Source organism: Sparus aurata, chromosome 1, assembly GCF_900880675.1.
Source record: "Sparus aurata chromosome 1, fSpaAur1.1, whole genome shotgun sequence".
Lineage (NCBI taxonomy): Eukaryota > Metazoa > Chordata > Actinopteri > Spariformes > Sparidae > Sparus > Sparus aurata.
Window position 1 is genome coordinate 25,471,335 of NC_044187.1, and position 71,739 is coordinate 25,543,073.

Sequence of the window (71,739 nt, forward strand, 5' to 3'; positions counted from 1 at the left end):
CCGTGACTCCACTGTTGTCAACTGACGAAAAGACCACAGGGACTGTGAGGATTATTAAACTCTGATTTCATTCCTCTTCACCAGACAGTTGTTGAGATCTTTCTTTGTTTCTCAGGCACTTGTTATTTCCTGGTGCGGCACCTATCGACCTGTTCCTTGACAAGACTATTCAAGTTCTCCTGCTGCTGTGTTTCTTGGCTGCTAGTGATTGCCATGTCGACTGTTGGACTGGCTTTTCATTCACATTAAGGGGTTTAGTAACAGGTTTAGTCCCACCTATCCTGTATCTCTATAGGGTGGGGAAACTGTCTAGTAAATGCAATTGTCTATAAGCAGTATTTTGTGTATTTGTAAAATGTCTACGAGATGTTTTTTAAAGTATTTATTATAGAGGCTATAACCAGAAACTAAAACAGTTATCAGTGAGTCAACAGTCAACACAGCTCGATTCTGTTAAAATAACAGTAACTGAAATGATCATACCTGATTCATTGGTTGAGAACATTTGTCTGAATATGAATCAATGTCTTCAAATATTCTATTCATATCTATATCTTATTATGTGTTGTCAAACTAATGTAAGCGTTCCATATCATTACTGCACACCTTGATTGTGAAGGTGCTGCTGTTAGACGATAAAAGCATGAAATGTTTAAAGCAGCATGTAGATTGTTTTTGTACTGTACATCACAAATATAAACACATACAGTGGGTCTTGTTTTACCATCTATCTTCCTTTCAGCAACCACATGTTAGTGCTCATGAAAACATTACAGCAGTATTTAATTGTTATTTTAAGTTTTAAGCGATTGAGACAATATATATTTCTCTTGCAATGAAATCAATATTTACATATTTGTCAGAAATTCTGTTCAGCAAGCCAGTATCATCATATATTCCAGGAGCGTGCATATATTTACATAGCTGCAGAATCAATATTGAACACTTGCACAACACAGCAACTATGTGTACCTTACCCGTCAAGATAAACTTCACACAGCTTCCCTGTTTTTAAAATCTTAGTAAGGAGTGGGATTCTGCTTCAGCTGGCATAGGGTAACAGAGGAGCCCACACCAAAACCAGCATACAAAGGTTCACTGAACTGAGCCTTGAACCTGTGGATAAGCTCCATCGTCTCTGATATCGAGTAAAAGGCCACGGTGTTGCCTGCATAATCCAGGTACACACCAATTCGTGTGGCCCTGGGCGCGTCAGGAAGGTCTCGGTCGACTTTGTTGTGCCAGGCAGAGTAGCCTGAGTCTGAGCAGAGGAGACTCCAAGACTTGTCGTTGTAGCCCAGCAGGCTGTGCGAATTCTTCCCCTTGCGACTGATGCTCTTGTAGGCCACCCCGATGGAAAACTCCCCGCCCCACTCGGCTTCCCAGTAAAATCTGAAACCAGTCAGAGGCTCCCTGCACAACACCTGGGAGAAGCCGTCAAAGCGTTCTGGATGGTCTGGGTAAAACTGGACTGATTTCTTCCGCGTGACCCTCTGGTTCCCGTCCGACAGGACCAACTCTTTATAGACTGTGTTTGGATCGAAGGACATCTTGCAGGAGTCTGAGCAGAGACAGCCATACATGAGACACAATTCACAATTATTTATCTTAAGATTCATTTATCCTTGCACTTTCTCACTCTGTCCGTTTTTAACCCAGAACAACATATTGATACATTTCATGCATATTGCTAACAGCTAGGTTAAAGTAGTCACTTTGTTTCTGGTGATAGTGACAGGCATCGAATGGACTGAACCACGTACACTTTACTCACATCTTAAGAAGTCTGTCCTGGTTTTTGGCTCCTGAAAATCAACTCTGGAAGGAACTGTTTGGATAACAAAACATGGACATATATCATTTTGTGATAAGTCTTTTGTTATTGCTACATATATTGTTTTTTTTTAAATAAATCTGTAGTGAATTACATAGCTACTTAAATTAAAAGAGATAACTTTGATTCTCTCTATATCTTTCCTGTTCTCCTCTTAAAGATGAAGTCTATATTCTCTATTATTCATACACATGTGTGCTAATGGTAAAGTTGAACACAGAAAAGCTGACAGACACTTACCTTTGAGTCGTTTGTCTCCATTTCTTGGCAAAAGTATGTACACAGGAGTTTCACTGACTGTGAAGATGACACAGCATTAGATTGGCCCACTTTAAACACAACATAAAGTTTTCACAACATAAAGATATTTCATCAGTATTATCTAATCGACACAAACCTGTCTTGGAGATTTTGCTCAGTTCCTTCTTACAGATGTCATCCAGATGTTCCTTCATCTCTGTGGCTGTCTTGCTCATCTCCCCAAAGGAGAACTGAGGGTTGATGAGTACTTTGGGCACCATGGCCTCAGGAGGAACACACAGGCTGGGAAAATTCTGCTCAACAAGTAAGAGAGGAGCTCCGTGATCCAGTCGACAAGGCAGAAACCCAAACAGAAAAGTGGCACGTCTAAACAATATTTTTACAGATGGTACGGCCTTTATCTACCCAACTGTTACTAAGTATTGACACTTAAAAAGTCTCTCCATTCCACTAATGTTACAACACATTACCTGACATATATTATGACTTAAATGCTTATATTTCTTTAAGTTCTGTCTGATCTTTCCTCACCTGCAGAAAGTGAATGTTGTCCTCCGTTTCGAGGATCTGCCGCAGCTCTGCGTCTCGGCGCTGCAGCTCCAGTATCTCCTGCTCCAAGCGGTCCACGTAGCCCTCAGCCTGCGACATCGCTGACTGCATGTTGGCCATTATCATCTGATTGATTTCGGCCTTCCAGCGCTCCACCGCCTGCAGCATTTCGTGGAATGTCTTATCGCTTTCTGCCTGTGCTCGCTGTGCAGCACTCTGAAAGGTAAAACCAGTTTGCCGAGAAGCCTTGCTATGGGACATTCGATACCACCAACAGACGAAGCCCGTTTCTCGGGTTGCATTATATTTCCTCCCAAATACACAATATTCCATTGCATTTTAAAATGTACTGTTATATGCTAAATGTACCGTTTGATCACGTTATTAAGTCTCAGCTTACTTTTAGTGCATCCACATTATGTTTGAGCTCCTGCAGCTCCTTCATCCTCTCCTGAATGATGTACTGGACTTCAGACTGGGTGACTACCAAGACTTTCTGTTGGAAGAACATGACAATAAGAACTTAAAAACTACAACAACTACAACAATAATGATAATAATTATCTTACTAATAATTATGATTATAATAATGACACTTGGTCGCACTTCAGAGAGAGACACTTCTTGTCCCCCCTGGTGGACTCATAACATTAACATAACATAACATTTGCCCAGGAAGTGCCCTCTTTGGTAGATACAACATGATAAACTGCCCTCTAAGATGCCTTTCCATTGGATAAATGTTGATAAATGATAAGTGTTGAAGTGACCTCTCTTCATGGTCTGTGAAGAGAGGCACTGGTGCCCAACTACATACATCTGTTGCCATTTTTATTTTTTTCACCCCTGCCCCTCAAACATCCTGAGACTGCCACTGCTTCTCTCCTCCAAAATCCAATTCATGAGATAGACAGGAAGGAAAATAGAATTTTTGGGGGATTATAAATTGATTTCATTCAGCTTCTTCAGTGCAAAACAAGCCTATGTCACACACATTTACCCACAAACTATTCAAACTTACTTGCTTTTCAATGCGCTCTTCCTCTGCTGAGGTAATGTTGTGGCTGCGGTGCTCTCTGACAGTACACAGCACACAGATACACATCTGGTCAGAGCGACAGAACAGCTCCAGGCCCTTCTCATGCTGGGGGCAGATCTTCCTGTCCAGGTGGCCCGTCTCGTCCACCAGTTTGTGCCTCTTGAAGGTAGATGACTCGTAATGCGGCTTGACGTGGGTTTCGCAGTAGTAGGCCAGGCACATGAGGCATGACTTCACTGCCTTGTTGCGACGGCCGACGCAGAAGTCGCAGAAGGATTCCCGGTGCATGTAGGGAAAAGGAGTGAGCTCTGGAAGCTGGCGCCGGGGCTCATGGTTCACGTCGGGCAGGTTGCGTCTCAGCACGGGCCGCGGTGTGAATGTCGAGCGGCACTGTGGGCAGTTGTACACCCCCATGTGGTCAAACTGGTCCCAGTAGACCTTGATGCACTCCAGGCAGAAGGTGTCACCACAAGGGATGGTGACCGGGTCTCTTAGGTCGTCCACACACAGGGGACAGTAGGCCTCTGGTGGTAAAGGGAAATTAGACTCAGCCATGATGGCGTTGGATGAGATTTATAGAGATTCAGTCAGTTTGTGTCCGCAATCTGTTAATATGAGTAAGTCTGCCAGTCAGTACAAGGTCCAGACAGATTCCAACCACAGGCTCCCGTGATCCTACAACTTCTTTGCAAACAAGAGACAAAGCAGTTCTCCGGCGATATTTAAAGGGAAGCGTTTGTTTCTACTGTAAGCAAACAGCATCTGAGAGAAAGTACCGAGGTCTGCAACCATGACAGAATTTGCTTCACAAGCGGGAATCTCAGGCGAAGTCACACAGTAAGGTCAAGTTGTCAGCAAAATAAAACCTAATGAGGGCAACACAGGATATTTATGATTGCATCTCACTTAATTAAAGAAGTGTCAACACACCCCACCATCTTACTGATGACTTGATACTTCTGTAGTGTTACTGTAGTGTTAACAGTTTGTATGTTTGCAATACAAATACATTAATAACACAACATGTCAGCACAGAATGTTCACCATAACACACGCAGAAGCCTCAGAAACCGATGGAGTTCAGCGAGAGGCTCCACTTTCTACTGATGTTTACATCGATATTCCCCTAAACCAACATTTTCGTATGGGGGAGGAAATGACCGTACTGGTTGATATTTCCAAATGGGAACCTTAGTCCTTCAGACACCCTTCAGCTTTCCATTTGAACTGAACGGTGAGTTTCATGATGGTGCGTGATGTCAAAACAACTTATGTTGATCCTGTGAACAAAACACAGAGCAGTAGTGTCAGTATGCAGGTACCCACAGGAGCAGATTGAAAATGTGAAAAACAAGGCAAGGTGAAACCACTGTGATGCCAGAGGACACTGCTGAAACAAAAATATATAAATCTTTAATTTTAGCTTAATTCAAAAGCATAATCTGTTATTTTGAAGAGGTACAAACACATTTGTGTGTTTTATCATGTTAAAATTGATTGATTATTGTGCAGACTCACACTAATTAACTAAATTTGGTACAGTGTCTTGTAATCGGGTGCTATTAAAGGGACAGTGTAATGATTTAAGTCATTTATTAACTCAAATCAACGTCTTCGTTCATAAGTAAGTCCTCATTGGTGTACAATTACCTCTGCCAACAACCTGACTTATCCTCCTGAGCGAAGAATTACCTATCTGAATATACATAGCACGGGCAAGCTCTATGGAGGCCGCCATGTCTTTCCGGTTTTAAAAAAACTATGGACTGCCAAGAGGGACACAAAGCACTACGTGGTACTACGTAGTAAGGCTAAACGCGTTTTCGCTCAGAGCCAGCTTGACTGCGGAACTGAGAGGGAGCTCAGCGAAAGCGCTTGTCACTATAATAACTAACTACATCTTTACCTCATTACTTGAATTAGTAGAAATACTTGACGCTGTTGGGAAAGAGTCCATATTTTGAAAATGAGTTTCTTGTCCGTCAGGGCCACCGTAGCTTCCAGAACATCTCCAACATCTTCAGAATGGGAGGGGTGAGCAAAGGAGTGTTGCAATGTAGAACCTCACAGCTAGATGACGCTAAATGCTTGATATATTACACACTGTCCCTTTAAAGGTGCTATTTGTAAGAAAAGTCGATCTTAGGCTGGGTTGGCCGCCATCCCAAAGCGAGTTGGTGATGAAACACAAAAATCAACTTCTCTCACAAATAGCATCTTAAATTCAGCTAAACTGGTTTCTCGAAAAGTGAAATATGTAACTGTGGGCTTCCTCATGTATAAATTATGATAGCCTTCGTGGATTTGAAGAACATTCATGTTTAAATGTACCATTCGTACTTCTAAAGCCGTTCACATTCATAATAAATGCATGAAGAAACCACGGTTTTAATCACTGATGGTTGAAAGAGCATCATAAAAAATAAATAAAGCTGGCAGACTGACACGAGGACACATTTGCAAAAATACTGAGATGATTTTGTTGTGTAGTGCTATGACTTTATTTATGTACTTATAAAATGCACAACATACTCATTGTGTTTAGAAGCTTGATGAAACTGCATTTCATCAATAAATGTGTGGACGGTTGCATTTTCAGGTGCAGACTCTCAAGTCCCGATGCAAAGCTGACTCCTATTGAACATCTATGAAAACGTGAAAAAAAAAGGCTGGTGGCAAAACGTTTTAATATGCTTTTTTATGTGTGAGAAAAGTATCTAAAAAAAGTTTTTCAGGATAATTTCTCTACATTTCTTTTCATAGATCAGTGAATGGAGAAATTAAACCTTGCCTAGAAGAAAACATGATGGAACTCAGTACAATTAGAACATGGGGAAGTGGCACACTTCAGCCTCATGTAGTGTTACTGTTATGGTAATTATTATTATAGAGTATTGTTTGACCCCTGAGTGCAGTTGCTGAGTGTGAAAAGAGGTGTGCTCTGTGTTACCGGTCTGATATTCAGTTTCATTGATATGAAGCTGTGAGATGGGCTAATCTTTCCTGTGATGTGTCAGCTCTCCCTTGTCAGTGTCCTTTGTCCTCTGAAGGGCCACTCTCATCTTTGTCCAGACAAGAGGGCTCTTGTGACGATGACACTAAGAGAGAAAAAGAGAGGCAAGAGGGTGGGAGGGAAATGGAGAGCGGGAATGACAGGCAACTGTGAGTTGAGTTGAGTATTACGGGGGGGTGAGACAGTAAGAATATTAAGATCTAGGAAGAATGGTAAGAGTATTAATCTTTATCTATGTGCTCCAAAACATGGGTTACAGAACAAATATCAGAAGACATGGATCACAAATGAACAGAATGAGGAATTGAAATCCAATTACATAGACTTAACATGATAAATCTTTCCACAGAAGAAAGTCTGCGCATAGAGGCGAGGAGCTGATGAGACTGAATAGACACAAGAGAGGCTGAGTGCCCATGATGTCATTGACTGTACTGACTGGTACTCTCTCTCTCTCCCTCCCCCCTCCCTCCCTCTCTGCCTCCCTCCCTCCCTCTCTCCTCCAGCCTCTCTGTATCTCTCCATCTCTGTCGTCACTGGAGGAAGCCTGGGAGTGGCAGGAAGGAGGAGAGGCGAGAGGAGAAAGAGGAAGAAAGAGGAGGAGAAGGACGAAGAGGTTGAGCAGCCGTACGCAAATCAGGATTTCCCTGAATATTTACACAGCTTCCTTCTGTTTACGGCAGCAGGTACACGTTACTCTCTCTTTTCCAGCATCGCTGTCCCATGCTCAAGTTTATATATATATAAATGCAACATCAGGGCAATGGAAATATGCTGTCTTCAGGCAGGATATTTCACAGTTGTCACGGCTAGATGATGCCTTATTTCATGCTCAAGTATAGTGAGAGTCATTTCTTATATTTATGTGGACATTTTTTTTATGAACGACACATTTTTTATATGAGATTTTCTTAAATAGATCCTTTATTGTTGCCAATAGTGCATGTAGCTACATTGGATCTACAGTGTTATTTACATTTTGTGTGCTAGTTGATTTTGTGGTTCAATGCCATAATGTCAAGCTGCTACTTTAACCATGCATGAAAACTGCATTTGTGCTTCTTCTGCTAAAAAAACGATTTCTATTATGAAATTATTGTCTTCCTTTAAATAATTTTCTTAAAATTTGAATTCATTAATCATGATTGAATGTACATTTTTACATAAAAGGTGATGGAGAAGTGTATGGTGGTGTGTTTGTGTGTGTGTGTATATGTGTGTGTGGGAGAGATTGTGTGTAGGAAGTGGAGAAGAGAAAGAGCAGGAGCATGTTTGGTCATATGGTTGAGATTGAACAGCAGAGCAGCCATTTGGAAATTGAGCTGATTGAATTAAATTGGCGCGAGAGCAGCTTGAGTAACATTAACATTATGATGGATGTGAAAGTGTGTGTGTGTGTGTGTGTGTGTGCTAGAGAGAAAATGTGCACTTAGACTGACCATGATGGCGGTGTTCCTTGGCAGTGCCGTTTCCCAATCAGCTAATAGAGTCATTATTGATTAATGTGAGCTCTTAACTTTGACACGCGGGTAGAAAGTAAATGAGTGTCCTCCGACTTAAGTGTGCTTTGCCATCGCTGTTTGAAGGACTATTTAAGGCTTTGAACAATGCAGTCATATGCTCCTGATTATTCTGATATGCTGAACATAATCAGTTGTGTGACCATGTGTCAACAGTATCTGAATGTTTGCCTGCACACTGACCAGACATGCATGTGTGTCTGTCTGTCAGTATGGCTGAGGGCTCAGTGTCTGTAGCAGAGGTTGAGGCCTCCTTCCAGAAGTTTGCAGTCCATGGAGACACCAAGGCCACAGGCAAGGAGATGAACGGCAAGAACTTTGCTAAGATCTGCAAGGAATGCCACATCATCGACGGCAAGAACGTCACCACTACGGATGTCGACATAGTTTTCACCAAAGTGAAGTAAGATTTAATTCAGGCAACACTGCCACAGTGGAACAAACAACCAGGAGAGGCTGCAGTGCGCAGAGGGAGATCAGTCTGATAAACCACAGAGAGTCAGAAATACTTTTTTTGTAGTCTGTGTACCAGAATTTTAAACTTACACCACATGTCTAAGAACAAAGACATCCTTTAATACAACCCAACTGCCAGAATAAACCTGTACCAAAACCTGTCATTCCAGGTGTCTTAAAGATAGTCAGTGGTGTGACTCAAACTCCAGTTGTCAGTTTGGCGGCCAAGATTGTTGGCTTGAAACATCACCATCCTCTCCTTTCCTTTTCCTGTGACAGGTGGCTGATAAGCAGTGGCGAGCACAGACTTTTTGAAGGGCAGGGGCAAAAAGAAAAAAAAGGGCACATACAGCGCATTCTCGCCACTAAAGAGGGCACCTAACCGCGCGTTTTGGCTCCCAAGAGGGCACTTTAGCGTGCGTTTTTGCCACCCAAGAGGGCAGTATATCTTGTTTTAACCAGCCAAGGGGGCAGTTTAGTGTGTTTCGCCAACCAAGAGTGCACTTAAGCATTATTGTTTTAGACAATCTGACAACCATTATTTGCACTAAGTGTAGTAAAGTAAAACTTTACTGAGGCTAAGTCTGATGGTTTTAAGTCTTAAGGTTTGCAAGTAATCCAGTGATAAAAGCGAGGACTGAACACTGACCACATGATACTATGTCAAGTCAAGGAATGACCCACGTCAGAGAATATGGTCAAGGCGTTTCACTGAAAATCTGTTAACCTCATGGTGGTGCTTGAGGAAAAATCAAGGACCACCATTAATATGTCAGTCTGGACGCTGTGTGTGTGTTTCCTCAGGGCAAAGTCAGCTCGAGTAATCACATTTGAGCAGTTCACCCAGGCCCTGACGGAGTTGGCTCCCAAACGTTTTAAAGGCAAAAGCAAAGAGGAGGCACTTCAGCAGCTCTATGGTCTCATTGTTGGTAAGGAGCCTGCCAACATCGGAGTCACTGTGAGTATTTCACCAGTTAGCACAATTCACTTACCCTGATGCCCCGACGGATCCTCATACAACTGAGTTATTATGTTTAAAATTGATTAAGCTCAGGTTTAATGTTAAGTATATTTGGTTAAAACCTTGAAAAGATAAAAATCTCTTTTTTGTTTTATCTGCTAAATCTTGTGTATGTTCCGTTGTTCAGCTCCAAATTGAAAATGTGACTGTAAGTGGGCTGCATTACTGTCTGCTACAGTGTTATTCTCTGTCCTAACACTGGATGGTGCCAAAGAAATGTAACCTCTAACACATAGTGGCAAAACAAAATAGATAATGAAGCAATCATCAAATATAGTAGAAGGGATAAAATGAAAAAATGTGTTTGTTCACAGTCAATTTGATTTTCTGTTGTTTTTAGAAAGTGGCAAAGGCAGCAGCGGTGGACAGACTGACCGACACCAGCAAATACACAGGATCACACAAGGAGCGTTTTGACGGGTCAGGCAAAGGAAAAGGAAAGTCGGGGCGCGAGGACATCCCTGACACGAGTGGCTATGTTTCAGCCTACAAGGGCAGTGGCACCTACGACGAAAAAGTGAAAGAAGCATAATAATTCCGCTGACAGGTTATGAAAACTTTGTTTCGCCAGTAATTTGAATCAAGGTCGTTGAGAAAACCAACATAAATTCATTGGCTACTATTTTTGAAGACAAAACAAATATACTGCATCTTTGGTGCGGGCCTAGCATGCACCATACTTTTAATTCCTGGACTCATGAAAAAAAAAAAAACATATTAAATTTGAGTTTCAAAGTTTTCATAAAGTGACAGCTGAAAGTAATCCAACAGATAATGAACATAGCTGAATTTAGCTGCAGTGAGTATAGAAATGGGTCAAATGGGTCGTAGCACGAACTCATACTGCTCTGTATATTTTCTGTGATTTCACAGGGACCAAAAGATAAAAGTGTAGCCAAGCATGTGTTAAAGAAACTAATTCTGCTCTGTACTATAGATTAACACTGTGCCTTACCATTGATGTAGCCGCTAGCGTGAATGTGCTCATATACAGTAATGTGCTGCCTGGATGCTTTAAGAAATGAGTTACCGCTTCACTTGCTAAGCTTATCACTATACATTTCAGTGCCTTTTGCTACATGACCAATCAGTGCCAGCTGTTATTGCTGTCATGGACATTATTCATATCATTATATTAAATATATATTGTATGGCATTAAATGTACAGTGCGCTGGAAAGTGTAATATGCAGTGAAGAACATGAAATAAGTAAATAGATGAAGGCTTGTTCTGCATTTAAACTTCAATTAGGCTCAATACATGTGCGTAAGTAACCAGGTTCCCTCTCTGACTTGTTACTGGGTTTAAAGGGCATAAATAGTCCATGTTATTTTGACCCACTGGTTTACTCTTGTGTAAACTGGGAGTGGTTAGCCATTTTTCAAAGGAGTTTTTTCCTGTGAGTCCTGAGTTCGAGGATGGTGGTGAACAGCATCTCTGTGAAAAGAATGCTGGTTTAGTGAGCGTAAGGACCCTCCTCATGTGACTGCCTGAAGATTAGGGTTGAGTCTCTCTGCGAGGTAAGGCTACATCTAAGGGGACTCTTATGATTGTGTTTAGGCTTCCCTGCACCTTGGTTTACACAGAGTCACATGATACATTTTGGATGTGGGTTGTCAACTTTTGTGTTTGTTCAATTTGAATACCTTAAGTTAATGTTTCGATGATGGTTTCTGTTGTGGATGAGTTTCTTCACTCTCCCTTTGATCACTTCCTTAGTGACGTGGGTGGGATTAGCTGTCTTTTCCGTTTCCAGGTTGCTTGCACCCCGGTTGCTTGGTTGTCTTGCACCTGGGCGTGCTGTGTCTGTGAAATTTAGGCCTTGTCCACACTTAAACAGATCTTTTTCTAAACTGACATTTTTCCCCCGTTTAAAAAAATAAATGAAAATCCTGTCTACTTGACTGTCATTTTACAAAAGATCTCTGTACACATGGGATTGCAAAAACAATTTCAAGCGTTGAAACAGGCATTACGGGCCTGTAGGTAGAGATAAAGTCTCATCGCTGATAGAAGAACATTTTGAGCATGTGCAGGGAACTTTATCTTCTTTGGGGTTAGTGACTTAAAAACAAAGAGTAGGAGCTAATTATTCATTGATTTATAGTTATTTGACACAGATATCCATACCCTAACATCTTTCCACTGAGGTGCTGTGTGATGTCATTGTTTCCTTGAACAATCCATTTGCTTTTAAAATGCCATTTGTGCATAGACGAGGGGCAAAATCGTAGAGGAAAATGTCTGTTTTACAAAATATCAGTATTAGTGTGGACATGGCCTGAGGCTGGTTTCTCATTCTGTATCTCTGTCTTTACTCATTATCATCTAACCTTCCGGTCTTGTTTTCCTCTTTGTTTTGCCTCTGCAAACCACACATCACTGCAAACATTACTGAGTTACAGACTACAGATTCATTTATTAAGTTGCTTTTGGCTCAGTTTCTAATAAAATATTGTTAAAATTACTTCAAATCTTGTGTGGGCTCCTTTTTGTTTGGCTTACTGAGCCCACTACTGATGAAGCAACAGTACAGGATACTTTTACATCTTCTTTATACCTTATTCCTCCCTTGCTGACAACTTTATGCTGTGATTCCAAATCCTCATATAATGTTTCACGTTGCTTTATTTTATTTAAATTAATTATTTTACAAGCTGAATCATTTTTATGTCCTATTAATCTGAAAATGCATTTCAAGAGGAGTGAATGTAAAAACCTTAATAGATGTCTGAAAATGCATCATAATGTTTTTCCATGGATATAAATTATGTTGTACTTTATTTTACATTTCCCTGGCCTGTATGGAATGCCGCAGTGTACCATCCCAGCAAAAGAAAATTAGGAGAGAACATGTTGTAATCCTCTAAGAAACAACTTTTAGCCCCTGATGTTAAGTTTAACAGACAGGAGATGGATTTGCAAAATTAGAAAACAAAAGTTAAGCGTTTCCATCAATATATGTTCTCAATAAATACCTACTGAAACCATGAAGGTTAAAGATAATAACCCTCTTCAAAACCCTGCTGATTACCAAAAATGTTAAGGATACAATTTCCCAACATAAAGACTCTTTGTTGAACAGTAAACACTCAGTATACACTCATCCTCCTCACAGGACCCTCCTTGTAACGTGACACTGGCAGACACTTATGGAACCATTTTAACAATGCTTATCATATAGTGCACATGTTCAAAGATCGCTTTCCTCCTCTGTATCTCGCACTATAGGCCTGAGCTGATAAGCATCACTTGGGTTTTGTGTGGACAATGCCATTGAATTTCATAATGCAGAGCCTGTATACTCCCTGTTTACCATGTATTCTTTACCTTGCTCAACTCATGAATCACTCTACTAAGATCTTAACATATAATTGGGAAATTATTCAATAAAGTCATGCTGTTTAGCAGAACTGTAGCACTTATTGAGTTATTATTTGTGTTTTGTTGTGTGTGTGCTTTTTCTTTATGTATTTACTGCTGGTTATCTGATAAGATTTGTGTCTTTCTGCATTAACTGCTTTTTGGGTCCCTTGAAACAAGCTGCTGTAAACCCAGCATTGACAGTATGTCACTTATTAAAATTGATGAATTGATTAGGTTTGTTGCAAAATCATCATTTGGAGCCCTGTTTATGGCAATTTGATGAAAAATAGGTCCAGTATTTACAAGACACTAAAGTTACTGATGGTAAACCAAAATAGTGATTCAAATGCTCCAAAGGGGAACTGTAGAGTGCAGTGAGATTCCATTTGCAATATGAAAGGTTGGCCATCACAGCTTCAATCAATTATGGGGCCAGAATAAGAATGGAGTTATGATCATAACAATTAGAAGTTGACAACAAATTGTGTTTTTCTAAAATCTGTTTAATCTCAGTTCAAACCCACTAACCTACACATAGTAAAACAGCTAAGATTACAGTGATGTGCAGCTTTAAAGATTTCAGCCTTAATGGTGCCATACTGCTGAAGACTTAATTGTAGGTAATAAGATACACAACAGATCATTCATGAATGATCTGTTGTGTATCAGCTGTATTCAGCTCCTATGACTTACTGAGTGTCTCCGCTGCTCGTAAAGCATAAGACTTAAATATTACTGGTGTAAATACTGAGCTCAACACTTTCCATTTCAAACTGGTTTCTCATGGTCCAGCCACAATTGACAGGATGCATAAACACACCATTGGAAACACTAGCCTAAACTAAACTAGGACCTTCTTTGACCCAGTGTCATCAATAGAGGGACAGGTGCAGAGGGACAATGCAGCAGGCTTATCATAAACCACAAACAGGAGGGTCCTATCAGCCAATCTGACACCTCCGACCTAATAACCAACTCTGTAAGATACAATCTTTAGCAGATTTTGATATACACTGGGGAGCTTATCAGGAAGGTCCCTGCTGAATCCTGCCCTCACAGGTCACACCTTGCCTGAGGAGCACAGGGATGCGAATGTGTATGGGAGGGGAATATAGTGAAGGAAATCGGCTGTTCATAGAGTGTGAGCTGCCAAATATCTCTCCACCCACTTGGAAATAAAAGTGAAGCGAAAACGGACCTATATTTCAAGCCATCATTGTGCATACTACTGCAAGACCCCAAGCTCCTCATTATTAGTGTGTTTTCCTTTTATTTCTTGTCACAATTTGTGCTTGACTACAGATTTTTTACGTGGATACTGACTGAAGAAGATATATTATCTGCTGGACTGCTGTGAGTAATTGTTTTCTTTTCTTTTGCTAAAATGATTTAAATAAATAAAGTGAATTTTCTTACAAGCTATTGTTGTGACAATTAATGCAGGTTATTCTTGTAGTTACAAATCAAACAACAACATTTAGTTTTTTTCTAGCTTGTTTAACATTTAGCCAAGCTGGAAAATTTTGAATGTAAGGTATAATCTTTCCCACAGTAACACAGGCAAAACATATTGTCTGAGAGTGTAACTGAAAGCTAAAAGAACAGAAATATATCTTTTAATTTGAGCATTTTATTTGGCAAAGATGATGGCATTGATGAATGTTCATTATTTTAGTTAAGCAAATTTAAAGAAAACTAATAAGATAAAACAAAATGAAAACAAAAATGAAAACTTAAACTTATAATTTGATAAAAGCAAAGGTTTTTTTTTAGATGAGTCACTGAGTAACTGTATAACTACAACACATGAAATTCCATGTTACTCCTATAAACTTGTCTTTGGTTTTTAAAGATAAAGTTAAGAAATACTTCAAGCAGTATAAATTCAATGAAAATTCTCTGCCACCAGATATTTCCTGGTGTTGTGAGATGAGAGTCATAGCATGCATTCTGTTTATCTTGGGACTGCTGTGGGACGAGGTGACAGCCGAAAACAGTATCAGCAGCCTACGAGAGACAGCAGGTAAACCAAACTGATTATTGTTCTGAGTCCACTTCACATGGTGAAAAATAATTGAGGGTTAACAAGGCATGCTGGTCAGGAGGGGAGATATCAGAGAAAAAAAGATCAAAAGATACGAGAAAAAGATGATGATAATACTACACTAAACTTTAGATTGTAGCTCAAAGTACTGGTAAACAATAAACATGATATATATATGTATATACAGTATATATATATATATATATATATATATATATATATATATATATATATATATATATATATATATAAAAACACATATGATAAAAAAGAACATGAACGCAACAAGCAATGAAATGGGTAAAAAAACAAGCGAGGCAGTAGCAATAACAGGTATCCCAAGAACAATACGATTCAATTTTCACAGAGCTTGAATGTCTTATGGCAAAAATTATGGTGCAAAGTAATTAAAGGCTGAGCCCCTGATATTGTCATTTGTGTGATAGGTTGTATTACAAAATGATTATAAAATGACCAAAATTCTTACATTATATTATACTGTGTTCATCCCTCATCCCTCACAATATACTATATTATATTACACTATATTGTATCTATCATAGTATACTATAATATTCTATACTGGATTTAAATAAAATAGCAGATTCCTCCAGTGAGATCTCATTTATACCTTATTTTGATGCACTTATCATTAATTTCCTGTGATGCCGACTCAAAAGCTCGGTGTATGAAATGTACTGATGTGATGTAAATTGGATTAAGTTTGTTCGAAACCAATCACCAGCGTGTTCTTAAATATCTTAATATTTGGTGTTGGTCTTGAAATGTTATGGAGGGATCTCCTCTTACTTCATACATATACATATACATATTGCCATCTTGTGGGTGTGCCAGTTTTTCTAATGATCTATGATACCGTTCTCCCATCTGTCCTTCCGAATTTGCAGTGGCATGGGAAGGGGAGCTACCGTGCGGACAGTGGGACTGTGTCTGTGCATTCAAGCGCCACAGAGGCTGCTGCTGTGCCGCCACTGAGCTCCAAGAGGTGGAGGATCAAATCTTCACGCGGATGATGGACCTGTTGGCGAGCATGTCCCAGCTAGGGGCCAGTATCGTTGAAGTGATAGGTACTCCTGGGACATGGACACTGGTAGAGATAGTCCACAGAATCAAGAGACTACAATCTGCATACATATATATCGATGTGACTGTATCTTTTGATTGAACTATTTGGTGTTTAGAGGCCGCCACTTACTTAAAGGACGGTCTATGCTGAAGTGCAAACTGGGTGTTTACAAAACAAACTCTCCTCTTGGTATTGGTACACTTTGCCAGTGACACAGGCCCACATTCTAGGCCTGAATATGGCCTGCTATAGTCATGCAGGTGAGTGAGGTTTTGATACGTCATGGGCAACCTGGCTAACAGACCTGAACCACCGTCCTGTTTTGTGGTCCATCACTGGGCCGGACCAATTTTACTATTTGTGTTAGTATTATGCTTGTAACTATCAGGATTCTTGGTTGGGACTTGGGAGAGAGGTTTGTTTGTTTGTTTTTTACTTACCAACCAGAAATAACCAACTTCTCCAAAATACAGCGTTTCCGGTCAATACAGACAGCTGTGGTTGTGGTTGCTAAGGGCAGTTTTTTGTTTGTTTTCTTTGTTCACATTGATGAAAGAAACATTCCGATTTAAGTGTTGTCTCTGTGAGTCAAATGATAAACACAATTTGTACACCTGCATCAATCTCGTCTTTTCAAAGATTAAAAAAATGTTGACATTTTGAACATCTGCAATGCCACAAGTAGCATTTGACAATTATAACACGAGTGAGTGTTTTTCCTCCTGTTCCTCAGGAGGGATGAGGATTGGGTTCACAGCCTCCGTGAGCAGCAGAACAAACTGCATTGGGCCTTTCACCAGGAACAGCCCCATCCCTTATGACGTCATCACCCTCAACCATGGACATGGATACAACCCCGCCCTTGGTAAGTGTTCACAAGTGGTTATTTTAACGCCATATTCAAGTGCTGTCAAACCATCATTCATGTGTTGGTAATTTTTCTCCAATGAAGAGCATCTTTTAACAAACATGTTTCTTCAGTATTTTGTTGGCAGACATTTAACAAGTAGACATGTACAGTACACTACCATCACATGAATGTCTTTTGTGCTGTTCATAGATGTCACCTTACAGATTTAGTAACAACAATATTATTTTTCTTTTTTTTCTCAAAGTGACATTTGGAGCTGTGAAAGTGCAAATACATTTTTACACATATTATCATTTCCAGGTATATTCACAGCTCCTCGTTCTGGAGTGTATTCCTTCTCCTTCTCAATCTACTCCAAGGTGGGAGGGAAAGGAGAAAGGATGTACTACAAAGTGCAACTCATGAGAAACAGGGAGGTGGTGGCATCCATGTGGGAAGACAACAGAGAGGACTCGGAGGACAGCAGCTCCCAGACTGTACTGCTGTCCCTGCAGCAGGGAGACCAGGTCTATGTAGAGCTGCTGAGTGGCAGGCAGCTATGTGGGATAATAGAGGGCCTAAACACATTCTCTGGCTCCTTGATTTACTCCACTCAGGCCGAATATTGATGTATTTCATTGTGGTCTAATGTATGCCTTGTCCAAAGCTGAGGATAATTATAAAGTACATATTTTGAAGCATGCTATTGTCCTCTATGTAACTGCACTGTGTGGGCTTTATTATTATAATTATTATTTTATTAAAACAAACATAACCCAATGTATTTCTAAAATGTAATTCATATATTTAATTTTTAATTTATATAGTGGGGTCTTGAATTGGGAAACAAATGGTACCACAATTAGCCATATCAGTTGGCAACCCAGTCTCTAGGGGTGTAAAAATTTACTCATATGAATTGGAAATCAGGTTGAAAGTTAAAGATATGACTACAACGATACGTGAACCTCTGGATTGATCTGATTTTAAAGTTGTGAATCAGTTGAGCGAAGCTGCTGTGCTGCTTCCTCCTCACAGCGTCTTCAAAATCTCGTAAAAGTTCAATTGTCAGCACAAGACTTGTTGCCTGCTCCCTGCCTGCCAAGTAAAAACAAAATCAACATGTCCGAATATGGCGGTAAGATTTACAGTGCACCATCAAATCTAAAATCAAAGTGATTATTGATAAAAACATTTTTTTTAAAAAATAGATACACATATGTATGTAACTGTTTCACATTTCTCATATTAGTTAAATAAAGTCTAGAAATGTAAATGCACTGAACTTGCCTTGCCCTGAGTTATTTTGGGCCGGGCCTTTTTCTTTTTTTTTTCTTTTTTTTTTCTTTTTACTAAAGGTACTAGTATTAGTAATGGTATTAATTATGAAACCTATTGGTACACAAAACTGGTAGATCGGCCCATTAGTCATGATTGATTCTGGGCCGGACCAATTACAGCCGAGGGCCGATGCCTTCCCTCTTGGCCCTCGGCTGTCAATCAATCAATCATACAGAGAGAGAGGATCACGAAAATGGAGAACAGCACTCAGCGGAAAGGAGGCGCGGAAAAGAATTGAGCTCAAAAGAGACAGGCCCTTCAGGCATTTGCACAAAAGTTTGCTGGTGGCTATGGCAGAGCTTCGTCTTCAGCAGCAGCAACATCCGAAGCGGCCGCAGGTAATGATGGCGGAGGTGGCCGTCAGGTGGATGAGGGGAAGGGGAGGCAGGAAGAAGAGAGACCCACGGCCGCCGGTGCGAGTGGAGGGGAATCTGAACTTCAGGTAAGAAGTGATGAACTGCGGTCTACCTGGGTCAGATATGAATCAAGTTTCGGTTTAGTCTATTTTCGTTTTGCTTGCTAACTGTTAACACAGTCAGTTACAAGTTTAGCTAGCTGTGCATGCTAGCTAGCAGGCTGGAGATGTTTATGCTGATGCCCACTGAAAAGGACATTCTCATGTCGTTGGACTCATTGATAGGGTAGCTGAGAAGAGCGAGCTGTTTTTGTAGCCTGATGAGGTAAAATAAAATTCTCAAAACACTCATAATGTATCAGATAAGATTAGATTAAACTTTGTCATTGCACAAAGTACAGTCCAGCGTAAAAGTTTTGCATCTAACTTGAGTGCAAACAAGTAAAGTGCTCAGAAAATGCTTATATTAGAATTAATTAGAATTAGTGCATCTTAATAGGTCTTAATGCATAGGACTCCGAGTCAGAGCTGCCAAGCATCACGCTTTGAGTGTGACAGTCACGCAATTTGACTCATTCTCACACCACACGCCACACTTGACATTTCTCATGCTTATATTTCCCCATTCAATACTCTACATTTATTTTTTTATGATAATAAAGTTTGGTCCTTGCGGATTGCCGTAGTGCGAGTAACTTATGGAAGTTAAATCAAGTCATTAATCAAGAGCATAGATTTTCAGTTTGAGAGCATGATTTCATTCCTTTTCAGTGACACAGCTCCTTTGCGTGCTCAGATTTTTTCTCCTCATGCTCACATTTTGTGCTTGCATTTAAATTTCTTCTGCTTTCTTTCAAAATGTCTGCTTAAAGTAAAAAATCACATGCCTGTGTTCACATTTCTCCTACTTGCAAACAAAAATGTCGCTCGCATTCAAATGTGCCCTCTGCGCGCTCAGATCTAAGTGCACGCGCTCAGAACACACACCTGCTCACAGGTCAAGTTCTGCTCTCGGATCTCTCCTCTGCTCACGGATTTTTCTTGTGTATCAACACTGTCAACCAATAGAAGGCCGGCTACTGTTGACCAATCAGATTATCCCCGCTTCTTTGTGGATGCGTTCGCTGTACTTCAAGGAGCGTCGCAAACGGACGGGCACTGTTTCTACCAAGTTTATCTACTTCCGTCCTCCAGGCTGTTAAATGTGGTGGTTCCCTTTATTTTATGACGACTTTTGGAATAAAATATCAGTTAATCAATACACGAGCGCCCGTGCTTTTCATTACAATAGCTACATACATCAACATAAAGTAGAACAATAGTGGCTCTACTTTCGCCATATTAGCCAATAGCAAGCTGCCCAGGAAGTGGGATATTGTGATGATAGTACAGCGGTTAAGAACTCCTGTTCATATAACTTTTTGCATCATGGGACGCTGGTTCGCATCCCGGCCCGGCCGGCATCCTCGCTCGTGTAATGAATGAAAAATACTCTATCATCATAGCGTATTTTTCATTACACCTTTTTAATCATGTATGTTTACCCACCATCTCTTGTTAAGCGTTTGTCAGGGGGCCCATGAAGGAAGAAGAAGAAAAAAAGAAGAAAAAAAAACAGCTGTCCAGAATTGCCACAGGCCCTGTTTTTGTGAATGAAATATCACAAAAAGTGAAGGCTGAGTGGCCTTGATGCCTGTCAGTCATGATGAGTCGCGTCTCGTCACCTCTCTGATGTGTCTGCAGCTGAGCACTATGATCCATGTCTCTCTCCCCGGCCGAGCGAGCTATCATACCATAAAATACCAAATAATAGCAGCGGCATTTATTTGTTTCAATCACTTAACAGACCAGGCGTTTATTTGGGACAGGCGCAACTAGCACTCGCTGCAAACTCCTCATCTCTGCTGTCTGTCACTCACGGTTTTCCCGAGTTTTCCTCTGCATATTTTACGACAGAAAGTTTGAATTTCAAGTCATACTTTTTATTTTGTTGCTGCACCGGAGCCATGACGATCATCAGTGTGATACTGACTGACAGAAAAAAAGAAAAAAAAAAAAAGGTTAAATAAGAAAGCAGCACAACGCGTGAAAAAGGCGAAGAAGAAAAACGTGCAGTGTCAGTGGTCACGTCTTCTTCCTTGATTAAAAAAGAATAAATGAATTAGACCCAGCATTTATTTGGAACCAGCGGTTATTTATCAAAATATACACCTGCATCGGCGTTTAAATTGGACCCTGCAGTTAATTGACACGCGGCTATTATTTGGTAATATACGGAACATTTACACCCAACTCTGTACGCCGGGCCGGGATGCGAACCAGCGTCCCATGATGCAAAAAGCATCATAAATTGATGTTCTTAACCGCTGTACTATCGCCTCAAACATATTAACCCTTTAGTATTTATACTATATAACATATCCCGCTGCCTGGGAGCTGGCTATTGGCTAATATGGTGAAAGTAGAGTCGCTATTGTTCTACTTTATGTTGATGTAGCTACTGTAATGAAAAGTACGGGCGCTCGTGTATTGATGAACTGATATTTTATTCCAAAAGTCGTCATAAAATAAAGGAAACCACCACATTTAACAGCCTGGAGGACGGAAGTAGATAAACCCGGTAGAAACAGTGCCCGTCCGTATGCGATGCTCCTTGAAGTACAGCGAACGCATCCGCAAAGAAGCGGGGATAATCTGATTGGTCAACAGTAGCCGGCCTTCTATTGATTGACAGTGTTGATACACAAGAAAAATCCGTGAGCAGAGGAGAGATCCGAGAGCAGAACTTAACCTGTGAGCAGGTGTGTGTTCTGAGCGCGTGCACTTAGACCTGAGCGCGCAGAGGGCACATTTGAATGCGAGCGAAATTTTTGTGTGCAAGAAGGACAAATGTGAGCACAGGCATGTAATTTTTTACTTTAAGCAGACATTTTGAGAGAAAGCAGAAGAAATTTAAATGCAAGCACAAAATGTGAGCATGAGGAGAAAAAATCAGAGCACGCGAAGGAGCTGTGTCACTGAAAAGGAATGAAATCATGCTCTCAAACTGAAAATCTATGCTCTTGATTAATGACTTGATATAACTTCCATAGTAACTCTGATTGACTGACCAATAACCAATCCCAGACCAATCTATCAGTCTTTTGTACCTAAATCTAACTAACCACGGAAGGCACCACGCAATATAAACCAATCAGTAGCAACGTAAGGTGGGTCTTTGCGTCTCTAATTATCTTTCACACGCAACAGCGCCGACATTTAAAACCCACTTGACGTTCTCCAGTGTGTGTGTGAGAGAGAGAGCGCGGGTGAATGTGCGTGTGTGAGAGAGAGAGTGTGAGTGTGTGCTTCTTTTTCTTGCATCTGTTAGTTGCAGTGCGCTTTTTAATTAATATGAAATTAAATATACCCTATTTAAAGGCAAGTTTGTTTTTTGCCTGTTTATGTTACTGAACTTATTGTAATAAAATAATTCTTTCAAAATTTATTTGATTTTAAATTTTTTTGGTAATGCGTCGTGAAGGTCTTAAATTTGATTTTTTATGGTCTTAAAAAGGTCTTAAATTTGACTTACTGAAAACTGCTAGAACCCTGATAAAAGTATTTTGGCAAAATTCTTGTTACAATTTTCATTTCTAATTTCTGGTTAATTAAGACTAGCATTAGGAGGCCACAGTGCAGGGAGAGCAGCTGGCATGGAGGTGAGGACATCAGTCTTAAGGAATAAATCGACAGTAAAACAGGCCAAATCGATGTTAAAACATTTTTTTCGTCGGACACATCGCAAAGTCTCACTCTTGTCATTTTCTGAAACTTGGCAGCCCTGCATAGGTGGAATAAAGATAAGAATGAGGTATTGTATATTATATGGGACAGCTGTTTTCTTCCAGCCTTAAACTCTAACTGTCTCTTATTGGATGCTGTCACTCATTTTTGGAAGCCTGCCATAGTTTTCTCTAAGTAAGTACTGTATAGAATTAGGGCTGACACTACACTGAATATTAGTGTTATTGAATATTTCTCCTAATAGAAATTCCCCAAAATTATGGCAAAGCACATTTTTTCCACAAACAAACAGTTGTATAATAACCAGCAAGAGACCACTGATGTGTGGCGTGACTTTGGTGACACTACTCTCTGAATAATAGTGAATTATTGAATATTTTTTGTCGTATCTCTTTTCGGTGTTGCACTTTGAAGACGGTCCCTGCGCCCTCGTCTCAGAGCCGGCTGACCATAGAGACCAGAGTTAATGTCCAGCCCAGAGGAGCGCTCGTTGTGATGAAAATACGGTTGTAGCTCGTTGTCTAACTTACTACGGTAGGAACGAGTTGTGTTTGTGTTTTAACAATGTTTTGCTTATAAGCTATTGATCCGGGAAGTTCGAATCTGTGAATATAGTTCCAACTTTACTGGACTAAATCCTACCACATAAGTCAGTTTCGTATCATATCAAACCAGCTGAACTCGTTTGCTGTGCTGTAAGTTTCGTTCTTCTGTTTTGAGACGCTGCTGCTGTTTGAGAGGCTTTCACGTGATGATGAGACTCCACCTGCGCGAACCGCGGACTCACTGAAGTTACTGTGAGTGACTAGTGTGCACTCAGGTGGCTGTAATTCAAGGCAAGCCCGCTACGCTGTCTTATTCACGACTTTTTTATGTGCTCACCTGTGTTCCATTTGTTAATTAGCCCCTCTGCATTTAAGCCTGTGTTTTTCCTCACCATTTGTTGTTTCGCCTGTTAACTCTTCCCATTTCTCTATTTCGGCAAGGGCAGGAGTCGAGGAGGAAGCTGAGATATAATAAAATGTCTACTGCGTCTCACGTCTCTTCCTTTACCAGCCTTTTTTGCCTGCTTCTTGTTTTGTGAATGTCAGCAGCACTTCACTAAGAAAAACTAATTGGATGCTTCTTAGCATTACACAAGGGAATGAGACCATACAACCAACATGAGTGCAACACATAGTTTAATGACAAAAAATATGAATTTTTCTCAGAGAAATTCCAACAACAGAAATTGTACACTGTAAGTGAACAAAGCCAAAACATAAAGTCAGCGGCTGCGGAAAGTGTCGTCATATATCAAGCTAATGAATTCAGTTCTCTCGAGACAGTTAACAGGCACAAGGTTGGCAGAATGCTTCTTTCCCCCAGTAGGTGGAGAAGAACCACTGGGCTGTCATTAGAACACAGCTTTGCAGTTCAGAGTGCTCCTACTCCCTAAATTCTTCAAGACAAAGATGACTTTACAATCAGTCAGACCATCAATTTTAACCTGACCACTAATTTTCTCAGTTATATTGAATACTTCATAGGGAGGTATGAGCACTTCTTCCTCATCAGGAAACACTGAATATTTTTTTAAAGGAGCACCCAGACAGGTCTCAATTTTAAAGCAGGTCTCGTGTCCAAAATCTGTCAAGTCTGTTCTGAATGAGCTGGAGGCAAAGGAGCCAAACCGAATTCTGTCACTGACTTCCCCAGTAAACCTGACACGAGTTCGTCTGTAAGTAGTGTGACAGTAGTAATCGGTTTTCAAGATCTGTATTGCAGATGTCAGCAGGAAATGTAAAGAGTGGAATTTAAATGAGGAACCATAGATGCTTCTCCCTGTCCGGACTACATCATTGAACATCGTGTATATGTTGTCATCTGTGTAAGCACAGATTGCTTGCAAGTGATCTATGGTTAGAGCCTTATTCTCCCTGTGTTCTAGTTTCCTTTCAGCACATTCCCCTGCCTCATCCCAGGCTTTTGCAAACGGTTTCTCATACTTTTCTTCCTCAAGGTAGTCTTTCTTGACTCTTTCCATCATTGCATCGTCGCAGCCGAAGTACATATCATCAACTGAATCATCAGCCATGCTCAACGGGATGCTTAGTTCTGGATGTCGTATTTTGAAGTTGAAACGGATCTAAGAGGGGAACAAAGAAAGATGAAGAGAGAGGTCATTAAACAGACACTGTTAAAAATGGAACAACCACTATCACACATCTAATTGAATTGGCCAAAACCCTGAAAAACTCAGTAAATAGTATCTGAGAAGCACAGCAGTTATCGTATTTAATCTAACACTTGCACAATGGCACGATCAAATAATAGTGTTGGTGTACTTTATTATAAAAGTGATATCAAAAAATGAAATGTGGATATTGTGATAATAATCAATTATTTAAGCACATTTTACTTGACTTTTATTCCTCAAAGTTTTGTGTGAGACACTGAAACCAAATACAGTTGTGTAAAGATCCTTCACTGTTAGTTAATCTTACAACATTTTCCACCAACTGTCACATCCTGCACTCACCGTCATGGAGTACACAGGCAGCATCCAGCAAAGGATCAAACACAGCGGAGCAAAGATCATCGTGTTTCCCAACATCACTGCAGTCAGGAAAACTGTTCCTGCATCATAAGAGTCAACAACAATAAACTTTATCACATTGACTACCAGCCACACATATATATTAATTTGACCATTTGTATCATATTTGATACGCAAGTTTCTGAGACCTCTATCTTGTCAACATAATCAATACTTTCCTTAAAAACCAGTTGTAATCTATGTATTCTGCCCACTAGTGGATAATCATTCCACTGCAGGCGGTGGAAGGACTTTTTTTTTGGCTTTTTCAAAATGGCCACTGTCATTAAATCATTCTCACACTTTTGGCAGGAAAATCTTTGCTAATTTTCAAGAAGTTACAGTAGGAATAACATTTATATTGTTACTCATTTTTTCAAGTAAATATGTTCTGTATTGAATCAATGCATAATTACTCAATGATTCATTCTTTATATTACAGTTAAACTGTGTTAAAAATGTGTGTGTCAAATTTGATACTGCAGGTATTTATCCCTGAATGGTCATGTCACATTTTTGTAATGTAATCTACATCAATCCTACCACAATACAACCACACATTATTTTGCAAGCACTGCACCAGCAATCACCCCTCACATGCCTACTGTGAAGGTGTAAGGTGCATATTTGCCTGAACAAGAACCGAAACTGTTCTTGTGCTGACCACAAAGTGAAAAAAAAGGCTGTGAAAAGTTTTATGTATAAAAAAACAATGAGAGAAACTGCCTAAGATGTTCTATATTTTCAAAATGTTATTTGCACAATTTGATTTGTATCTAAAATCAACATTGTTGTGAGCAAAAAGTTGCCAAAAACGCCCAATGTATCAAATGTGATACAAAAAATATCTCATAAACAAAATGATAGAAATTTTTTTTGAACTGATTTCGTTAAAAGGTTTTATAAACATCTCAATTCTAAAAAATTGGAATTTTCTGACAATGTTTTGATGGGTCAGGCTAACATGAATTAGTCAATTAAGTTAATGGCAAATGCTAAAACTATTTTCAGATATTTACACAATGAACAATACAAAAAGTTTATCTTGAAGCTCAACTTACCAGTCTTTAGGATTAGAAGATGTGGCGCTCAAAGTGAACTCGTCAGGCCAAAGGTTTGGTTCAGAATTTCTCAGCATGTGTTCAGGACTCATGTCCAACTTTATATACACCTTGGTTTTGTGGCCAGACATGTTATAAGTCCTCACACACATGCGCAGTGGCCTAAGTGGCCTTGCATGGCCTAAGTATGTAAGTTTGTGGGCGGACTGTGTGAATGTGTTAAACCATGACCGTGCTCCTAAAGTAGTGTGTGTATTTGTGTAACACCCTTATTTGTGTGTAACAATACACACCTATTCACCAGGTTGGAAACACTGACCCTGAATTGTGGTTTATCGGATTAGTCAAGGAACTTTTGAGTCAGAACCAAACAAACAGCAAGAAGACCAACACCAAGTAACAGAATCACAAATCCACTAGTAAGCAAATTTACATGAAGTGTCGGTTATCATGTTTAAAAGGAATCGTAAGTAAGTAACAGTGAGAGGGATGTCATATTCATCTTTCTTTTTTTCTGATATTTTCAAATGATGATTATTAAAATTGTATGTGGGGCACATACCAAAATACATATGCCATCAAATCGTAATGTCAAAGGTCTGAAAACTGCTCTCCATGGTCATATATTGTACTGGAAGTGGCGCTTGAACCAGAGCGCATGTCCAAGTCCATTTTGCTGGTTAAATAGCACAAAGATGGTATGGTGGTATTTAGACTCTGAATTAGTCATCGGTATGTTTTGGTCAGAACATAAATCAAACTAATCCAAGTGTCATCTCCCATTCCCTTTAATAGCCAGGTGGGCCATGACCTGACACATATTTAACAGTAGCACTTGTTTTCGCTGAGAGAAAGGGATTTGATGTGACAACTCTGTTTGACTGCATAAGAAAACTGGTATTTAACTGAGGAGGAGGAGGCACGCTGCTGAGCGTCCCCCTGTGTGCTGGCGATTCTCAGTCCGCGGATCTGGCAGGACAGGAAAAAATCATCCTGATCAATAATGGGTGGGATGAGAGGGTGAAATATGTCCTTAATGAGGAAAATATTAATGACATTACATGCAGCGATCCTGTAACAGGAGAAAGGACATGGCTGTCTATACAGTCAAGATGTTTTAGTTTTGATGATTAATGTGCCATGATATTTGTTGTAGTGCATTACTGCATTTACGGAAAAGTTTAAAACGACTGAAAGCTACCTCTCAAGTCATTAAATCAGGGTGTATGAATGGTGTAAACCGCCTGTGTAGGCACATCTTACTGTCTGTATAATGTGCTCTTTAGACAACAGGAAACAGTCTGCGATTTTGACTTTAGAGTGTCTTTTTGTTGGTCTATGGCGTTTTCAATTTCTGTTGCCTCAGGATAGCAATCTGCCATCAATGCCCCTGACCACACCTCATGTTAAGACCAACACACCCAGGGGCTCACAGGTGGGCACATGTACATTTGCTATTTAAATGATGTGGTGGTGAGTTGGGTATGAAAATTACAACTGCATCGGTCTGAAGCTAGCAATGATACTTGCACTGTGCACCACTTTGCATCAAGTGCAAGATAGAGCCCATAATGTCTAATATAATCTAATTTGGTGGGGATGGAAAGGGATATACTTCCTTATTATTTTGAATTGTCACCTGGTGTCTGAATTTTGTTTACTATTCAATGAATATAGAGATTTTAACTGTAAATTGATGCCAAAAGGCAAAAGTAGATGCACCTATAATCACAAGAATACAGGACATGAGGTGTTTTGCAATCAAAATTCCCTTTAAATGAAAACACACCAGTGTGCGCTGTTGGTGTGGACTTAAAGGCTCTTTCCCGAAAGGGAAGGCTTTCTGTCACCAACCGGGCCAAACTCACACGCATCACAAACACAGCTGCTAAAATCATCGGTCTCCCCACACCCAACCTCACAGAACTAAATAACAAGTCCATCACTCGCCTTGCAAACACCATAGCACAAGACATCACTCACCCACTGAACCAATACATCATCCCTCTACCCTCAGGGCGCAGGTACAGAACCATTAAGTTCAGGAGGGCTCGGCTGGGGAAAAGCCTGATCCCTGCAGCCATAGCTGCCTTGAACAACAGGCCCCGCTGATCTGTCTGTCCCCTATTTGTGCTGTCATATAAGTTGTCTTTGTTGTTTGTATGTCTTTTTCTTTTTTGTTTGTTGATGTGTATGTAGTGTCCGTTTGTCGTCAATGTGCTGTCAGTGAAGACAAATCTCCCGACAGGACAAATAAATCAAATCAATCAAATGGAAACTTGGAACTTGACCACACCATGAATTATATGTTTATCTAAATAATAGTTTATTGAGGTGGAATATGAGTGAGATGTTGATGAAGTGTTGAGCAGTTGCAGTGTGGGGAAGACTTCATTAGGGTTCAACGGCAGCTCCCAGGCTGGCAAGACCCCCCATAAGAAAGACAGAGATAGAGAAAGACAGGAGAAGGGGAGGGAGGAAAGGGTGGGAGGGAGGAAGGGTGGGAGAGAGGGGCACGAGAAAAGGCAGGCATGTAGAGTGGTGAGGTTTATATAGGCACATGACAGGACGGGGAGTGATTACCTTTCAATATCACTGTCAATATTACTTTCAATGTCATGCCAACTCCTTAAACGTTTAATATTTTATGAATTTAACACTCTGAATATTTTTTTGGTATATTTTGAACTGGGCTGTGTGTGTCACCCTGACCAGGGGAACCCCTATAAATATTTCAGTGGCAATCTCTGGTCAAAGAATTTCTTTTGGGATCTTATCTTTAATTTACTGGTAAGTGCTTTTAGCAAGCAATGCTGCTCTCTGACATATAGTACAGTATGAACAAAGGTCTCCAACTTATAGTGCTTTATATCTACATAAAATATAATTTTCAACACTCAGAAGGTGAACACATGTAAACACATATAAAGAAGCATGTTTTTAATGCTATGTTTGTGCTTACATCAACAATCAAGACATTTCAGAAGTGTGGGGCCCATCTATGTGAAAGGGAACAGAGTAAGATGTCTGAAAGCAGTGATACCCACAGAGGAACACAAGTCACACTCTGTCTCTCACACTTTAACCACACTGAAGATGTTTTTCCTCTCTGAGACCCCCATCTGTGGTCACAAAAGAAATATATGAGTATGCATTTCTCATGTCTCATGTGTTTCTCCTACATGATAAACTTTTTCTTTTGACACTATGAGACGAGTGACTGATGGTAAATTAAGGTGTTAAATCTAATAAAAGCTGCAGAGTGAAAATTTGAATTCCTCATGAATGTCAGTTTGTTAATCAAACATTTAAGAATCCAAAGAAACTGAATTAAAATAAAAATGTCCACAAAAATTACTGTTTGTTTGTATTGTCATTACTGTGCATGCTGTTGTAATTGGATAGCTGAACTATAATTTTTAACATCTTTATTTTACTTCAGTGAGAAATTTGCCCCTATTACTTTAAAAGGGTGAATGTTGTCCTTTTGTTATACCACATTGCATTAATCGAATAGCTGTGCCCACTATGTTGGAATTACAAATTCAATTAAATCCTCCAATAAACCAAAATATGATGTACTAAGAAATCTGGCCAGCAGTAATTATATTATTTTATCCTTTTTAAATATTTCTATAAAGCACATTCTTCCTTATACTTTCAAAGTTATAGTCCATGATCAAATATGGTCTTATCCTCAGTCATAAGGTGCTGGTATTTTTAGTAACAGTGACAGTTTACACAGACAATAACTAAGATAGAAATAAAACAAACAAACAAACACAACTGAGTGAGTATTTAATGGTCAGTGAACCACTTTGTGTGGGATTGTGACATTTCTCTGAAGCAGCTACATGCGTATGTTCCACTTATCTGGTGAAACAACCTTTCCTCTAAGAAAGCCACCCACAAAATTGTGAAAAAACAAACAAAAACCAAACACACCAACACAGGAACAGATACACAGACTCACACTTTTGTTTGTGTGTGTCAATAGGTCGGTAATTTCAAGTTGTTATGGTTGCAACAGAAGACCTGTATTAGCTATAACATTAGTAGTTTGTTTGCTTCATGTTTCCCTCCTCACTCGGTCAGACTCATTTAAATCTGACTACAAAAATGATGTTTGTGTTGAAAAGCTGTAACACTCAATATAAATATTTGACTTTAAAGAAAGATTAGCATTGAGATGTGAGAGCCAAGACAAAAGGCCTCATTTCAAGGAGGATGCATTTCTTTTTCTTTCTCTAAATGCTAAAAAGCTCTGTAAAGCTAAAGAAAATTGCAAAGTCATGGTCCACTGGTAATATAAACATGTTAATCATTGCAGCTTTAACCTAACGGCAGTAGATGACATGTTACATTGCTAGCCATATAAGGCCTCAGGCAGTGTTGGAGCTTGTTACTCAAAAAAGTAATATATTACACATTACACATTACTCTCAAAAATAGTAATGCCTTACATTACATGATTACTCCCTGAAGAAACTAATTAGTTTCATTACTAGTTACATTACTCGTTACTCGGCGGCTGGCCGTCCCCTGTTATCAGTACTTTGCCGAGTATCTTTCGAAAAGATGGTGATTCTACGGTTGAAAGAAATAACATTTCCTCTACTATGTACGAGGCCACAAGCATATTCATCTCAGATTTCGATATTGTCAATAGCTTCTGGTTCTGTTGAATAGAAAGTTTTGGCTGCTTGCTTGGCGTCTCATTCATGTTGCTTCCCGGTTCCTTAGCAACAAACTTTGTGTGTGTGTGCTGTCTCTGTAGGTGAGGTAGTGTCAGCAGCGGTGGTGAGAACTTTCCAACACAGGCAAAGTGTGAACCTTACAGTCAAGTTATTTTCCTTACGTTCAACAAATTAAAAGTAATGTTTGTATCTCCAACCGTCAAAAGTGGCTTTACACATCGAGGAGACTTCAGGCAAGTCGCATGCAGCAGCATGTTCTACTTGTGTTGTTGATGCTGCCAGCTTACTTACTGAAACCACCTAGTTGATCATACCCTCTTGTTTGTTCATAACAGCACCAGCCAGCGAGCAATCGTACTTGTATTGAAGAGAGAACATGTGAACTATGTTGACAGATAATAAGCATTTAGGTTTTCTTGATTCAGAATGAAAGTTTCCTCGTGAAGTTAATACTATTCTTTATGACAGAGTCATTTTACCTAGCCTCACATGCAGAAGAACTTTTTCCCAGTTTCATATTCAAGCACAGGTTTTGTTGCTTGTGACCTCTGACAGGAAATTAATCTGGTTTAACACAACCGACACACGCTTTATGCTCAAACTGTCCCACCACTTAACAATAATTTGACTTCATTGTACTTCAGTGGATTCAAAATTCTTAAATTGTGTAAGGTGACCAACACATAATAAAATATTTCGGTACAGTTTTGACAGTTAAGTACACCTTCGGATGAGATTTTATTTTGTCTTTGTTCTTCTGCTTTTTATTTAATTTTGTTGTATTTTATGTAACTTCTGTACATAAAATACATCAAAAGTTAAGACAGGAAGATTTGTACCTGCAGTACAAGCTACTGGGGATCCTATTACCAGTAAACAGTGAAGTTTAAATATGAAACTACACCTCAAACCAAATTCATGCAAACTGCTACACTCATATGGCAGACTATGGGGAACTACACCACATTTTCACACCTTAGTGTCTGTGGACAGGTCTTAGTGCTACTGGATGTGTAAAAACAAACAAACATGTAAATTGCCAAAAGCAATGACATTTTAGTCATCCTCGGTTGGGGTTGAAGACTCCAAGTTTAAAAATGTTTAAAATGTGGGAATTAATGGATCGTTTTAGCCACATTTGACTGATTTATGATTATTTACACTAAAAGATGGTCAGGGAAGTGTCAGGTTGTGTTTTAGAAGTTGTCGTTAAACAAGCCATTTGTTTTGTTAAAGATGAACCACATTTCCTTTGTGCATTGACCTCACTCTGCTGCATCATTTCACACACACACACTCACATGCGCACACACATTTATGCTTTGTACGTGTCGATGTGCGAATATGGGCGTTTGAGTGTGTGTGTGTGTGTGGGCAGATTTGGTTACCTGTCTTGGACCCGGCGGGGTATATAAGTCCCTGATATTCACAACTCATTGATCTAACGGTCACTCAGCACTTTCTCGACTGAAAGACTGGTGAGTTAGTATTTCAAAACACATGTCATGATATGAGATTTTAATTCATCAAGCCATTTTTTATCATGGCTGATGTCAAATGTGTGTCTTGTATATTTTATATGTGTGTGAATTCAGAAGCTGTGTGCCTGCCTGCTGTGATGAAGGGGACCATGCTGATTTGTGCTGCGGTGTGTTTGCTCTTTTGCTGGATGCAGCCTGTGGGCTCCATGAAGGTGGGTGGCACATTCAACCGGGTTACCTCTACATTATGTGACAATCCATGGGAATGCTTAAAGTTTGACGTATATTAATGTAGTGTAAAAAATGTTAAAAATGAAAAATCTGAAAAAAAAGGCTGTTGTTAACTAGAGATGCACCGATCAGGATTTTTGGGGCCGATCACCGATCACCAAAAGCAGTATCTGCCGATCCCGATATTGCCGATCACCGATCACAGTGTCAAATCCATAAATTCTTCTATATTGTTGTCTTGTGTAACTTTTACATATTTAATTAATGATTCTTCTTACACAACATTGACATTGTATTATTAAGTATAAAAATTAGGAGATGGGAAAGTATCATGAATTGACCACCGTTTTATTGCAGGCTGAGGCAATGTGCAACATTTCACACTCTAGAGACTCTTAGAGACAACTTGGACTCAGCTTACATAGAGTAACTGTAGCTTACTAGTGGGAATGCATGCAGTCAGGATGGGAATTTTGTCATTTTAGGGGCAAGTCCATTTGGCCTGCATTTGTTTTCAGGGGCACCAAGGCCACATGACAGGGCACAAAGGCCACTGAGTAAAATTTGTTGATTTACCTTTCAGACTGATACCATAACATCCTAATTTATAATAAAACATGGATTATGTATTAACACATTTTCTAATACCAAAATCAAGTTAAAGTTACATTAGAAAGTAGTTTTTGTTAAGTAGGGTTAGGGTGAGGTGATTTTTGTGACACCACACTGAATATTAGTGTTATTGAATATTTCTCCCAATAGAAATTCCCCAAAATGATGGCAAAGCACATTTTTCCCAAACAAAAAATTGTAGAATAACAGCAGGAGACCACTGATGTGTGGAGTGATTTTGGTGGCACTACTCTCTGAATAATAGTGAAGTTATTGGATTTTTTTGTAGTTTCTCTTTTCAGTGTTGCACTTTGTAGACGGTCCCTGCGCCCTCGTCTCACAGACGGCTGACCATACAGACCAGAGTTAATGTCCAGACGCTCGTTTAGATAAAAATACGGTTCTAGCTCGTTGTCTTCCTCACTACGGTAGGAAAGACCCGTCGTTTGTGTTTTAACAAGGTTTCACTTATGAGCTATTGATCCGGGAAGTTCGAATCTGTGAATATATTTCCAACTTTACCGAACTAAATCCTACCGCATAAGTCAGTTACGTATCATGTCAAAACCGGCTGCGCTCGCTTTCGCACCTGTGCTGTAAGTTTCGTTCTTCTGTTTTGAGACGCTGCTGCTGTTTTGGAGGCTTTCACGTGAGATCATCGTGATGATGAGACTCCATCTGCGCAAACCGCAGACTCACTGAAGTTACTGTGAGTGACTACTGTGCACTCAGGTGGCTGTAATTCAGGGCAAGCTCGCTACGCTGACCGGGCCAAGGGCACAGAGGCCACTGTGGCCGCACGATGAGTTTTTTTCACGCTGCATCAAGGCCAAAGTGCTGGGCAACAGCGGCCATGGCCGCCGTGAAATTCCCACCCTGCATGCAGTCAATGCACTGTCTCTATTTTGAAACGTCATCTGATCGGCCTGATTTGATCTATTTTGAGAACTCCGATCAAAACCGATAGGGGCATTATCGGCCGATTGCGATCGGTTGCCGATCGATTGGTGCATCTCTATTGTTAACCTGGAGATCAATCAGATAAGCCTTGCTAAATCTGACTCGGCTCAGTAAGCTCCAGGTCAAGAGAGCACAGCAAGTACCGTGAAAAATAAACACAAAAGACATCTATTTATTTTAAGAACTATTAGTATTAATATTCTTGAGGGAGAAAGAAAGCATCAATTATACAGTTTTACCATGGCAGCGAATATGCCTTGCTTAATCCTCAAATTAAGGGAACGAACATCTTACATTTTGCGGAAAGCATTAATCCTTGTGTACCTCTTTGGGCCAATAATATCATCTTCCTAATAGGTAGTTTCTAAAAATAATTCATGAATTAATGGCTCTTTCATGCCAATCATATGAATGCTGCTGTGACTCAAGGGGAAATTGTAGGCGATGTGTTAACGTCAGTGAGAAATGAAGTCAAAAGTGCCTGTGTGGGTGCGATGCTTCTGTAGTTCTGGGCTTAGTGTTCATGAGCACATAAAGACAAACCCACAGTCCAAAGCTCCTGAAGGGGACAGTACTCGAGTCTATTCCAATCTCAATAGCAACCCTAGGAACTCCAAACACATCTTCTCAACCATGAACCAACTTCTGCATTCTTATGAGTTCCACACCTCTGAATGTACAGTACATTCTTTTATTAAAGGTGCAATATAAAACAATTGAAATTCACAACATTCAATTAAAATTATCAACAGAATGAGAATAACAGTTTTGATGGTATGTTGAGGATGTCTACATGTTAAAAAGATACCTATGTAAGTTAGCATGCTAACCAACTAGCTCCTAGCCAATTTAACACTCAAGAGTTGATGTATGGTTAACTGAGCAAACTAGATTAGTTAACCATGCAGTTATCTTAGGTTATCAGTTAGCTTAGGTTAGCTTTATGCAACTGGCTCATTTGGATTTTCTATAGCACGTCTGACATGAGATTAGACTAGGTTTAATTTATGCAGCTGGCTGGCTGTCACCAGCATCTGAGTCAGGTCTAGTGCCGTCTGGGTTTACAGTAGTACCAAATGTCAATACAGCAAATGCCTCAGTCATCATTAAGTCACCTACACATTGTCACATTGGTGCAAACAGCATCTAAATCATGACCTTTCCTCTTATTTTTTTTCCTTCCCCTCTTCCAGAGCGGTTTCATCTACCGTCCAAAACAAGATGTTCACCAAGTCATCAAATTGGACATGGCTGAAAATGCTGTTGATGACATGTACTTTGGCTGCAACGCAACGATGGCAAAGATGGTCGAGAACACATTCTTTAAAAAAGAGAACATTGGATCATTTGCGAATTTCTGGAGACGTGCAGAAAGTTGTACAAAAAAAAATGTAAAATACATGGAGAATGGGGATGAGGGTTTAACTAAGGATCACTTGCAAGCAATATGTGTATATACATCTGGTTATAAAAACTTTTATGAGACATTTAATGATGCAGTCCGGACCAGGAGAAACAAATATGCCTCATCCTTCCCATTTCACTCTTTACATTTCTGGCTGACATCTGCTGCACAGATCCTTAGTAATGATGGAAATTGTCTCACTACTTACCGCAGATCCAAGGCTGTGTTTGAGGGCCAAGACAAACAAATGATTCGGTTTGGTTCCTTTACCTCCAGCTCTAAGAGGAAAGACCTGACACAGTTTGGGAGCAAGTCCTGCTTTGAAATTAGGACTTGTTCTGGTGCTTACCTGAAAAATTACCCAACCCTTAACAATACAGAGGAAGAGGTGCTCATCCCACCTTATGAGGTGTTCCAGATAACCAAAATAGCGAACAATGGTCTGCATGACTGTGAGGTTGTGTATGTCCTGGAGAGCAAAGGAATTCGAAGCAATCTAAACTGCAACATGATTAAAAAAAAAAAAAAAGACCAGTGGCTCTTCAGCTGGCTGAGGAAAGTTAAAAGCAATTTTGGAATTTAGTTTTGCTCAGCAAACTGTGCGTTATTCTGCTTAAATCCAAGCTCATCGCAATATACCTAAAAATTCTCCTCAACCCATAGATTCATACTTCGGGTTTTGGGCTTTCATTATTGCAGGCTAAAATGTTCATCTTTCTCCAACATATTCTACAATGCAGCAGCAGCAGAAGCATTGCTGATGAATTTTCTGAATGAATTTAATAAATCTTTTAAAAGCAACCTTTGCGTTTGTTTTCCTCTTTGAATAGAAAAAGACAATCAACCTCAAGTTGATGCACTTTACATTTTAAAATTTGACTTAACTTTAGAAAACACAGGTAACTGATTACCTCAGAATTACCACATAAAATAGACTATTCAATATTAATTGTACAAGCTAAAAACAACTTAAAATTATTATTAGCATACATTACTTGGTAAGTGTGAGGTAATTGGTTTCCTCAGTTGTTTTGAGTAAAGTCAGACTTTAAATATAGAGGTCAAGATGTGGATTTAATTAGAATTTTTATTTGACTTCATCACAGTTGAGGGTAACATTTTACAGTACTGAGACATAAAGTGCTTAAAGTCAAGTGTGCCACGACCAGCACGTTCAGGGTAAACCAATGCACTCATCTTGTGACCGAGTTACCTCGTCATTAGAATAAAACTATTTTACCTTGATTACATAACAGCTGGTTCAGTCACAGAAGGTAAGTGTAAAGGCAAGCAAATCATATTTCCTGTTTTATGTTTGTATCACACCCTCATGTGTCATGAGCTCCTCACCTGTGTTCCAATAGTTAATCACTCCCTTTGTATTTAAGCCTGTGTTTCCCCCTCCCTCTTCATTGGTTCATCTGTTTACTGTTCCAGTCTTCCCTTCATGTTTTCCTGTATTTTTTTCCTGATTCCTTGTGTTACTCTGGTTTGTCCTTCATACTGGTTTTTGCTCTTGGATTACCCTTGTTTTGTTGTCTGCCTGTAGTTTCTAACACGATTGTTAGTCAGCCAACTTGTGCAGTCAGACAACGACACACTGGAAGTCAGAAATGCATCACTTGTCTGGTTAACAGCTACATTTCCTTTAGCGGTCTCAGAAAGCTCAAAGCAAAACCCACCATCTTGTGCACAATGCAAGCAAGCTTGACAACAACATGCAAGCATGCTTACATGTTACACCCACGTAGTTTTTTTTTTTTTCCATTAACGATGCACACAGGTCACTTGCTTGCATGTATTTAAGGAGTTTATTGCTGTCAGACTTTACAGTGTAGGAGCTGTGTGGTAATTTGATAATGTGTTCCATTCGTCCATGAAAAGCCTCTTTAGATGAACCTGATAAAATTCGGCATGTATACACACAATATAAATATTAAGACAATTGACTGGTTTTATGATTGATTTAATGGCTGCAGGTTAAAGCCTTGCTTTAACAACACTTGACAGGTCCTAAATCTTTTACTGATACCTGACTCTTTCAGTATTTTTCATTTCAGACAATGTGTTAAATTATTTGGCCATTGAAGGTCCCATATTATGAAAAACACATTTTCTCTGGTCTCTACATATATAATGTGACTCTTTATACTCCTCCCTGAGCCTGCCAACTCCCAGAATGAGCCCACCCACTGGTTCAGCTCCTTTCGTTACTTAACAAAAGTAGTCATTTTCATAGGCAGGCCTCCTCTGCGCGGTGTTAGGAGATATCCGAGATCACTCTCGAGGTGAAGTCCGAAGTGTCCAGTGGTAATATAACAGTGTTTCGCAATGTCGTCGCTCAGAGTTAGACACACATATTGTTCAGTTGTTGGTTGTATAAATCATCATAAGTGCCTACATTCTGTCCCAGCTACAGAACAACAGAAAACACAGTGGTTGCATGTCATTATTAATGACAACGTGCCGGCTGCGGTTCGTGTTAGCTTGTATGTGTGTGTTAACCACGTCACATTGGACTGCTTCAGTAACGAGGGTCAGTACAAAGCTGGCTTTGCCTCAACACTGACCCTCGTTAAAGGATCAGTCCCACCCATACTGGACCCAGCAACTGCACCTGAGCCACAGGTAAGTGTTGCCACGGTTTGATATTATTCACAGTTACCTATGAGTATGGTGATGATGGAGCTTGGTTGTCACAGTAAAAAGTCTGTATACATGTGCAGACTGGAGACAGAGACGATGCGATCATTGTCCAAGAGTTTGGAGACTGTGTTGGAGACAAACACAGCTTTTGCTAGCTGTTAGCCATTAGCTACATGGTAGTAACTGTAACAACACATAGAGCAAACTAACATTATTCAGACACACTAACCATTCTGAAACGTCTTGCTGCAGCTGCAGAGTCTATACTTCTTCAGGAGCCTCTCCTTCTGGGTCCCATTCTGGGTCAAACTGGTATGGTTGAACGACAGCATATCGGCGAGCCATAGCGATACATCTACCGTAAACATTAGCGCATGCTACCATTAGGCAAGGCAGGCGTTGACAGACGGAGCTCATTAGCATTTAAAGGTGTAGGCACAGAAACAGCCTGCTCTCAGTAGAGCTCACTTGAGCAACTTTTAGACAGCTTTAATTCAGGACCACAGATGGGTTTGGGGCAATGCATTTCAAATGTAGTGTTGTTGGACCTCTGACAGCTGTGTGAAATTGATGAAAAACAGTATAATATGGGACCTTTACAGTCTGACAGTACAAATAGTCCTGAGCAGAGCCCTTTTCACTGAGACCTGGACTTGTCATAGTGGGTGCAGTAAATTAATGTCATGATTCAGTATTGCAGTCATTCATTGATTAACTTGTTTTTGATCATAACAAATCCTTATTTTCATTTTTCCTTGTTTATTTAAAAAAAAAAAAAAAAAAAAAAGTTTCACTGCCCCTCTTAATGCTTAAAGTGGGTAAAAAAAGATCCTTATTAATTTCTTTTGTAATGTCATGCATGGCTGATGTTTCTTCGCTATATCTTTAAAATAAATGCATTCAATGATTTAATGTTCTAGATATTCATTCTTGCTTTTGAGTATCACAAATATTTTTTTATCATTCGATTCCTACTTAATGTTTAAGAATAGGATTGGTATGTATAGGTCATTTTTACAGACAGTGGTCAAAAATTACCCATATAGATTTACTATGGAATTTTTTTGCACTCACGAACATATTGACAGCATTGACATCTGCAACAGATTTTAAAATTAAACACAGCTGCTTATACACATCTTGTATAAATGCTGCTTTGTGTGTGTGTGTGTGTCTGTGTGTGTGTGTGTGCATGCATTTATCATTGCTAAATGTGCACCTGCAAGTCACAGTCACAAATCTTTCCAGGTGGGTACTTGAGATAAAGGTCAAAGATAGGTGTGCTCCCAGCAAGGCACTGGAAGTAGGGGGATATGAATTAAGAAAGGGGCCAAGGGCTGCTCCTCTGGCCTGCATGTGTTGTGATGTTGTCGTGAAACTTTACAGCTGTGAAGTTGAGATGAAAAAAATAGAGGCTGAAGGTGTGGTCTGACCCATGAATACTTTTAGAATGTAGCAATGACTGCTAAGTATTCATGGGTTGAATCAAGGAAATGCTGTCTGGTGATCCCATCGCCACATGTCTCTAGTTGCACAATTGTTATACTTAAGAAAATGTTTGATACTCTGTTCAAAAAGATAACTGTACATAACCTTTGAACATTACTGTATGGCCCTGACCTTGACATCCATTACTAGCGAAAGCAAAATATTTCAATTAGTCCTTCTATCAGCATGTTAGCTTTTAATGTATTCTAGTCATGCTAGCTAACATTGGCCAGGTTGAGAAGTGACAAAATTATTTCAAATATTAAATGTATTGTAATTTGGTCCAAATATTTGCTACAATAAATGTTACAACTTAATTAGCGTATTTTCATAGCACATTTTATTAAAGAAACACTATATACATGCTGATATCGTAAAACAAACTATTTATTAAAATAGGAAAGAAAAAAGAAAAAATATTGATTTGTGACAATCAAAACAAATGGTTTACTGGATACCTGAGATATTAAATGGTGAAATAATTAGATTCTAAAACCATATATAAAAAAAAAACAATGAATGCAATTACATAAGAAATTAATATGGCTCATTTTTGACCTATGCTGCCCTTTGGAGGGGGGATGTATAGCTTGCGCATCAAAAGGTTTCTAGTGAAAACATTAACAATGACTCTGTTTGCTTTGCCAATATGCCAGTGATCCAGTATGAACAATATTAGAAAAAATAATTCAACCATCATTAATCTGATTATTTTTACACCTGTGATGTCAAAATGTCTTCTGAGAAAAAGGCCCTTTGAAAGGTGTGATGTTTTATTATATTCCAGCAGATGGCAGCATTGTCTAACTATTTGGTCACCAGTCATTGTTGTTCTCAACTCTGTGCTCCTGTTCCTCTGAGTGTGTGTGTGTGTGTGTGTGTGTACATGTGTGTGAAAAAAACATGCGTGGGTATGTCTAACCCCTACAGCACTTTTGATTATATTCAATTTTATACTCAGTAGAGGCAACACGGTGAGAAGGGGGTTACGGGGGGGAAGGCAGGGCATGTTGGAGAGATAAAGAGACAGGAGCAGGGAGGAACGAATGGATTGCACAAACGGAGGGAGGGAGGCGAGACACAAGATGCTTGCAGAGTCGATAAGAGGCAAAGTCGGGGGTAAGGGTGGGTTGGTTTTTCAGGAAGAGAGGATAAAAAAATAAATAAACAGAGCGAGGTAGGCATCAGTCGGAGAATAGGAATCAGTCTCCTGTTGCACTGCAGGCCCAGCAGAGAGACAAGAGACGGACAGGCATAGCCAGGTGTGGAGACTGTGAGAAGACAGGAAGCTCAGAGGGAAGTAAGAGTGCAAGCAAAAAGGGAATGTAAAGCGAGCAAGAGGATGGGAGGGATTGTCGGAGAATAGACATTTGGTTTAGCTGTGGCATACCTTAGAGAGCGAGAGAGGAAGGCAGTAACACAGCGAAGAGGGAGAGGTAGAACAAGTATAGACCCAGCAGAGAATGAGCACTGTACAAAGCATACACAGTAAGGTGTGTGTGTGTGTGTGTGTGTGTGTGTGTGTCTAGGGAAGATGCAGTTTTCAGTGAATTACCACCAGCTGAGAAAAAAAATGAATGTTACTTTAAAATTCTGAGGGATGCGATGGCATGAATGGGGAGAAAGGAACTCAAGAGTCAAGACGCAGGGCAAATTCTATATTAATGAAATATCTCCAGCAGAGAGAGAGAGATGGGCAGAGAAAGAGGTGGTTTGGAAATGGGACGGCGGCAAGAGGGGTAGAGAGACTGGGAGCTCCGAAAACGTAAGAGTGGCAGGAAAAGAAATTAAAATGTGAGAATGTGAGTGGACGAGCGAGAAGAGAGTGTGGACTGGGTGGGTGGCAGGAGAGTGGGGTTTAAGGGAAAATGAGGAAAAGTAAGGCTTAGGCTGCAAAGGCAAAGAGTAAGTGAGCAAAAGGAAGGAAAATGCAAGACATCAGCGAAAGGGAAGAGGGCAGAAAGGAAGGAAGACATCCAGGTGAGGGAAAGTAGGAAGGAAAGAAAGGGAGAAAGGGGGAAAGTATGGGGCAACGTAGGAATGATAAGAGAAGAGAGCAGCAAGGGGGAATACAAAAGGAGTGGGCTTGCGGGGGGGAGGAAGTATGAAATAATCAGCAATTTAGGCAGATTTTTGTGAGGCCCGGGAAGATTTACAAAAGAATCTAACGAGGGGAGGGGACAAAAAGAAGAAGAAGGGAAGGGAAGATTTGAAATGTGAAGACGAAAGATGCACGGCCTCCTGTTCAGTGGTAGTGAGGACAGGCTTAAATGAACGAAGGACTAGAGATGGAAGAGATGGGAGACAAAGCTCATAGTGGAATATTTACAGCACCAACCTACCATTAACTACTGGCTATTGCAGCGTGCATAAGAGGATTCATTACAGACAGAATTACTACAGTAGGTATAATTTACACTGCATGAACTCACGTTGATGATCGAAGGAAACAGACAAAGTTTAATCATCGTCTGTCATGCCTTCAGCTATTTATTCTGTAGGCATATATCAAGTTTTGCTTCTATTTACAGCTGGACGTTCATACCATATATTTATATTTATACCCCCACTGCCTGCTGGAAGTGCTGCTGTGCTGTTTACATCGCAGAGCAAATGGAATATTAAACCGAAGCAAACGTAATTTGCAACGCAAAGAAACGTTGATTTTGATCTAAGGTTTATCAGAAGCCTAACTGCATTTCATCGCTTAGTACTTGTAATCAATCCATAAAGTTAAATGTAATGTAATCTAATTTGATTTATTTATTATTCGTTTATTTTTTAAACAGTTTTATAATTCTTGCTTTCCATAATATCTATTATGTTATGGGTAGATTATGGCTATTATGGGAAGTATGAGGAGTGGACAAAGCTTGTGTACAGATCACGGTTACAGCTAGTATAAAGGCAACAGTTAGGTAAAGGTCTGTAAAGGCACCTCCTGGGTGAGGTGTCTCACTTCCTCCCCCACAAAATAAGGTCATGCTAACAGCACTGGCAGGACACCAGTGATTCCTCGGACACTGCTTCTGTGCTAATGCTAAAATCCGAAGACTTGTGTTAAAGTCCCATTAGAGTTCTGCAGAAGATATTCCATTAATTTCACATTCTAGAGAGGGACCAGTGAAACAAGTCCTGATAGTGCAGGCTGAGAGCGATGACGTAAATGTATAAAGAGGCACATGGAAGGGGCGGAGGGGATTTAGGGAAGGGTTTTAGTTTAAGTGAAGGCGGGCGAGGAGAGGGGATGGAGATAATGTGGACGGATGCGGTGCTGGATGGATAAAAATGAGTGAGAGTAAACCAACATGTTAGAGAGCAGGGGAGGTGTATATGAAATAGATATCAGTGAGTTACCACCAGCTGAGGATAGCTGGATGAGGCATTAAGATGGATATTTTTAGCATGTTTTATTAGTGGATTTGCTCCAGCTGATATCAAGGATGAAAAGCAAAACAGGACAGGGGGAGAGACACTGCAGGAAGAGACAGACACATGGAGGTAGAAGGCAACACAAGTCAGTCTATGGATGTGAATTTGTTTCTTTGATGAAGAAAAATATGCGTCGCTGTATGGGGAATGGGTGTTTCTGTGCGGAGGTGTCAGTGCATCGACAGTAGCTTTCAGACATACATACGTAAATGGAAGAGGGAAAAAATTCAGCCACGTCCTGCAAGCTGACACAAAGGGGCGGCATGGTGAAGTGATGACGGAGGGAGACAAACTACAAAAAGCGAAGTGAAACGAGAGGGTTTTAACGTCCAGCGAATCAGATCCGGCAGATACATTGAGAATAGAGGGATGAGTGGGAGGAGGGAGAGGGAAGTGGAGGAAGGAGGTAACGAAAAAAGAGGGGAGAGAGGTGTATAGGTAATATGTTTTGTTGAATTAGTGCCAATAGACACCGCAGAGGCGATCCTCTTCAAGTAGGTCACAGAGGCTGCAGAAACAGAGATGTATCATATATGGCAGCACAGCATTGTGTGTGTGTGTGTGTGTGTGTGTGTCTCCCATTGTTTCCTCTTTACATACAGTTGTGAGGGGGGTGTGTGTGTGTGTGCGCATATCATAGTAAGTCAAGCAGCTTTGACAGGGCGCAGATGCAGAGGCGGGCGAGGAGAGACTGTTCCTTCTCCCTCTTTCATGCTCCTCACTCCTCCCATTTTTCTATGCATTTTATTCATCAGTTGTAGCATCCTCTGCCTTCTCCCCTCGCCTCTCTAATTTTACGACTTCACTTCATCTTACTCTTCAATGCTTTATTTTTTTTCTAAATTTCTGTTCTTTATTTCCCTTTCCACACGTCCTCTGTTTCAATGTGAGTCATGTTATTTAGCGACCTTGTGAAATAATTGGCATAAGCCCAAATAAGAAATGCACTGCATTCACTGTCATGGATACAACTTTATAAAGCCAAGGTCTTATTCTCCTCTACCAAAAGATAGTGACGATGGTAAGTCTAATATACCAGATTACTTTTCTTCATGCTAACTTTATTTCACATGAAGGGAAGCACATATTTCTGTTTGATATCAACACCTTCTTTTTAAGCACTGATGTATCACTACATCTCAGCAGCGGTAGATATTAGTGGCTAAATGTCTAAAGAGTTTCATCTTCTAACAGATTTTTCATTTTACATTTCTGCAAACCATGGATGCATTCAAATCTGTCCACTGTAGAGCTGTGGTTTTGCAGAAATCTACAAAGCTGATATATATACTGGCGATTGGGTTGTTTTAGAATAAGACATTGGGACAATTTCCAGCTGTGTTTGTGGTGACACAGCCAGGTGACACAAAGCCCTTATCCTTAGTGTTTTTTTTGCCTAAACCTAACTAGACCATAAGCACAGCGTTGCCAAAACATAAAATTAAAAACTGAACTCAAAGTAGGGTTAAGTTTCAACATAGAGAAATGTAAGGTTTCAGCATATACATGTTGTGCAGAAATTTATATTGCTAATGTATTCTGGCGATTGGGGTTGATATACAGCCCTAGCAATCTTCAGTAAATGTTATTTCTATTTTTCTAGCTATTATTTTGTAGGTACAAGACTCAACTGCTAACAAATGATTGTCTTGCAGAATGATATAGTATTATGAGTGAACGGGATAGGCAAAACAAAACAAAAAATCATTTGGATGTGATACCAAGTTACAACAGGGCTAGAATCACCAACATTAATAGTGATACAGATAGTTGGAAAGGGAGGAGCTGTGTGTCAAGATGACTGGTTTTCTGCTGTTCTTTGTTAATGACTAAATTCTTTCTAAGTCAGATCCAGCGTCAGATGGATCACATTGGATGACTCCAAATATGCTTATGTATCGGTCGTATAGCCGTCATAGCACTTATGCACTTAAGGTGTCCTTGATATATAGCAGCTACTGTGCTCAGACGTGGGCTTTTCTTCTTACTTTATCAATAGTGATATGTTGAAGTGGTTTATTTTTTATGACAAATGTACTTACTGTAAGTCGCTTTGGATAAAAACATTTGCTAAATGCCCTAAATGTAAATGTAAATGTCAATGATCATGTTTATATTCCAGGTGTAGCTCTGCCCAAACCATATTGTGCAAACTCCTTCTGTTTTTTATATACAATCACAGGGTTGATGAATGTATCATCTTGTTGTTTTTCATCAACCTTAACTTCCTCTCTTGTTTGCATTTGATCAACCTTTATCCAAAGTTTTCCATATTTTCTTCTGACCTTTATGAGCAATCCTGTAGGGCAGAATAATCACATCAACTGGGAGCAGAGGTTATTATTGTCTCATAGATGGCAGGCACTTTTTAACACTAGAATTACTTGAAGAATTGCAACCGCTAACCCTCATAACAATTACATATCACAGAAGATAGGCATTGTTATTCCTGTATGAACATGTATTTTGTATTCTCTTTCTCATTCTGTCCTTTTGTTCACATTTCTGTTAAGGTTTATTCAAATGATGGTGGTACTCAGCGGGCATTCTCAAGTAGTGAATAACCCTCTGAAAGATCTCTAAACATCACTGGTTCATGAAATCCACTTCTGGATGATTGTGAGACGCGCTATTTTGCCCTGACACAATTGTCTAGAGCAGCGCTTTGTAGTTGAGTGAAGTGAAAGTTGCGGCAAAACACATTCAAGACATAAAGTTTTATCTTATCTATCTTTTGTTTCATGACAGGTGATTGAAAAAAGGAGGATGAAAGAATTACACTGAGATGAAAATAAAAGCTTTTCACTGTTGGAGTTGCATTTTGTAAGCCAGTAAGAACCCTCAAACTTCATACTGTGTGTGCTGAATAACAGTGTGCAGTCCTTTTAACAATAAGGAAAGACAATATGCACACACCAGGCAGAAAGGTTTGACGGTCGTGATGACATGAAATACAATCCTGGAGGTCCAGTTTGCACTTTAAAAGTTCAGCGGGAATCACATGAAGAGACATTCTTTAAATGATCTTCAACATATGCAATTTGTAGGCAATGTACAGTGGGGATAAGTCCGAGAGCATACTTACGATAGCGTTGACCAACCAAGTAATGCATTTTGATTGTCCCCTTTATCACCTGGTCGGGTAACATTTGAACGAATAAGGAAATACATTTTTACATACACGCCTTAAGTCAGTATGGCCTCAGTAGAACCTACCAAACTGCTTCAAAGTGAACAAGTTGCTTCACAATAATGCTCCCTCTCTCCCCTGTGTTCTGACTTCTTTCCCTCTGTCTCCCTGCCCTTCTTTTTCTCGCCAGCTTACTATTAGGTAGCGTACAGTGGCAGCAGCAGCGGCGGTTGTCCCCAGTGCCGTACTATCACTCTCACTTCCTGCTGTACTTCAAATGAACTGCTCTGAAGGTAACAGTGGTTGGGAGTCAGGAGTCACACCGAAGTTTCCAGAAATAATAATGAAAACACTGTGCACACTGTGTGTGTGTGTGTGCATTTGGGTACGTGTGCGTGTTTATTTTTTCAAACAGACTGGTACAGATTGATGGAACCGCAAGTGGAAACAGAGGCATACGGGCTTTGCGGCTGATGATAAAGGACATGAAAACATGGCACAGTCAGGTGGAGTAAGCACAGATGATGAGTGACAGACAGAACAAATGGATGGGACATGCTCACAATCACTTTAGAAACAAACGGCATCTGGAATAGCGTGCATTGTGCAGCTATAAAAGGCTTTAGATGCTGAACAATGAAACATTATATAAGGTATGGTTAAATCTGCGGGAGGCAAGAGCTTTGTGTGAAATTATCCCCCTCCTATAGTCTAACAGGTGGAATTCAGCAAACAACATCTCATCTGCACTAATGGAGACCCAGTAGATTTGCCCTATTTACCCAAATTAAGTTCCTCTGCTGGGTATAGACTCTGTAGGGAAATGTTCTGAGCCAGGAAGTGACACATCGTCACAACTTCTACAATGATGTGTAGCCACAAAGACGGCCGGACTGAATATACAGATGCATCTAAAAAAAAGATTAGAAACTCCCATATATTCTAGATTCAGGTGAAATATTTCAAAAAATTTTTTGTTTTAATTTTGCAGCTTACAGCTTATGAAAATCAAAAATCCACTATATATATATCTGAATATTAAGACCAATCAAAAGAGATTTATAATACAGAAATGTTGAACTTCTGAGAAGTATATTCATTTATGCACTCAATATTTGGTTGTTGGCTCCTTTAGCACCAATAACTGCATTATAAATCCTTCTTATATTTGTCTCATGTAATATTCTAATATTTCAAGATGCTGGATTTTTTATTTACATGAGCTGATAGCCGTAATCATCAAAATTGAAACAAAAAAGTGTGTATGTGTAATGAATCTAGAATATATGAAAGTTTCACTTTTTGGAATAAATTAAGGAAAGAAAATGCTTTTTTCTGTGACATTCTCATTTTTGGCTGGTTCTCTCCTCCCTTTTGGTATTATTTAGTGACCTGTAACACATCAATAGCTGCGTTTACATGGACAATGAATTAATTCTGATTAGAGATTCCAGCTTAACTGCTGACATGGACGCAAAAACAGTAAACATACCACATACAATTCCAACCACTGAAGTATTTCATCTGCCAGAAAGTTTAATTCCAACTGTAAAAAATATTCATTTTATTAATTTGTGTAGTCTGTGATGTGATGATCAAGTGATGTCACTTGACTCAACACTGTTTTACGGGTTATAAAGAAGTTCTTAACAGACCTCTGCTTGAAGTGCTCTTTTAATACACCTGCTCAGTTAATTAATAAGCCCTGTCAAATGAAATTGATCATATGAGAACCTACAATACCATGAGAACAATGCTCAACCTCTCAATCTCCCAGGTTTCATTTATAACTACTTTCTGTATATTATTTGGAATGCCAGCTGGTTAGTTTGCATTTCAGTATTGGCCTATCCTCAAATGGTCCAATAAACATAAACTGTTGTATCAACATTTAAGTACTTCAAAACTCTTTGGCTCAGAGATCTTGCAATGATAAGTTTGATCTACATTTTCACTATTAGCAAATCAATTAAACCCATTCCAGCATCACAGCCCTTCTACAGGTCATTATACACAGAATCCTTCAGTCTGTTTATAGCGACAGAATGCTTATCCTCTGTTATAAATCAACAATGCTTTTGTTTTGTCAGTGTTTCCTTTTTACTCTGGTCTACAAGTATTCAGCTGAAAATTTGCGTGCCATTATAAATGTACCAAAACTACCTGGTTCTCTGAAACCAGCGCTTATTACACTCTGTTTCCATGTTTGAATACATAATATTGATAATATAGTTTGCGCATCTGTGTATTCATATGCCGCACCAACTCTTTATTCTTACTTGTATTGAACTGGAACCGTCCTAACACATCGTCACCCTCTAAGAGGAATGTGTTACAGGCTTGTGGCCAGCAGGAAGTAGATTCTGACCACGTACAACAGCAGAGCCAAAATATTAATGCACTTCTCATTGATGTCTTTTTAAATCTCTACTGCTAAATTAGATTTTGGTTGTGACTTCAGCAAAATGCTTTTGTTTGATATATAGATCTAATTTAAAACTCTAAACTTATGTACTGCATAACAGCTTATTTTGATTTATGGACATAAAAATGATTTTCACAACCTCTTGACTCAAAATGTGTGGTTTTAAGTTTGAAGCCAATTTGTATTTGAAAGAGTAACAGGCTAGCTAGTGTGGTATTTTGGATTAGTTTAGAAGGTTGTGGTCTACAGCCACAGTTGTATTATCATTTACTGATGTCCCTTAAAACCCTTGGACAGCCTTCTTAAGAAATAACTTGAGTTGAAACATTTAAAACATTGCTCTCCACTAAACTTAAGCTCCTTTGATGACATTGCAGGTTTTTTGTGTGATTTTGTGAAATAAACTATTTGTAGGATTATAATCAAAATATTATAATTATATTTAGTCTTTATGATTAAAATATATATTTTTTTAATTTTAATTCAAAAAATACATCTACAGAGCTTGTAGGCAGGTGCAGAATATAGAAAAACATTTCAAACATTATTATGATTGAGAATTGTATACATACTATGCATGCATATTACCAATGTCAGCTAGCATTAGCAACGTTAACATTAGCTAACTAGTGTTAGAAATGCAAACGTTTGTTAGCTAGCATTAGGAAAGTTAATATTTGCTTGCTAGCCTTATCAGGGTCAGCTAGTGCGACAAACTGGCAACCCCTTGAGGGTTCAGATGACGGGAACAACAGTGGTTTCATGTGAATGCAATGGATGCGGGGGAACCAATGTCACATTCAGTGACGAATGTTAACAGCAAAACATTTTAAGTAAATTCACGTGTCTGAGGGTGAACAGGTCATGGAATTCCTTTTACATTTCTTCTCCTTGAGAGTTACCAGGGTCGTTGAACAACACACGCTGACTTGGTTTGATCTGGAATGTAATTCCTCTGGACTTATAGAGCTGTTTGCAGTGCATTACATTGGTGGAAATACTGCAAGCTGAGAATTTGTGTGATTGAAAGAAAGGTATTCTACTTTCAGGAGGTAAAGTGTTTCTCACCAAACAGTATTGACTCATTTTTAATTTAAATTGTGTCCCACAGTCTGCACACTTTTCTCAAAAATAACTTCCACTAGGATGTGCAGTTTCATTTAAAGAGTCTGGGGAATTTGTTTTGGATTCGTGTTTAGTTTGATGTGTGTTCCACAGTCCATATTCTCCAATGGACTGTGCGAATGCTACAGGGAATGTTTTCTGATCAGTGTTGTTGTTTGGCATGCATCTGCCACACCCCGCTGAGAGAAACTGGTGGGAGAAAGAGAAAGTGATTAATGAAGTTCCTTTGCAGGGACGATTCCAAGAAGAGTTGCCATGGTAAGCACGGTGAAAATCGTTGTGTTCCCTTCGTTTCTTTTCTTCAATATATTGTCATCAACACCGCAAACATCCCTGAAGAGACAAAACTCGCCAAATTTTATCTAAGTGAAATTACAGTACACGTGGGTGAAGGCACATGTAGGTCCTTATCATGAATTACTATGTGTTTTTTATTATACTGGAACAATGAACATTATTGGATCAATTCATGTCATGTGTACTGGCAACTCATTATCGCGATGCTGCCAAATCAAAAAGTGAACTCCACCAATTTCGACATCACATCTTGTCACGGGCAGAGCTGCAGACGGTATGCAAACAGTTGTGTAATGTCCCCTGTGGCTCTGGCGGCCGTGGCTGAGAGATGAAGTCCTTGGTTATACCTGGAACCAACTGTTTTCAGCCAAATCTTACACAGACAGAAACAAAACAATCATTTTGGGGCCGACAAACAGAAATGATTCGTTCACAACCATAATGTGAGATGTTTCTAAGGAAAAGACATACTTGTATTCTGCACCTTTGAACAAGCTCTGGAGATGCATTATTTAAAAAAAACAAAACGATGTGTCTACATTAAAACCTTATCAGTATATCAAAGTGTACCTACATTTAGAATATTTTCATCACTGCCTCTATATTTTTTCTTAATCATAGACCATAGACTTTCTTAACTGACAAGATGGGTGGTAAAGCAGTGCGCTTCAGAAAGTATCTATCTGGCTTAATTGTGGTGGTTTTATTTGATACTCTTCAGAAAAAAGATCACTTCAGTGCAGCGTTGCCTCAGTGTTGCACGTTGAGTGTTGTTTGATGTTGAGAAAACATGGTGCCAAAGGATCTGATGTCTGATAGTGTAAACTTAAACAGATATTCATTTTTTAGGTGGGTTCTTTAGTTGGTTTGGACAGATTTTACTGTCAACCCTGTCTCCAGAAGAACATTGCAAGCTGCCTACACTGTTTGTAAATTAACTAGAGGTGTTCTGACTGTCATCTGCCATGTAATATACTGACTATGCATTAGTACCTCGTATGACCCCACTTCAAAAAATCCAAACTGTCCCTTAAAGGAGAACTTCGGTCGATTTAAACCTGCAGCTTCATTGCTCAAGCTACCCTTGACTTGCGAGTACCGAAGACGCGAACAAATTTGGTCCAGCCATTACAGAGCTCCGTGAACGGAGATGTAGCATTGAACGCTAACAGCATGGGGTCAAAACTTCACACTGTGTTTTAAGCATCTTAACATGCTCCACATCTCACACCAAAAGTTATGCAACATCAGCAGACACCTTAGCACACAGCACTGTAGCTTGTATGACTCAAACTGAATTAAAAAGTAGTTAAAACAGTGTGTTTGTGCAAGCAGCTACTTACCTGTTTGTTGACATCCGTGTGTTGTGTGTAGCTAGACCAAACTAGCATATCCATTGAGTGTGCACTTAACAGGCTTAACAGGCTATTGTAAGGCTCATGGCTCATGACAGGCTGTAACATGGACATGTACATTATGAACATAAACACGAAAATGCTGGAATACGTTTCCGTCTCCGCCAGTGAGGGAGTAAGTGCACGCTCGACGGATCAGCTAGTTTAGTCTAGCTACCGGAAGACACGGATGTCAACAAACAGGTAAGTAGCTCCTTGCACAAACACACTGTTTTAACTACTTTTTTATTCAGTTTGAGTCATACACGCTACAGTGCTGTGTGCTAAGGTGTCTGCTGATGTTGCATAACTTCTGGTGTGAGATGTGGAGCATGTTAAGATGCTTAAAACACAGTGTGAAGTTCTGACCCCATGCTGTTAGCGTTCAATGCTACATTTCCGTTCATGGAGCTCTGTAATGGCTGGACCAAATTTGTTCGCGTCTTCGGTACTGGCTAGTCAAGGGTAGCTTTAGCAATGAAGCTGCATGTTTAAATCGACCGAAGTTCTCCTTTAACTATAGCGTTGGCAAGTGTTATGTTTATTTTCACTACCGGGATTATTTTTGTGCTGAAGTTCATTCCAATTTTTTCTTTTCATCATCATTTTTTTGTCCTCATGCAGGATGAATGAGTTGAACTTGTTCAAGTAGGTTTAGGATTATTTATCCTTACAGGGACAGAATCGTCTCTCTTCGCCAAATTGGGACATATATGTGACATTCAGGCTGTTATCTTATTAAGAAAACATTGTCCCCTGTGGTTTCTCTGCGTCGGTGGTTGGAAAAACATCAAATCAGTGCCAAACGTAGTTAAAAGATAATCTAATGTGTCTGTGGGATCCCTGCAGAAGAAAGATTTATTAAAGCCTACATCTCTGCAGTGTTGGAACATGATCTGTAAGGTCTGTGGTGTCCTCCCTTGAGAGAGAGTGAGGCTGGGTTCGGAAAGTGTCCCAGTGTATGTAAAAAAATGTGCCCAGTGACATCCTACATAGTGCTGAGGCTTCCAGCAAAACCCTAAACGTCACCTCTCATCTCTTTCACCCTGCACGTCTCTCTCTGCTCTCGCTGCTGATGTTTCCTTCTTCTCCCTGCCTCTCTTTTCCCCCATACATATTTTTTTCTACTTTGTCGTATCTTCTGTTTATAAAGAATAAAAATGTATACCATTTCACAGACCTATGGCAGGCGGAGACACAGACAGAAAGACCTTCATCTCAAGTTTAGGTGATGATCCTCTGTCCAGACACAAAAGGACCGTGGGGAGCAACACAGTTCTTTGATGCAGGGAAAAAAAACAATGCAAGCAAAAGATAGACATGGGTGATGACTATCTATATTTGAAAAAACAAAACATTGTGTATTGAATACCCAAATACAGCAGTATCTATGCCTCAAAGGGAACGAGCTGTCAGCTCCTGGTGCCTCTCTCATAACTTCAGATGAGGGATGAGTGGGTGAATCCTCTTTCCCAAATGATGAATCAAGCTGCTCTCTCCTTCCCGGTAGCTCTTCTATTCTAAATGGACGTGACAATAGTTGTGCACAAATGGTCTTTTCGGGATCTTTTGTGGTCCATGTGTTGTCAAGTCCATGCAGATAATGAGTATTTTTGCAGTCACGCAGCACCTGCAGAGACACGGATGTTTTGCCGGTGATTGTCTAGTTATCCAGCAGCAGGAATGCTGTTGTTGCATGCCTTGGAGGGTGCTGCTGACAGCCCTGGTGTTGATCAGCAACACGGATACAGTCCGCGAGGTTGTCTCTGTGTGTGGATTTTCCACAAAAAAAACATAAAATGTATCTTTTTGCTTGCATTCGTTGGAGCAAGAGGGCAAATGAGCACAAAAGAGCAGAAAATGACACACATTTTACCACGACAAGACTGTTTTCTTTCTTTCTTTCTTTCTTTCGTTCACATTATACAGTGCTAATCAGAGCTGTCTTCAATCTCTTGACATTTTTCATTCATTCAACATTACATTCAACATGTTAAACATATAATTAAATTGAAACAATAAACTTTGGTAACTCTTTGGAATTATCCCCAAATCAGGACCATAACTGCCTAAATTCTTTTGGGGGAAATTGACGAAATATCATTTAATAATGATATTCTTTTTCCCCCCAAAGCAGAAGTAATCTTAACTTTAAACAGGAAAAGAAAAATGGAAGCGATTCTGAGCCGATTATTTTCAAAGGCTACACAACTATCTACTTTTAAGAGTTTCCCACACAGCTTCCCCTTCAAATAAACTGTGAAGTTTGTGCTGGGGAGGATTAATCCTCAGAAGCATAATTATTTGAGGCAATTTGTACGTTCAATCAATATCACTGATGGTTTCAAAATCAAACATTAGCACCCTTATTGCTCCTGTATTGTTCAGTTGACTACTACTATTTTTTTCCTCTCCCCTTTACGTTTTTCTCTATGTTCCTTTCCATTCTACTGACTTGCACCAACCCCTTGGAAAAAAGAGATCACTAGAAGTGGAGGCGCTTTTTTAATCAATATTCCAACAAACCACTAATTGAAATACTTATGGATAAGGCAGGAAACTGTCTACGAGTTGAAGAGGGTTTTGACCCAGAATGGCTGCTGCATCCAAGCTCACCTCCTTCACATATGTTAGACAGGCAATGAACCCTCTTACCTACATGTGCACATGTGCAGCCACACGTTCAGAGCACGTAGGACTGAAATTTCACAGGCGTGTTAACACACACTGAGATGTTGCCCACTGTGCTCTGGAGGCTATCTGACATCAGACATCTGATCTTTAATAACTTTAATCAGATGTAATGCAATACAATGACAACATCCAGAGGGAAAGATCATATACAGTACCCTGCGTGTGTGTGTGTGTGGGTCTGCCTTAGAGGCCCTATATAGTGGTGTGATTACAGGTGTAGTCACAGCAATCACCCCCCACACTTTTTGTGCTAAGAGGAGTGTGTATGTGTGTGTGTGCATGTGTGTGTGTGTGTGTGTGTGTGTGTGTGGGGGGGGGGGACGGGGGTCTTCTGCCCCTAGATTATTGCACTTTGTGGACTGTGAAATGGCAGGTTAATGGGAGCCGCTGTGCCCACCTCATCTATTCACATGAAGAAAAGCGTGCACACACATGCACGCACACACACACACACACACACACACACACAAGCGCATGCATTGTTGGGTATAGACAGACAGGCAAACAAGGCTAAAACAGACGTTTTAATGATGCAGGGAAAAAACTGAAAAATACTGCTACCACAAACACACACACACACTATAGAAGAGGAAGACTCCATGAATTGAAGTGATTCTGAGACACTTTTAAGGCTCTTGGACAAATTATTCACATACATCCGTTTTAACAAGAATGGAAAATGTTCACGGAGTAAGCCAACATCTACACTTCTATATTGTAGGATGGGAACTGGTGGTTGACTGTTATTACTGTTGGTTATTAATGTTTATTTCCAGGAAGTCTCTCATCTATGTACTCACCATGCCCAACTCTGCTTAGCGCCAGAGATTGGACAAGATCAGACAGTCACTTCCATTACTTGAAGTGAGTTATGTCACTTGCGCAACTTCTGCAGTGACTGAAGAGACTGAATGCAGTTAATTCAGCTAGAACTGTGGACTTTTCCCAAACCTAACCAAGTAGTTTTTGAGCTTATACTGATTAATAAAACAAGCTTATAAACAAGCTTTATTTTGTCAACTGGTCAATTATGTTTTAATGCTAACTTGACCACGTGCTAAACTGAACCTAGAGGTGTAGGTTAAACAGCACAGTTTAAAGCTCTAGGCCACTCACCAAGCTGCAATGAGCTGGGAGTTAGAATGTGACAAATTCAGATTAGTTTCTGTTTAAAATATATTGTCCACTCACAATAAATCTTCATTCACATCCCCGGCGGTTGGGCTGTACTTCCCTCTGTACAACTAAGGACTGATTCTTTTAGTGTCACGGTCACTGGGGTCAAAGTAATATGGAAGAAAAAACACAATATATCTCATCCACTACAAAAAAAAATCTCCTTATAAAATCTTTCTTTTAGATTGGCTATTCTATAGTTGGATCACCAGGGTCGTAATTCTAGTTTTATTTATAAGTATTTTTTGATGAGATCTTAAAAATACTAGTGTCCATGGCGAGCGTGACTTCCCCATTCATTGAAAGGAACATTAAAATACATCAACTTCTATTTCCACATGGAGTTACTCTGATCTTTTGCGCTTTTCGGTCCAGTATTGTCATAGAATTGGATGACAAAATTAGTGTTAGTCCACCTTGTATATGTGTGTAAATGTGTGGATATGTGTATGGAAAACATTTCAATTTACAGATAAAGCATGAAGAAAATATTGTATGACGTTTTTTCCAGAAGAACATTTTTTAAAATGAATGAGCGGAATGTGTCTTTCACAAGTTTGATTTTCCTTATTTGTGTGGTTTAATGCATTTAATGGCCCGTTTAAACTTTAAAGTTAAACACACACACACACACACACACACACACACACACACACACACACACACACACACACACACACACACACAAAGAAAGAATCACAAAAAAGTGCATTGTTGAATCATTGTACAGTGTCCCTTTTTAAACACACTCACACACACACACACACACACACACACACACAGACACACCTTTATTGCGTCACTCTGCTGACGCAATAAAGGACAAAGTAAATTCAGTTGGGGATGAGTTATAACACTGCAGATACACACACTCTCCTACACACGCACATGTGTGTATGGGCACACACATAAGCATATTTTCCTGCACACATAGACCTCTGGCTCATAATAAGCAGTGTGTAAAAATAGAAGCACTGGGTATGCACAAAGCCCAGATGCTTGGCTTCCAGAAAATGCTAATTCTGGTACAGGGCCATGCCGTTATGCACGGAGTAGAGGCACATTCTTGAAAAGCAGAAAAAGCGAATGACATGGCTTGTGTGAAATTAAGACGTGAGGAATATAAAATTCAGCACTGAACAAACACGTTGAAGTCATGAGGAAAGTCCTTGGCTATGATGATGCAACGGTCAATAACAAATACTGTCATCAACTCGCATATAAGCAAAATCAAATAAACGATAAAAATAACTTTTTGTGAAATAGAAATAATAAAGAGGACGGAAAAGTATGAAGTGTACTAGATGCCAGGTGGTGCACTCGGAGCAGAGTACCTTGTGTGCCGTTGGGTGATTTTTTTTCTCCTTTTTGTTTTGTTTTTTGTGCTCCCATGACTGTCACCGACAAAACTTCTTCACTCACACTGTCAGGATATATGATCATTATACCCAGAAAAACAAGTCTACTAGACCAAGCAAGCACAACGCTGATAGCATAGATGTTAGAATAACTGTTTTCCAGACTTATAAAAATAATGTTCTGAGTATATTTAATAGAGGATTGTAATATCATTGGGATTAGTGTATTAATAGGCCCTTGGTGGGAGGGCAGTCACATGCATGAAATGTCCCTGGGGAAGCTGCAATCACAGTATATGATATATGTCAACCAAGAGGCCTCCAGGACACCCACTTGCAGCCATAGAAAAAAACAAACACGTTCAAGGATGAACATATAAAACACATTTCTTATGTCGAAGCAACCCAACCTGTGCAGTCCCATTCTGTCTGTGCTAACATTAGAGTGATAATTACTTAATAGGCTATCTATTCCAAAACTTGATCTCATGTTGATACTTGAAAAATGTTAAGAGACTGAAATTGAGTTTGAAATTAAGTTGGGAACACCTGAATAAAAAGTGACTTTCCAATGGCTCGAGAAGAAGTCAAAACAATATGGCTTGTTAAAGAACCCATGAAATGGAGATTGGAGCTGACTTTATGACAAGTGGACCTGATAAAAAGGAAATAGGCAGGGGTTTTGCAAGCTGATGAGCAGTGGAGCACATCACATTGGAACTTCACAGTACATTTAACATCGGTTGAAGAAGTGATTTGGGTCTTTTTCTTTTTGAGTGCAAATTTTCCAACAGGTAAACTTTGCTGCAAAACCTTTGACCTGCATCATCTCCTTGGGTAACCTTAGGCTGAGCTGCATTCCTGAACACCTCCAGAAGTAATTTTTCTCTCTTTCTTTTTCTTTTCTTTTTTTTTTTAACTTTTCTTTTCTTTTTCTTTACTAGTTAATGTTTATCACATTATAATAACATTAGAGCTGGCGGTTTTCTCTGCCCCAGATTTGTTCTGTGTGGGAGTCAGGGACTGGAGGGAGGTTTGTCCAAGGGAAGCAAAAGTGCACACTTCTAACTAAGTATTCTGACACATATAATGATGGACCTGCCCATTAAAGCCAAATGAGACCATTAAATCATATGTAACATCCGAGCGCAGGTAAAAAAACACACATTCACACATGCTCATTTGTACGGTATGCTCGTTTACCCGATCCCTTGTTCCTTCATCGCCCCTCAGCACACTCCTCGTTGAGTTAATTAGGTTGTGCGTTCATCGCACCTGGTCGAGTGAAGAAGACAGTGAGAGAGATTCTTTGTAAATCATAAGTAAATGTGGCTCAGCTGTTTAGCATAGTTCATCATTCGGAGAATCTGTAATTTTTTTCCTGGGACTCAAAAGTTTAATTATCTCCCCTTCCCTGGATGGATCGTTGTTTCAAATATAAAAAAAGAATGTCAGCAAGTCATTTGAGATTGTATTGTATGTTTCGAAACACTTATCATAATGTGATTTGATTGTGATTTATAGTTGTAAAGGATCTAATACGGCATCACAGAGTTAATTAGTGCTTAATCAGAAAGGTACTTAAGTACTTGGAAAATGAGGCTTTAATTATGAAACCTAAGTGTAATTACACAATAACATGGATGTTGTGACCAGCAAGCATCGCAGCTCGAGGTGAGCAGGATGCAGGGTGTGAGGGAGTGTGTGTGCGCCCATATGTGCCCTGTTTTCAGCTTGACTGTGAGTTAATGAGAGCCACTGCTGAGTGGCTCTAGCATTGTGGACATCTGCCCTTCCCTCTCTTTTCCCGTCAATGTCCTCCTCTCCCTCGTTCCCTCTTATTATCTGTCTGCCTCTCTGTGACAACCTTGGAGTGTCTTTTATCACTGTGGGCTACCTTAGTGTTGTTGGGTGTTGTAAAGTACAGTAATGTGACAGGATTTCATTGCGGAGGAGAGACAGATGCTGACAACATAATTGACTTCGCTATGTCCTTTACAGTTTAACGTTTATTGTTACAGTTTCTCTCAGTTCTTGCTGGATGAACACTTTCAAATTAGGAAGATTGTAGGTTAAGAAGTGTGCAAAAACACAGCCAGCTGAGTAGATGGGAGAATGAACACCTTAGTCTCACTCTGAGTTGATGGCACCAGTTTAGGGACACAAGTATTGACTGGACATTCTTAGATACTCTGCTGAGGTCTCAGTTCAGGCTGCGAAGGCCAGACAGTTCAGATGTTCTTTTACCTGTACATGCCTAACCATCCTCTAACAGTGTGTGAATTACAGTGTTCCACTCCACATGAAGGATGGACCAAATGTATAAATGTGCACATAAAAATCATACAAACGACATGTAAAGTGGTATTTTTCATATTAATACACACACAAGTTAATGCAACAATAGCAGTGTACTCTTACTCATAATTTGTGCTGTTTAGGAGGCAGGAGAACAACCAGCACAAGCAGCGTTCTAATGGCTTGGTTATTTTTCCTGACTTTGAATTCTGCTTTGCCCGTACATGTGGTATCTAGGTGCCAAGCATGACTGCACAGGTGGGAGGAAAGGCCAAACAGGTGGGATGTAATGGGATAATGCTTAAAATCTAAATAAAATCTAAATAAACTTGTACAAGACTCTCCACCTGTAGATGTGTTTGAATCAGCATCAAAAATACCTTTATGTGGTTAAAAGCAGAAACTAGTCAGTACTCAGTGTGCTATGCTCTATATGGGCGATTCTTACCATATCTGTAAGCTTCAGTTCATTAAATGTCTTCAGCCATCTGAAGGCAGCAGGACAGACAGGCTGACAAATAGGAGGCCATGAGGAATATGATTGCAGACGTGGCGCACCAGAGTGCAGTATCATTAGACACTACCAATCAGTGCGTTTACCTTCATTAGATCACAGGCTAATGAAGCCACACTGCTACAGAATGGCCACCTACATGTACACGTCTACACACTTTTGACCTGGTTGGTCACAATGCAACACTCTGCCTGTTGTGCAGAGAGCTGTCGTACCAGAGAAGTTATGTTAGACCACTGAATTTTATAGCTTGCCAAGGCACCTCAGATTTGTATGCACATGATCTTCTCGAGCAAACCGAGTGAGGTACGATGAAGTGAAATTCAAAATGAGGGGACAGAGGAACTCTAATTTTCCAATTCAAAGTCGCTTGAAGGAACTATCATTTTATGCTGATTCTTGTAGCCACTGTGGAGGAAAACGAAGCAAAGTAAACTTTTTTTTGTGCCTTACCATACCACAAGACTACAGAGCAGCTTCTCCTCTCAGGCTGTGAGCCCTCTTAGTTCATCCTCAGTGCTTAAAGCCATGAAAAAAGAGTTTTCCTCCTAAAGCAAAACTCTCACCAAAATGCAACTTAGGCTTTTTTTGTGAATGTATATGAGTCAAACCTTCGTGTAAAAGCATGATTACGACGAAAGAAGCACTTTTAAGATTTACCGTAGTTTCGTTTTCAGTGCATGGGGCACTCGTACGCTAGCATCAAAATCGCTATTTTTAAAACACTAAGAAGGCTCGACACAACATGAAACTTTGCTCGTAGTATCATCAGGATCTCTACACATGAACACGAGCATTGAGAACATTGTTTGTGTACACAGAGTTTACTAAAAAGAGAGTTTTCGGACAACTCATGGTAGCAGATTTCCTCTGCTCGCTGCTGTCCTGGCAGCCGAGAAGTATCGATCTCCGAATGCAACAATTTGTTGGTGCACACGGAGATGTTAACATTCAACAGTTTATTCATGGCAGGTCTGCGTTCATCATTGGTTAACTCTAGGAGTAGAAATAAGGCTCTTGTCCACACAGTTTTATCGAAAGTGTGCATGAGCAGGTTTGTATTTGAGATGTGTGATATGTTGAGAGTTTTAATTTTGAACCCACAAAATAAAAGTATGCATCTTGCCCCAGTAATTAATACATATCTGAGGTTTACAGGCTGTATTATGATGGAATATAATATTATTTTTTTGTTCTGATAACTAAAATGAAATAGTCAGCTTTTCTGTCTCACCAGACATGCTGTACTATGTTCATGCTTGACTCCACATTACTGAGGTGCAGCTGCTGTCAACTGAGCAGTACTTGGCAACAGTGGTCACTGAGATGAAGGGGTGCCAGACCACACATTCCTACACAGACACCAGCATGCATTCAAAAACACAGCCACAGGATTAAATGACAAGAGCACTTACTCAGCAGGGATGTATTCACTGCCCTGCTACCTGTCACATTATGGAATGAATCACACGAAAACATGAAGACTATAGAGTACATAGTGTTCATAACAGAGAGCACTCACCACTTGCCATTTCTGTGTTTATGGCTGGAATACACATTTGACTAACAGCAAGGCTGCTCTCTTGGAACAGGGAAATGGCTCACAGATGCTCCGAAGTAGAGGAGGGTGTAAGTTTAATTAAAAGGACATGTCTGTAACCGACAATGGCCGAATCCCCAACTTTCCTTTGAACTGTTTAACATTCAATTGTGATTGTATTTGCTTAAACAGAAAATAAATGTGAGCTGTGCATCGAGATTGCTTACTATGAGGAACAGAGGGAGAGGCGGAAAAATAATTATGAAAGGTATATGCTGCTGGAACTGAAGAGCAAGAGTTGGAACTGGCCATCAAGTAAAGACAAAACTTTTACTGGAACTAAAGGTTGTGTGAGCAGAATCGGAGTAAGCGGTTCTGGAGATAACATTTTTGGGTAAATAATGAGATAAGAGATTAGTTTCCTTCACAAGCCAAGTGTGGACGCTCCCTGGGCTGCCCCAGTCGAGGGAGAGCAAAGGTCCAATTGCTGAAGACGAATGCGCTAAGCAGAATAGCTCTCGTAACTCTGAAGAACAGAAGGCAAGCCTCAGATGTCCCATAATGTGTTACGAAGAGTGAAAAAAATCCTTTCAGGAAAAGAAACTGGGGATGCACAATATTGGATTTTTGCTGATATCCAATATCTTCAAACTCATTTTGGCTGATTGCCGATGTGTATTTGTGATTTGTCTTTTTGTCTGTTGTATTTTCCACACCCTGACAAATAAAGTTGAAGTTAAAGTACATATCTTTCCACCTTATTGCATAGAACATCAAGTATCTCCCATAATGGAATTAAGATAATATCTTTGCCTACTCAGGTCAAGTACACACATACAGTACTTTTCAAATTGTACTTATTACTTGGCAAAATAAGAAAGCTACTTAAAGGTTCACATTGCGTGCGTGTAATAAAAGCGAATCTCATCGGCCCATTCTATCGACTGAAATATTTGACTGCTGCTGATGTTACATTTTTAAGCCTTCATTGGCCAAAACCAATTACATGCAAGAAACCACTTCAGGCAAGGATCTTTTGAGACCACCTTCTGTTTTGATGTGTTTACTGGAACTGGGCTTGTGGTGTTAAAGCGATTCCAGGGAGCAGATAATTCATAAGAAACAGTGCAGGAACCAGAGAAGGCGTGACCAGGAATGGGTCACACTTTACAGGGTCACAGAGTCACACTTCACAGTTCCATCTGTCCAACCACCACCAGCTGTTGGAGCTGAGAAAGCTTTTATGTTTTTGATTGAGACTCATCTTTGGACCAGTACTCTTGGTTCTGCAACGGAGGGCCATGTCAGAGGAGGCTTTGTAATATTTTTCTTACAGTGAAAAAAGTGTTGCCACAGGGGGCTGAGATTTTCTCACTGGGTGTCAATGAAACAAGGTGCTCTATCAACATAAAGGTGAAAGTGCAACATATTGGAAACGCACAGGGTGACCAACCTTCCAATCATCATCCTGAAGAGAGGTGGTGCTCAGCTGAATGTTGCCTCAAACAGACTGTGACTACAGCTAGGAGGGATAAAACAAGCATCATCATCGTGATGCACAATCATTTCTCCAGCTCCAAGGGCCAGGACTAAATGCACCATGGATTGTATAGAGGTACTCCCCAGTTTCCTGTTGTTCTTGTCGTGTCTGTGTTATACTGTTTTTTGAGCATGTTTTCTCTTTATTCGGATAGTAACATTGGAAAAATGAAAAGTATATTTATCTTACCCTTAACTCCCAAGCACACAGACACACACTGTCAATTCAGTAGTGCAAATGGTGAATTGGCTCAAATTGACTGTGTTCAGTCAAAAGCAATTCAACTGAAAACCTTGGCTAAACAATGCATATTTTAGACATTTTGTTACTGTATACAGTCAGTCATCAGAAAGAACTGGTGGGTAGGTCCTGATTGACTTAACAAGTAGTACATGAATTATTCAGTGAGTTGATCCACAGAGAAGAGCGGGCAAGAGCCTATTAGAAGGTGTAGCTTTTGTGAAATAGCACTCAGAATTACACATTTCAGAAAATGGAGTGGCATTGATTTTCATAGAAGGGAAGGGGCATGCTGCATGACTCTTGCTTTGGAGGAGCCAGTCTGAAGAGATCATTTCCCTCAAAGCTGGAGATAAATGTTAAGAAACTAGAAAGCCTCTACCAATCTGCAGGCTCATGTTGCCTTCATGGCTAAGCATCCATTCACAGATACACACTCAATACCCTCGCTCATACACAGCAATAGAGAGACAACTGCACACAGTAACAAACATTAATGCACAGGCCTGAGCACAGGCTCGCTCTCTCTCTAATTGTCTTTGAGATGACTCTGCCACTCCGTGCTCAAATCTCTGCGAGGATGAATGATGATTATGGGGCTGCACATTTGAAAAGCAACACTCACACATGAGTGCTTTTTTTCAGCACATTCACCAGCAATCACCCACAAATGCCCTTGCACACCCACCCACACACAAACCTATTCTCATAATGCATTCAAGCCAGCTCATATAAACATTGCACACATTCGCAGACAAAATGTGTATTCATGCTATTTATATGTGATGGAATGCTGATTAATATTTGTTCAGTGATATTATAGAGCATCATATTCTTTTTTTTTTTTTTTACTGGAGATGAGGACAATAAAAGGGAAAACAGGATTCATTCATTCATTCAGGAGTTGATTTGACATAAACAAGGTATATGAGATTTTCGGCCCCTTCTTACCAAAGACACGTCAAATATAGCAGCCTTGTCAATAGCCCTATGCTTCAGAGTTTTATGCTGCTAGCTTCACTTCTGGCAGTAGAGCTCTAGTGCAGTAGTTTAAAGAGCAAGAAAGTCTGAGTTTAGAGGTGGATGGGGTGGGTGGATACATTATTAAAACGAATTTCCCTCAGAGACGGGGTCCACATCCCATTTTTTAATAAGTCAAGAGTGATTTGCTTTTCAGTCGAGGTAGCGTAAGTACGTACATTAGAAAGTATGACTCAGTACTTTATTTTGCCTAATCCTAATTAAGTAAATTTTTGTGTAAACCTTCCCAAACCACAAGTGTATAACAATGTGAATAACATTTAAAGCACACCTTATTTATTGAAGGTTAAGATTAAGATTAAGATGTTCCTTCATTGATCCCCCTTGGGATAATTTAGCAGGTGACACAGCAGTACAGAGGGAAATAAGTAGCTGCAAAAGAGTAAGTCTAAAGAAATAGAGACAAAAATAGAATGATATAGGAAAGACTAAAATAAAATAAAATAAAATAATGAAAAGCTATTAGAATAAAGATAAACTATAATACTAATCCTATAATTGTCCTTGTATGTACATGACATCACCATCAACATTTCAAAAGAAGAAGAGCATCTCCAGAGGAGTGTGTTGTTCAGGAACTCACCTCACCGATTACTATACAAAAATACAACTTTATAGCTTTATTGGATTCAATATTTTTTGGTTTTCCCTGTGCACTGACTTGAGAAACTCTAGTCAGATAACTTTACTTGTTACTAATGTAACTGGAAACAGACTGATAACCAGCAGTTTCTCAATGAACATCTCTAGACCATGGCTGTACGAAGCCTCTGAGAAGGCCATTGGGAGGATCAATGTAATTTGCTGAGTTTCCTGGAAGACAGATTCCTTGTAGCTTTGTGTGCTATAGTACTATACTGCTGCTAAATGTATTTAGCTGCCTTGAGCTTGGTAAGCCCCGCTTGCTGACTCAGCCCCAGGTTGTCAGGTTCCAAACCTGCTTAGAAAACCACGCCATAACTTTATTCCCTTTGTCAAAGAGCCTCTGTCTGGTCTGACCATGTTCACTTGGAGCTGCCAGCCCGGGACAGTTGACATCAGCAATGCGGTGGTTAGAGGATTGGCAGGGGCATAATGTGCATTCTGTTAGCTGCTTTGCAGGTTTTTTTTTTTTTTCTTAATAAAAAACATGTAACTGTGCTGGAGTTACTTGCTTATTCTCTTAGCCATTTCATGGAGACTTCAAGGCCACCGACCAAGCTGTTGAATATGACCAGGTAAAAGTGAAAATGTGTTCTTTTTGGATTGGCTACTACATTTTGTTTTTCACATGAAGCATATTTTCAGTCACTAACTGCTTACACTTTAAGCACTCTTATACTTTAGAAAAGTTCGTATCAAATATCAGGGAAGCCGACTTGCAAAATCAAGTGTGGGCTTTTCAACTGTAGGTACACAGTGAGATGTGAAAGTTCAACAAAAACACAAACAATATAATAAAATCAATTGAGCAAAAAATAAAAAATACTTAATGGCAAAAAACCATCTAAGCAGCTCCCCTTGTTGCTGAAAACTTTGGAAAAGGTGAACAAGTGGACCTTGAGCCGAGAAGATGATTTCTGAGTGAGACTTTTAATTCAATTAATAGTCGAAAAACAGTATTGGTTAGGATAGATACTCCAACTCCAGATCAGGGGAAAAAAGAGAGTTAAGGGTAGCAGCAAGAACATGATAAAACATTTTAGAGAGAGCAACTCGATGAAATAAGTGGGGAATCAATGGGCAAAATTTGATGTGGGAGAGAATGGGGGAGAGGGATAAAGAGCCCGGGATGAAGTAGCTATTCATCGCATAAGTGTAATGGGGACGGCACTGAAGGGATGACCAACATCATCTATGAGTCTTGTTAAAAGTAACACTGGGTGTGTGTGTGTGTGTGTGTGTGTGTGTGTTTCATCCAATATAAATGTGTTTATTGTGCCTGTTCATTCCAAATAAGTATGCACACCCAATAGTGCAATATTACAATATCTATCCATGTGACAGACAGTCACTTATATATGAATCAGAGGTGCTGTGTGTTGTATGCTGCCTCTCTCGCTCTCTATTTTGCATGGACACACACACACACACACACACACAAACACACAGACACCTACAGTGCAGCTCTCGTGTTGTGATGTGATGAATATTATTACCTGCTGCATTTGTTTCCTCTCATCATCCTCTCCACTGTAGTCAACCTAGTATCATGCCTGACATACAGGCCTCACACGCACACGCACACACACATCGGTATGAATTATTGCAACCCTCCTTCTGCTGACAACGCACCGCTAGGAACTTTCCTCCTTATTTGTGCCCCCCCTCATACTTTGTTACTCTTCTGGTCCGTCATCCTCTGTTCTTGCTAAGTTTAAAGCATTTTCACACACCGTAAGGTTCAAAAGTGCAAGCCATTCATAATACATTTTTATTACCTTGCTTATAAGAATTGCATTAATTTACAGGTGCAAGAACTGCAAGAAAAGAGGGAAATTTAAGGGAGGACAGACGAGCAGAAATGAAGAATTTAAGAAATGCCTGACATCGAGCAAAATAGAGCAGCCCATCAACAGCCTTCTCAAAATGGGCTGATCATTAATTAAAGAAATAACTCTTACATTTCAGAAATTACAAATTAGGAAATAAGGCTGATGGCATTCAAGTGCCATTAACTGAGTCCAATATTTTGTGGAAATTTTCATATAAATTACAAAGCAATCTGCATAATATATGACCTGAATAAATTCTTTTTCCTATCAAGGATAAAGTCAGTGATTTTACTTTGAATGTTCTTTGGTCCTTGATCAATTCATTTCATATGCATTACATTTTCTCTGTCAAGTATTCATCAAATTGATACCAATTTTGAAAACCTCTCAAGCAGTTAGGGCTCTGAAATGATATTGGCCTTGCATTCATTTTTCAAAAGTTTTTAAATCTACACTGAAATAATGGTTGAAAGGTTTCTGTGACACGCGGTCAGGTTGGGGACCAAAAGATTATCAAACAAAGTTTAAGAAAGAGGGTTTAAGGCAAATTAAGTCTCAGTTGGCCCTCATCCCCCTCAAGCTTGTAACTGTTCTGTCATGTAATTTATGCAGTTATCTAATTAAGAAGCTTCCATTTAGAAGCACTCAATCATTCAACACCTGAAGCTATAATCGCTGTGTGTACCCCTCCAGCATCATTTGTGGAGGCACCACTATAGAGAAGTAGTAGAAAGAGCCAGTTAGTAGTCCAAGTTATGAAGTAATAGGAGTGGTTGAGTGGGTCAAAGACATGATGTCTACTGAAAAGTCTAGGGTCCTGTATGTTATGAAAAGTCAGAGTTGACTTGTTAACTTTTATTACATAAGTAACTTAAACCCAAACCATGACCTTTTCCGAAGCCTGAACTAGTATTTTGGGTGCCTATACCTAATCAAAAATCAAACTGTGACTGTTTCACATGTTAAAGGTGTAATATGTAAGCATGCAAAAATTGAAAACAATTGTTAGCTGTATGAATAAATTACAGTGTTGATGGTAGTTTAAAGACATCTATGTGTTGTGTTGTAGATACATATGTTCTACTACTTCACCTCCAATAGTTTTGATTTTGGTCTCTGGAGTTTTGGTATTGACTCATGCCCGACCTCCCTTTACTCTTCTCCTGCTTTTTGCCTCTCCCTTCCTTACCTGAACCCTGAACCCAGGGTTTCTGCTTCTGTACCCTAGCGCATCACACACTACTGCTGTTTTCATCTTCTTTGTTGTCCTCCTCCTCGGTGTATTCGGTTTTTTTTTGGTTTTTTTTGTAAATAGGCACAGTAACGTTACTTGTGAAAAAATCCAATATTCCTTTCTGTTTTACTCCACGTCCACGGTTGTCACTCGCCATTGTTGTTCGACTATTCGATGCTGAAGCGGCTTCCTGGTGAGGGAGTCTCCTCCACAAATATATTTTTTTTTATGTATTTTCCCACACATTCCCACAACTCTATTTACACCCCATATAATTAATAGATATTATATATATATATATATATATATATATATATATATATATATATATATATATATATATATATCGATGAAAATTATGTGAAAAAGTGGGGTCGTCTTATAATCGGGGTCTAACTGTTGACACATGCTGATAGTTGTCTGGGTCGCTACACGACCGCAACGGCAGAGGGCGCCAGCTTATTGTAGAGACGTCACTGACACTGTGGCTGGGGTTATCTGTCAATCACAGCAGAGAAGAAGTGACAGGAGATGAAAAATGGAGAGACGCGGTGATTTTACGGAGCAACGTGGATCAAAAGTGGGGCAAGTTAACAGACATCTGAGGCGGAGCTATGATGCTAATTTTAAGATAATGGTGATCAATGCAGTGGAGGCGCCAAACTACTGTCAGCCAGCCAAGAAATATGGGGTTACGGAGTGTAACGTCCGAAGATGGCGGGTCCAAAAAGACCGTCTGAAACGCTAACAGTAAGAGAAAAGCTTATCGTGGTCCTCTAAGCGACCGCTTCCAAGAGATTGACAGGGGGGGGGTATGTGAGTTTGTTATTGAGAAACGAATTTTGGTTATCAGTCTTTTTCTGAAGATTAGTCTTGAAAAGAGGGGTTGTCTTATATTAGGGTCAATACGGTATATTTATTTCAAACATTTAGGTTTACAGTGATGTTACAGCCCCCCCCCCGGTGGTGGCTGCAGCACCCCCCTTCCCGCGCTACTGCCTGAACCTGAACCTTACCTGTCATGTCTTTGTCATCACTGGAGTCAGAAGTCTGGTTGGAGCACCTGTAAATCACCTCTGTACTATACCTGTGGCCAAACCCTTCTCCTGACAGTCCAAAGCTCCTATGCTAGTGCTGGAAACAACACCAACACACTCCCAGTGCGCTGAGCATTGGGGAGCACTGATTGAGCTAATATCGCTTACTGCATGGCTAACTGAGCTAACTCGCTAACAGTATCAACAGCTGTTGTGGTTATTTTCTCGACATGCTCCCCTTTTCTGTTTGAATTCGGCAGGCCAATTCTTACAAATTCCATCATTACCAGTCCAAAACTCATAATATTATAATATGTTATCTGCATGCTCTATTTTGAAAGTCTAACTGGAAGTTGCATATTTTTTTTATTGCTAGCTTGACCACACATCCATGCACATGCACAACTGATGCCACAGGGGAGAGTGTCATAGTTTGAAGCTGAGTGGGTATGGACAAAAACTGCCATATCTGATTAATTTGTTATGAAAGCTTGATGGAAATAATATATTTAACTGGTAGTAGGTGTTAGTGCATATGGCTTCCAATAGCACAATTATACTATTACAGCTGAAATTATACTATAATTTTAGGCTCGCAAAATGAGTCAGTGGCAGATCCAATATACAATGAAAATTCCAGAGAACGATGAGTTTTTTTAAATAATTCATACTGGCTGGCAAGACACAACCAGCTCCTACAGAGTAATGTTGAGTTATGAGTCACTCAAATTTTCTACATGAAAACCAGGATTATTTCAACACACTGAATGTAGCAGGATTGCCAGTGAAAAACAAGGACGTATCTTCAGATTTCAAGATGTGGCGATTCAGAGTGGAACCTTGACTGAGTCAAATAAATATGACCAGACCGGAGGACAGAAGGAAGGTGGTGTTAACCCCTGATGAGGTCTCTCTAAGCTCTGAAAGGGTCAGTGGGTAGTCATAGTGCTGCACAAGTTCATGGCACCTCTTAAATTCATCCTGTGAGCCTGAGATCATTTTCTCTCAAACCAGGCTCTTCTGAAGTTTATAGGTGTGGCTCCTGCAGTGGCTGTCAAGTAGTAGAAGTACTTCTGTAAGGGTTGTGGCTTGTCTGTATATATGTATTCAACAATTTTTGTAGTGAGGAGGGATAATATACTCTTACATGGAGCCTTTTGAGCCCCATGATAATATGATTTGTGGTACAAACAGCAGGCTATACAGTGTCACAAGCATGTACGAGATCTTTCCCATAGCAAATCTTCTCAGGTAATTCAATGATATTCGTGCTGCAGTAGTGAAAGCATTATGAAGAAATTCTACTTCCATTGTGCTTTGGTGTTTGCAGGCGATGCTTTAAATCCATTCTGCTCACTTCAAAACTCCTGAAGAGATGTACAGCTGCTATTGTACGCTTCTTGTTTTCATACGACCATCCTTATAGGTGAAGGAGAAATCATTTTCAACAATGTCACGTTTCATTATACTGTAGCTTTCATTCTCTCTCTCTCTCTCTCTCTCTCTCTCTCTCTCTCTCTCTCTCTCTCATCTTCTTTGCCATTCTGGCTCGGAGAATGGTGATAAGCATCTTCCTCAGGAGGAAGCCCTGCCAAGCCACCTCTGTCTTCTCATTTAATTTCGATGAAAGGCCTTTTCAAGGTCCTCAAATCTGATCTCCTCCTCTTTCCTGTTTATAACATTACTGGTTTGAGTTGCTTGTTTTGCTAATTAAAACAGTTAGAGAGTGACAATAATTGCAATCACGGTCTGGTATATCAATCTATAGTGGTTGATAATCTAATAAATAATTGTAATCTCACAACAGGTCATTATAATCCAGTAAGGGGCTGATTTTAGTAGCTGATTGTGACAGTTTTAATTGCAACATGGATGATGCATGGTAACAAAGATAGATCATAATTTTAACCCTAATAGAAAATATTATTGTAATTCAGCAGGAGGCAATTACAATCTGAGACAAGTGCAGCAAATGAGTTGTATCAGTGCACCATTGTCATGTTGTTTGTTTGTGATCATCAGCAAACCCTGAATATTCATCACTAGGAGGGTTTGACTCGAAGGTAATCTGAAAAGATCACATTTATCTAGAAAGAATGGCTAAACAAGTAAAAGTATTTTTTTCTAGAATTCAACGTACTGCAAGGAACTTTAAAATTGGTTATAAACAGTCTCAATGTAATACTGATCAATCTAATTTAATTAGCATATATGTATACCTAACAAATGCAGAAAGCCAGACATACTCATATGGCTTTTATCCACAGGGGTCACTAGAATCATTGACATGAAAGTCCCACATAGTGGCTCTAAGCAGCACTTTAATGTTTAGTGTTTGTTCATAGTCTTTTTCTTTGCACTCCGTGTTGTGAATTCCTGACTGGGTGGCCCGCGTCTGTTCAGTATGTAAGGAATTCTAAACATGGTTGAACAGTTTATCCACCGTTCTAAGCCTGTGCAAAAAGTAATGTAACGTGAGGGTTCAGTGTTTGGTGGTTTGAGCACTCTTAAGGATAAAGAAAAGCAGGATAGAGACAGATTATTTCCTTAGCAGCACCTTACTTTTTGACTGCACTTCGGCTTCACAACAACAACAACACTTCCTGACTTCACAGGAACTTCTGACTCACATGTGACTGAACAAAACAGTCAAAGCTAGAAGGACTGAGGTAAATGTAAGTCAAAAATAAATAATAAATAACAACTGTAAACATAAATAAGTAAATAGTTACCTGTGTAAACGTTAACACATTTTTAAAATAAATTAACTCAAAAATGAATTAAATATAAATAAACTTCTGAACTTTACAATATTTTAATCCAGACAATACCTTTACAAAAGTACTTTCCAATTGGCACCAACAAAATGAGGATCAAACCATTTAAAACAACTTTGAATACATGAATGGAGACTTACACTCAATTCTCCCTTTTTGTCTGCAGTAAGCGGCCATGGTATAAGCGCAGTAATACACTCAGAAGTGTTTTCAGGGAAATAATGCACTCAAAAGAGGGCCTTCCCCTCAGCCATGTCTGCTTTTTCTCATATAATGTGTGTGAAATCTGTTTTTAGCAAATGCTTCACCAGGAAATGCATCAAATATGACTG

General features: G+C 39.7%; 5 protein-coding genes across 6 annotated transcripts; 3 read left to right on the plus strand and 2 right to left on the minus strand.

The window, feature by feature from the left end:
- Positions 1-367: 367 nt before the first annotated feature.
- On the minus strand, positions 368-4,238 carry ftr84 (finTRIM family, member 84). Its single transcript, XM_030425248.1, has 7 exons — positions 3,666-4,238; positions 3,045-3,140; positions 2,627-2,860; positions 2,232-2,388; positions 2,075-2,131; positions 1,775-1,828; positions 368-1,561 (listed from the first exon to the last, which is right to left on the minus strand). Exons 1-7 carry the CDS (start codon positions 4,236-4,238, stop codon positions 1,020-1,022), a joined length of 1,713 nt encoding a protein of 570 aa, XP_030281108.1. The 3' UTR covers positions 368-1,019.
- A 2,987-nt stretch (positions 4,239-7,225) lies between these two features.
- On the plus strand, positions 7,226-13,111 carry tppp2 (tubulin polymerization-promoting protein family member 2). Its single transcript, XM_030425282.1, has 4 exons — positions 7,226-7,382; positions 8,428-8,619; positions 9,477-9,630; positions 10,034-13,111. The coding sequence occupies exons 2-4, from the start codon at positions 8,429-8,431 to the stop codon at positions 10,223-10,225; spliced, it is 537 nt and encodes a 178-aa protein (XP_030281142.1). The 5' UTR covers positions 7,226-7,382; position 8,428; the 3' UTR covers positions 10,226-13,111.
- Positions 13,112-13,840: 729 nt separating this feature from the next.
- On the plus strand, positions 13,841-18,320 carry LOC115586318 (cerebellin-2-like). 2 transcript variants are annotated; one of them, XM_030425260.1, is made up of 5 exons: positions 13,841-14,412; positions 14,969-15,082; positions 16,012-16,191; positions 16,924-17,055; positions 17,362-18,320. In XM_030425260.1, exons 2-5 carry the CDS (start codon positions 14,989-14,991, stop codon positions 17,667-17,669), a joined length of 714 nt encoding a protein of 237 aa, XP_030281120.1. In that variant the 5' UTR covers positions 13,841-14,412; positions 14,969-14,988; the 3' UTR covers positions 17,670-18,320. The 2 variants fall into 2 exon arrangements, with proteins under 2 accessions (XP_030281120.1, XP_030281129.1); XM_030425269.1 differs by lacking the exon at positions 14,969-15,082.
- Positions 18,321-23,918: 5,598 nt separating this feature from the next.
- LOC115591084 (erythroblast NAD(P)(+)--arginine ADP-ribosyltransferase-like) lies at positions 23,919-25,103 on the minus strand. The gene is made up of 2 exons (XM_030432730.1): positions 25,044-25,103; positions 23,919-24,650 (listed from the first exon to the last, which is right to left on the minus strand). The coding sequence occupies exons 1-2, from the start codon at positions 25,101-25,103 to the stop codon at positions 23,919-23,921; spliced, it is 792 nt and encodes a 263-aa protein (XP_030288590.1).
- A 7,357-nt stretch (positions 25,104-32,460) lies between these two features.
- On the plus strand, positions 32,461-36,348 carry LOC115589043 (NAD(P)(+)--arginine ADP-ribosyltransferase 2-like). Its single transcript, XM_030429724.1, has 2 exons — positions 32,461-32,551; positions 35,336-36,348. Exons 1-2 carry the CDS (start codon positions 32,477-32,479, stop codon positions 36,128-36,130), a joined length of 870 nt encoding a protein of 289 aa, XP_030285584.1. The 5' UTR covers positions 32,461-32,476; the 3' UTR covers positions 36,131-36,348.
- The last annotated feature ends 35,391 nt before the right edge of the window (positions 36,349-71,739 follow it).

Excerpts from the sequence above, each read along its gene's own strand:
- ftr84 (XM_030425248.1), bottom strand. The coding sequence starts at position 4,238 with ATGGCTGAGTCTAATTTCCCTTTACCACCAGAGGCCTACTGTCCCCTG. Across the intron at positions 3,141-3,665 it reads AAGAGCGCATTGAAAAGCAA|AAAGTCTTGGTAGTCACCCA; the intron begins GTAAGTTTGAAT and ends TTCTTCCAACAG. Across the intron at positions 2,132-2,231 it reads GAGCAAAATCTCCAAGACAG|TCAGTGAAACTCCTGTGTAC; the intron begins GTTTGTGTCGAT and ends TCATCTTCACAG.
- LOC115589043 (XM_030429724.1), top strand. The coding sequence starts at position 32,477 with ATGAAGGGGACCATGCTGATTTGTGCTGCGGTGTGTTTGCTCTTTTGC. Across the intron at positions 32,552-35,335 it reads AGCCTGTGGGCTCCATGAAG|AGCGGTTTCATCTACCGTCC; the intron begins GTGGGTGGCACA and ends CCCCTCTTCCAG.
- tppp2 (XM_030425282.1), top strand. The coding sequence starts at position 8,429 with ATGGCTGAGGGCTCAGTGTCTGTAGCAGAGGTTGAGGCCTCCTTCCAG. Across the intron at positions 8,620-9,476 it reads ATAGTTTTCACCAAAGTGAA|GGCAAAGTCAGCTCGAGTAA; the intron begins GTAAGATTTAAT and ends GTGTTTCCTCAG. Across the intron at positions 9,631-10,033 it reads CTGCCAACATCGGAGTCACT|AAAGTGGCAAAGGCAGCAGC; the intron begins GTGAGTATTTCA and ends TGTTGTTTTTAG.
- LOC115586318 (XM_030425260.1), top strand. The coding sequence starts at position 14,989 with ATGAGAGTCATAGCATGCATTCTGTTTATCTTGGGACTGCTGTGGGAC. Across the intron at positions 15,083-16,011 it reads CAGCCTACGAGAGACAGCAG|TGGCATGGGAAGGGGAGCTA; the intron begins GTAAACCAAACT and ends CCGAATTTGCAG. Across the intron at positions 16,192-16,923 it reads CAGTATCGTTGAAGTGATAG|GAGGGATGAGGATTGGGTTC; the intron begins GTACTCCTGGGA and ends CCTGTTCCTCAG.
- LOC115591084 (XM_030432730.1), bottom strand. The coding sequence starts at position 25,103 with ATGATCTTTGCTCCGCTGTGTTTGATCCTTTGCTGGATGCTGCCTGTG. Across the intron at positions 24,651-25,043 it reads TGCCTGTGTACTCCATGACG|ATCCGTTTCAACTTCAAAAT; the intron begins GTGAGTGCAGGA and ends TTCCCCTCTTAG.